At 46.8% G+C, this 72,089-nt stretch overlaps 4 gene segments (V, D, J or C); all 4 read right to left on the bottom strand.

The window, feature by feature from the left end:
* Positions 1 to 6,352: 6,352 nt before the first annotated feature.
* On the bottom strand, positions 6,353 to 7,188 carry LOC102942881. The segment is given in 2 exon segments: positions 6,353 to 6,807; positions 6,891 to 7,188. Coding segments are annotated over 2 exon segments (501 nt in total).
* A 9,145-nt stretch (positions 7,189 to 16,333) lies between these two features.
* On the bottom strand, positions 16,334 to 17,553 carry LOC102943322. The segment is given in 2 exon segments: positions 16,334 to 17,316; positions 17,442 to 17,553. Coding segments are annotated over 2 exon segments (480 nt in total).
* A 4,591-nt stretch (positions 17,554 to 22,144) lies between these two features.
* Positions 22,145 to 22,820, bottom strand: LOC119567262. The segment is given in 2 exon segments: positions 22,145 to 22,503; positions 22,610 to 22,820. Coding segments are annotated over 2 exon segments (450 nt in total).
* Positions 22,821 to 34,309: 11,489 nt separating this feature from the next.
* Positions 34,310 to 71,151, bottom strand: LOC119565615. The segment is given in 4 exon segments: positions 34,310 to 34,514; positions 35,576 to 35,992; positions 55,610 to 55,734; positions 70,957 to 71,151. Coding segments are annotated over 3 exon segments (480 nt in total).
* Positions 71,152 to 72,089: the final 938 nt, after the last annotated feature.

The raw sequence follows: 72,089 nt of genomic DNA, 5'->3' as shown, positions 1-72,089 counted from the left end.
GCAAGGTTCTGAGTGCCCTTAACTCCCCCTTACTTCAATGAGGGCTGAGGGCATACAGCACATTATAGGATTGAGCCCTAGATGCTTAACTGCTAGGGAATCTCTTACCCTCATGTTCAGGATTCAGTCTATCATCTGATTTGGTGTCTGGGAAGAATGCCCCATCTGCAGGGGATATCAGCATGAATAAAGGGGTGTCTGTGAAGCCGGTGAATGTATCACAGGGAATAATCCTGCAGTGGCTGGAAAGGGGTTGGATGTCAGATGAGGCCTCAGACATTTCTTTCATCACGAATAGCTACGATGAAACATGACACAGATATTCCCCCTTCAAGGAAAGAATCATAGAATATTAGTGTTGGAAGAGACCTCAGGAGGTCATCTAGTCCAATCCCTGCTCAAAGCAGGACCAACACCAGTGTGGCCTCATCAGTGCCGAATAGAGGGGAATAATCACTTCCCTCAATCTGCTGGCAGTGCTCCTACTAATACAGCCCAATATGCCGTTGGCCTTCTTGGCAACAAGGGCACATTGCTGACTCATAACCAGCTTCTCGTCCACTGTAATCCCCAGGTCCTTTTCTGCAGAACTGCTGCTAAGCCAATCGGTCCCCAGCCTGTAGCGGTGCATGGGATTCTTCCTTCCTAAGTGCAGGACTCTGCATTTGTCCTTGTTGAACCTCATCAGATTCTTTTGGCCCAATCCTCCAATTTGCCTAGGTCACTCTGGACCCTATCCCTATCCTCCAGCTTATCTACCTCTCCCCCCAACTTAGTGTCTCCCAAACAGGAGACTGAACTGGATCCAGCTGCCTGGCCTCAGACCCCCTGTAGCCCCTCCTCATTCTTTTGTTTCTTTCCTGGGCCAGCAGGTCACCTGGTCTAATTTTCCTCTATTGGCTAAACTAATGGCACTAGGAAGAGTGTCAGCCATTCTCTGTCCCAGGCAGCCAGTCAGCAGTCATACCTGCCCCCTATGGGTCGCTGCAATGATCACACACTCTCATCCCACCGCCTAAATATTTGAGTAACAGACTTGAATCAGAGAAGACATTAAGAATATCCCCACTTCGTCACATCAGCCAAGTGCTGATCCTGAATGGAATCTTACAAACTGGTGTTTTCTGTTCCTTCGGGAACAATGGGTCTGGTAGTTGTGGGAGGAGCCCATAAGAGGGGCTGGATATCACCGAGGAACACTTCAAAGGAACTCAGGAACTGTGGTGCATCTGTTATTAATCTGCAAGGTGAAGACAGGGCTGGCACTCAGGAGTGCTTGAGTGGCTGACAGGGTGGTGGTATTGGGGAACTAACAACCAGTTAAGCACAAGCAAGACTCCCTCACAAGATGGCTCACAGTCTTGGGTACTCTGAGAACCGTCACACGGAGCTTCCCTGATTCCAGTGGGATGAGGAGTTGAGAGTCTTCCAATATTCCTGTGATGTTACAAGTGTTACAGATGAAGAAACAGAGGCACAGAGATGCCTTAAATGTCAAGTCAGTGGCTGAACAGGGAGAAGGACCTACAAATTCCTGGCTCTTGGCCTCACTCTTCAAAACTAAAGCATCACAGTCTAAAACCAGATTTCTTTAGCAGAGCTGTTTCACCACCAACATAGACTATACCTACTCTATGAACTAGGGCTGTGATTCCCCTATGTGTGCACACATACTCGCCCTAGCTTTCATCAAACTAGCATGAGTTTCACATACTCGCCCTAGCTTTCATCAGACTAGCATGAGTTTAAACAGCAGTGTAGCAGTAGCATGGGCTAGTACTAGGCACTAAAGAACTGTTCCTTTGCTGCCACTACCCATGCTACCACGTCCACTCTGGTATGTATACTTGTGCCAGCTTGCTGAGAATGTATGTGCTGTGACTTTCATTGACTTGTACCATTCTGGCAATTATGTGTGCATGGGTGGATTCCACTGGCCTCTACTGGACAGACTATTTCACATCTGTCACCTTTTGTAGTTCACTTAATTTTCCTCTATTGGCTAAACTAATGGCATTAGGAAGAGTCTTGGGTTTTTGGAAGACAGTTGCATTTTCCATTTGTCCTGCCTTAAATCTGCATTTGACTGATAGGAACGGCATGACTGCAACAGTGACATCTCGACTACTAGTTAAGTGAACACGGGGTGGCTATATGTTATGAAGTCTTACAGGAAAATAACCCGTACTCAAAGGAGCTGCTCTGCCTTTGATTCTTTCTGTCCCATCAGCACTTTGCTGGAGTGTCTATGCATAATCCTATTGCACAAAAAGTGAATACCATTCTGGGATATATTGGCAGGAGTGTTGTAATTAAGACAGGAGAAGTAAATCTTCCAGTCTAGTCACCACCGATAAGGCCTCAACTAGAGAGTACTGTGTCCAGCTCTGGGCCCCGCACTTCAGAATAGAAGTGGACAAACAGGAGAGTCCAGAGGAGAGCAACACAAATGATTAATTTCAGAGTAGCAGCCATGTTAGTCTGTATTCGCAAAAAGAAAAGGAGTACTTGTGGCACCTTAGAGACTAACCAATTTATTTGAGCATAAGCTTTCGTGCGCTACAGCTCACTTCATCGGATGCATAAAGTGGAAAGTACAGTGACGAGATTTTATATATACACACAGACCATGAAAAAAACTTACATAGTGAGGAGAGTGATCACTTAAGATTAGCTATTACCAGCAGGAGAGTGGGGTGGGGGGAGAGAAAACCTTTTGAAGTGATAATCAAGGTGGGCCATTTCCAGCACATTTCCAGGAGTTAACAAGAACGTCTGAGGAACGGGGGGGCGGGGGGAAGAAGGAATAAACAAGGGGAAATAGTTTCACTTAAAATAATGCTCAACCACTCCCAGTCTCTATTCAAGCCTAAGTTAGTTGTATCCAATTTGCAAATTAATTCCAATTAAGCAGTCTCTCGTAGGAGTCTGTTTTCGAAGTTTTTTTGTTGAAGGATCGTCACTTTGAGGTCAGAAATCGAGTGACCAGAGAGACTGAAGTGTTCTCCGACTGGTTTATGAATGTTATAATTCTTGACATCTGATTTGTGTCCATTTATTCTTTTACGTAGAGACTGTCCAGTTTGCCCAATGTACATGGCAGAGAGGCATCGCCGGCACATGATGGCATATATCACATTGGTAGATGTGCAGGTGAACGAGCCTCTGATAGTGTGGCCGATGTGATTAGGCCCTATGATGGTGTCCCCTGAATAGATATGTGGGCACAGTTGGCAACGGACTTCGTTGCAAGGATAGGTTCCTGGGTTACTGGTTCTTTTGTGTGGTGTGTGGTTGCTGGTGAGTATTTGCTTCAGGTTGGGGGACTGTCTGTAGGCAAGGACTGGCCTGTCTCCCAAGATTTGTGAGAGTGATGGGTCGTCCTTCAGGATAGGTTGTAGATCTTTGATAATGCGTTGGAGAGGTTTTAGTTGGGGGCTGAAGGTGACGGCTAGTGGCGTTCTGTTATTTTCTTTGTTGGGCCTGTCCTGTAGTAGGTGACTTTTGGGTACTCTTCTGGCTCTGTCATTCTGTTTCTTCACTTCAGCAGGTGGGTATTGTAGTTGTAAGAATGTTTGATAAAGATCTTGTAGGTGTTTGTCTCTATCTGAGGTGTTGGAGCAAATGCAGTTGTATCGTAGAGCTAGGCTGTAGACAATGGATCGTGTGGTGTGGTCTGGGTGAAAGCTGGGGGCATGTAGGTAGGAATAGCGGTCAGTAGGTTTCCGGTATAGGGTGGTGTTTATGTGACCATCGCTTATTAGCACTGTAGTGTCCAGGAAGAGGATCTCTTGTGTGGACTGGTCCAGGCTGAGGTTGATGGTGGGATGGAAATTGTTGAAATCATGGTGGAATTCCTCAAGGGCTTCTTTTCCATGGGTCCAGATGATGAAGATGTCATCATATAGCACAAGTAGAGTAGGGGCATTAGGGGACGAGAGCTGAGGAAGCGTTGTTCTAAGTCAGCTATAAAAATATTGGCATACTGTGGGGCCATGGGGGTACCCATAGCAGTGCCGCTGATCTGAAGGTATACATTGTCCCCAAATGTGAAATAGTTATGGGTAAGGACAAAGTCACAAAGTTCAGCCACCAGGTTTGCCGTGACATTTTCAGGGGTAGTGTTCCTGATGGCTTGTAGTCCATCTTTGTGTGGAATGTTGGTGTAGAGGGCTTCTACATCCATAGTGGCCAGGATGCTGTTTCCAGGAAGATCACCGATGGATTGTAGTTTCCTCAGGAAGTCAGTGGTGTCTCGAAGATAGCTGGGAGTGCTGGTAGCGTAGGGCCTGAGGAGGGAGTCTACATAGCCAGACAATCCTACTGTCAGGTTGCCAATGCCTGAGATGATGGGGCGCCCAGGATTTCCAGGTTATGGATCTTGGGTAGCAGATAGAATGCCCCAGGTCGGGGTTCCAGGAGTGTGTCTGTGCGGATTTGTTCTTGTGCTTTTTCAGGGAGTTTCTTGAGCAAATGCTGTAGTTTCTTTTGGTAACTCTCAGTGGGATCAGAGGGTAATGGCTTGTAGAAAGTGGTGTTGGAGAGCTGCCAAGCAGCCTCTTGTTCATATTCCGACCTATTCATGATGACAACAGAACCTCCTTTGTCAGCCTTTTTGATTATGATGTCAGAGTTTTTTCTGAGGCTGTGGATGGCATTGTGTTCTGCACGGCTGAGGTTATGGGGCAAGTGATGCTGCTTTTCCACAATTTCAACAAAGCCCGTTGCCAACTGTGCCCACATATCTATTCAGGGGACACCATCATAGGGCCTAATCACATCGGCCACACTATCAGAGGCTCGTTCACCTGCACGTCTACCAAAGTGATATATGCCATCATGTGCTGGTGATGCCCCTCTGCCATGGACATTGGGCAAACTGGACAGTCTCTACGTAAAAGAATAAATGGACACAAATCAGATGTCAAGAATTATAATGTTCATAAACCGGTCAGAGAACACTTCAATCTCTCTTACAATGTAAGTTTTTTTCATGGTCTGTGTGTATATATAAAATCTCGTCACTGTACTTTCCACTTTATGCATCCGATGAAGTGAGCTGTAGCTCACGAAAGCTTATGCTCAAATAAATTGGTTAGTCTCTAAGGTGCCACAAGTCCTCCTTTTCTTTTTACAAATGATTAAAAGTCTAGAAAACATTACCTATGAGAAAAGATTGAAAAAAAAATGCGTGTATTTAGTCTGGAGGTGAGAAGACTATGGGGGAACATGATAACAGTCTTCAAGTATGCAAAAGGTTGTTATAAAGTGGAGGGTGATCAATTGTTCTCCTTAACAGCTGAATACAGGACAAGAAGTAATTGGAACGAGGGAGAGTTAGATCAGACATTAAGAAAAACTTCCTAACTGTAAGGGCAGTTAAAAATAGGAACAAATTAGCCAGGCAAGTTGTGTAATCTCTCTCAGTGGAGGCTTTTAAGAAAAGGTTAGCCAAACACCTGTCAGGGATGGTCTAGAACAGTGCTTCTCAAGCTATCTGATGTTGGGGACCGGCAATTTTTTTTTCCAGTGTGCGCGCAGACCGGCAGCCGATGGCTCGCGGACTGGCACCGGTCCTCAGACCACCACTTTGAGTAGCGCTGGTCTAGAATTTCAGCATTTCTCAAATGCAGCCACTAGGGTTTTTTTCTGTGGCCATGGCAGCCTCCTGGGCAGAGCTGGGGGAGGAGGCAAAGCAGCAGCCCTTCCCTGCAGTGCCGTGGGACTCCAGGGGCAGGCTTCAGCCCCCTCTTCAGCCATGGGGCTCCAGGGGCAGGTTTAACTCACTTCCCCCACTTAATCACTGTTTATAAACAAAATTCAGACTCCATGGCAGCATGTCTCCTGTCTCCTCTGCAGAACTCCTTACATTGCACACTCAGGTTCCCTGCCTGAGGCTTGCAGTTTGGGGGAACGGGGCAATGCCTTCCCATGCCCCCCACTCTACCTATGGTGAGGGGGGTCCCAGTGAGCAATAGGGGGCCCAGGGGAATCTGTGTGGGGCCCGGGGGAGGCAGTGAGGGCCAGAGGTGATGGGTGGGGGTCATGGGAGGCAGAGGGGGCCAGAGGCATCAAAATAAAACTATACATTATTTTTATTATTGAGTCTGCAAAAAAACCTACATAAATAAATTACGATGATTTGGACATGTATATGTGAATATTTATTTGTTTTTCTAAAGCTAATTACATATTTTAGGAACATTTGTCAGAGGGGCCAATAACAAGAGTTGGTGGCCTCACCCAGAAGCCACCAAAAATGTTGTTGTGAGAACCCCTGGCCTAGATAAATCTTAGTCCTGCCTCCATGCAGGGAACTGAACTAGATGACCTAGCAAGGTCCCTCCCAGTCCTATAGAGCCATGATTTCTATGCGTAATGAGCTGTTTCTTTCTGTATGATAGTAGCCTGATCTCTCTCTTATGTGGAGATGGGAGGAGCTGCTCTCTCTGAGGGAGTGTTGGGGGAAGGAGGGAGGTTTCTGTAGAGGGAGGAAGTGACTCTGAAGCACTGTGTCTAAACTGCTGGCACAGAAATACACAGCTGAGTGCTCAATCTTCACAGAGGAGATGTTCAAGTCAAAGATTTCAATCTGTGGCCGGGAGGCTGTGAATCCATCTTTAATATCACCTTTCTCCTTGTTCTCTGCAGCAACTGAGTAATAGATCAGCTGCAGCCCCTTCCCCTGCTGCTGCTGATACCAGTACATAGAGTTATGATCATCAGTTTGTCTGCATGTCAGCTGGGCAGTCTGTCCTTTCTTCAGTACTAGGCTTGGTGTCTGGGTGATTTTAGCATCCGTGTGTCCTGTGAGACAAAACACAAGAAACAAATGAGCTGTATTCTGCTAACATTAGAATGAGGATTTCATTGCTTCATCAAGGACTTACTTAAGAAGCACAGGGCTGCCATGCAGCTGAGTAACCACATCCCCATCTCTGGGGTGGAGATCAGTGAGCATTTCCCCAGCAGAGGGTTTTATACAGCTCTGCTCTGTAGAACTTCTTCTGCACCGATAGGTCACACAACACAAAGTGGTCACGCATTTCAGACCCAGTGTAGGCCGAGCTTATTGCACACACAACATTTTATTTGGGGATATAGATAAAAAACGATAAAGTACACTCTGTTGAATATCACTTTAATGTAATTTTTTACCATGACTAAATCTGCCCACCTTTAATAAAGTGAGATAATGAGCTTCTGTTCCAAATGCAGTATTTTCTTTATTTATTAACACAATCCCTACTTTTTTTGCTCGGGGGAGGGGAAAGCTAAAGCCACCCCAAGGCTCCAGCTGTGTAAGCCTGTGACACAGAGGCTCCTTGGCAAAGGATTCCCTTTCTTTGCAAATAACTCTCACATCAGACCTGACAAATTCACTATACCTAACATGTGTCTTGCAATATATGTATACCCTTACAGAGCCACATGTAAGGTATCTACAGTCATTGTGAGATGTATATATGGGTAATATTTAAGGAATAATGTAATTCTATTGAAAGTAGGCTTTATGGACCTGCAGTAGAAGCTAGTCACAAGAGGATAGGTATCTTGGTGATGGCCTGTCTGGTGATAACTCCAGCCTGGGTGAATGGACCATCACTGAGACATCTGCCAATGAGGTAATGCAATGCTCAATTGTCTAGCCTTGCTCCACCCCAGGACTGTCAATGGAAACCACCAGAGACAACTGCAACTGACCAAAACCACTTGGAAGTAAAAAAGAAACATTACAACATACAGGGGATTGCCCTGTCAATCAGTCCAGACAGAAGACTGTTCTGGTATAATACAAAGTTGGGAGAAGCACTCTGGATCCTTTCACTGAGGAGACATCTTGAGGAGTGCGAATTTTTTCATGAAAAAGTGGATCCTGGTTCCTGTGAAACCAGCCAGGTTGGCAACAGACTGAACTTTGGGGGAAATCTACTTTATTAGATGGGAAAGGTAACCATTAATAAGTGAAAACAATGAGGAGTCCTTGTGGCACCTTAAAGACTAATAAATTTATTTGGGCATAAGCTTTTGTGGGCTAAAACCCACTTCATCAGATGCATAGAGTGGAACATACAGTAGGGAGGTATAAATACACAGCATATGAAAAGATGGGCGTTGCCTTACCAAGTGGGGGGGGTCAGTGCTAACGAGCCAATTCAATTAAGGTGGAAGTGGCCTATTCTCAACAGTTGACAAGAAGGGGTGGAAATCACTTTTGTAGTGCTAATGAGGCCAATGTAAACAAGGTGGCCCACTTCCAACAGTTGACAAGAAAGTGTGAGTACCAGCAGGGGGAAATTAGTTTTTGTAGTGACCCATCCACTCCCAGTCTTTATTTAGGCCTAATTTGATGGTGTCCAGTTTGCAAATTAAGTATAGGCCCAGGTTCACATTTTATTATTTGTTTTATATTGTAACCATTTTGCCCACTCTCTCTTGTTTCTAGTTGAATCAATACTCTTTCTTAGATCTTTTGGTTTCTTAAAAGTGCTGTGTGGTGTACAGGAGCAGTGGCTTAAGGTAAAACTAATAAACTGGAGTACACTGCTCCTTTGGGGGCAGAGAAGATCAGATTTCTATGAGTAGCCAGTGTCGAGGACTGGGTATCACAGGGGAATGCTTCAAAGGGACTCAGGGACTGGGGTGCACCTGTTGTTAACTTTCAAGGTGAAGACAGGACTGATATGGCTCAGAAGAGAGTGGTTGAAAGGCTGGTGGTGTTAGGGAGCTGACGGCCAGCTAGGCACAGGAAACAGTCCCACACGCTGGAGGCAGAGTGGTAACAAGGTGACTTACAATCCTGGGTACCCCAAGAACCATCATAATGCCTGTGACATTCCAGGGACTCTTTGCATCGATCCATTCCACCCCACCCCCAACCTCCCTCCCATCCCTCTCTATTTCAGGGTCTCCTTGAAACTCCCTCCAGTCTCCCCCATGCCAAGGGCTCTGTGTGCCACCCATTCTCCCTCCTCCAGTACCAGGGTCATCTATTCTCCCCCATGGAAGGGACTCTGTCTGTTTCCCCATCCCCATATATCAGTGCCCAACAATTTCCCTCTGCCAGCTGTTCTGTGTGCCCCATTCCACCTCCACCCTGTTCCCACCTTCACCCCGCTGCCTGGGGCTCTGTGTGCCTCCTGTCCCTCATTTCAGGGTCCCCCTCTATGTGTACCCCCATTTCCACTTCCTCCCCATTTTCCAATGGCAGGAGCTCTGTGTGCACCCAATTCCTATTTTCCCCATAACTTCTACTCCCCTCGATGCCAGAAGCTCTGTGTCCCCCATTCCCTCCTTCCTCCCCTTGCCAGGGGCTCTCTGTCTCCCATGTTGGGGACTCTTTGTGCTCCCCTTCCCTCATATCAAATTCTTCCAGTGTCCCCTATATCTGAGATTATGTGTGTCCTGCATTCCCCTCATGGCAGAAACTTTTTCTGTGCCCCCATTCCCCTCTTTCCACTATCTTTCTCATTCTCCCTTCCCCCTGTACCAGGGTCCACCAATCTCCTCCCCATGTGCCTCATTCTCCCTCCCCCTGTTTCCACCTTTCCCCCACACCAGGTATTCTGTGTGGTCCTCCTACCCCATTCCAGAGTCACCCATTCCCTTTCCTATCCCAGGGACCCCATGTGCATCTTACCCCCCATTTCCCTCTATTCCCAACTGCTATACAGGGGTTCTGTGTGCCACCCCATTCACAGTTCGACCCATTCCACAGTACCTCATAGTGCATCCTCATGGCATGGACTCTGTGCGCCCTGCATTCCCTCCTCCCCCTATAGCAGGATCCCCATTCTTCCCCCAAAGGCAGGAGCTTTGTGATAACCCTCATTTCCCCCTTTCCCCTTGCTAATGGCTCTGTGTGCCCCTCTGCCCAGCACCAGGGGTTCTGTGTACCCAATCCCTCCCTCTCCCATGTTAGGGTTCCCTTTTCTCCCCCCCTCATACCAGGGGCTATGTACATATCTATGCCTATACACTCTTCCCACCCCCACCCCCGATTATTCTTCTTTCTGTCTCTGTGATAGGTCATTCAGGGTATCAACATATTGAACTCTGCTGGGAGGAGGAGATGGAGTATTGTTATGCTGGAAGTGGCTGCCATGAACCAGTTGTTTCATCTATAGACAATTTCAGAGGTGCTAGAGACCATGGGTGTTAAAGAACTGACCACAGATTCATGTGTCCCACATTTTCCTCCTTGAGGTTTTCAAATTTTCACCAAAATCAAAAGCGTCCTGGCCACTGATGACTAGAGCATTCTCTGAGATTTTGGAATCGATGCGATGTAGCATTCAAAAGTTATCGCATTAAAGACACACAAATGAAGAAATCCCATTGACTAGAGTTAAGGCCTTTGTAAACCCAGATAATAATTTACCTTGTCTCACTATTATAGGTATTCAGAAAACCAACATTTTTCCTGAAAAAAATTAAAACAAAAACACTTTGTTCAAATTTTTTCTGTCAAAAAAAATTCTGTTTGCCTACTGAAAGTTTTGAACTGACTCAAGATGAAACGTGGGAAGGGGGGAGTTTCCAAAAAATCGTTGACAGAAAATGACAATTTTCATTTAGTTTTGACTTAAAATGTCATTTCATTTCAGGTTTTTTAGTTTGAAAAAATTAAGAAACATTTTAAGTCAAAACAAAATAAAAATTCTTGTTTCAAATTGATGTTTTGACATAAAATGCTATTTCCTTTACCCACAAAGATAGTGCAATGGTATGTTAAGTGAAATTTTAGATTTGACATTTCCTGTGGGCAAATTGGAAGTTTTCATTGGAATTGACATGTTCCCATAAAAAATACTTGTTTTGACTAAAACATATTTTGGGTGGGAAAATTTGGCTTATGAAAAATGTTACCCCATTCTAGTCACTATTGACTCCTACAGCGCCAGAGGTGCCCTCTAGAGGAGTCTAGGTTCATTCCACGGGGCCATGGAGAGAGCTGATCTGCAGCCCCCAAAATCAAGTACTTGCAATGGGCTTCTGTGGCACAGTTACAGTAAGTATGAGGCAGTGTGGACTAGTGGATAGAGCACTGGACAGATGACTCAGCAGATCTGGCTTCTATTCTTGGACCTAACCTGTGACTTTGGGCAAGTCCCTTCACCTGCCTCTGCCCCAGTTTCCCCATCTGTAAAATAGGGATAATGACACTGATCTCCTTTGTAAAGCACTCCAAGATCTACCAATGAAAGGGTTAGATCAGAGCTAAATATTATTAACAAAATCTTAATGTCATGGCTGTATGGGTAAACACAGCAGCCATTCTGCCTTTAGCATCAGCTCACAGTGTCCTCAGCTCAGATGCTGTTTGCTCTTTCACAACCCTCTGAACAGATCACAAAATAAAGGAAACTGAGAGCTTATCATCCCCTCCCAGGGGCAGCACATGGATCTCTGTGTGGGACACCCCTGCAACATTAGCACAGAGTCCCCACCAAAGGCAGAAGAGAGCTGAACTTGATTCCAAGGCAGAACACCTCTAACAAGCCCTTTCCCCTACAACTGTCCTGCAGTGCCACTGCTATGTATAAACCCATATCTTAGTGTGGAGACAAAATTCTACAATCTTCTAGCCCATATGTAAGTGCACTATCCACTAACCTGTGATGACACTTTGAAATCTATTGGAAATGCAGACTGAGATGGGCTGAAGGTTTCCTACTGCCAAAACGCAGAGAAAGCCAGTCTGCTCTGCTGAGACTCTCTTTCCATTTTAAAAGGGTATGGATGGATTTTACATTGATGCTTATAGGCCATACTTCCCACAATCTTCAATATGAGAAACTCCATTGACAGTGAGCAAACAGTGGTTGAGGGCAAATGGGCTGAAGAGATTTGTAGCCCTGTTTTTAGGAGGTCACCCGAAAACACTTGGTTGAAACTGCTGGATCAGAAACTCACAAGCAAGTCCTCTGTCTCCACAGGAGAGATAGTCAAGCTGTGACTCCCCTCCATAATGTCACCATTTTTGAGGCTATCTGGACAGTCTCAGGAGCTCTCAGGACAGAGAGACCAATGAGCTATTCTTCCTTCTCAGCAGGTAAAGCAGCTGTCACCATGGGTATGGTCACCAGGGTTGTTATGAGAGCTACTGCTGAGTTGGCTTTACAAACTGCACTAAGAAATGCCATTCATGACATCCAGCACCCAAGTAGGACAGAGTCATTATAGGCCTCAAGCCAATTTAGGAATTTATCATCCAGAGATGTATGTGATACACACACATGGAGTATATCAATGGGTTTGTGATCCAATCCCAGTCAACATCCCTAGATAATCTGCACCATAGGATCATCTTTTTAGACCCTGCCCCCATCCCACTGAGAGTACATCTCTCAAGCCAGGTGTCAATGCTTGTGAGTCTGCACCGGTGATGTGTCTCAGTTCTGCCATCTGAAACATGAAGGCAATAATCCTTCCCTACCTCCCAGACTGGTGTTGTGGGGCTATTTTCATTAATGTCTGCAACATACTCCAAGATTCTCAGATGGAAGGCTTTGTGAAAGTGTCATTTTTACGTGACAACAGGCTAAATTCATGACAGGTGAGCACGTCCCAGTTCGAAGGATTCTTCCACCCCAGTCCCCTTTCCCACTGTGCACCTGTCCAGTGCTAACAGAGGCAAGTACCTTGTTGCCTGCACTGGCAGCCAGCCTCCTGTTACTGGTGCTGCAGGACGCAGGGAAGGGGAGGTTTTTGTAAAGAAAATTGTTGAGTGAACACCTGTGTCTGAACTGCTGGAGCAGAAATACACAGCTGCAGCCAGGAGGCTGTGATTCTCTCTCTAGTGTCACCGCTCTGCACATCTTTTATATCAAGCGAGTAAAAGAGCAGCTCCAGTCCCTCCTCCGGAACCAGTTGGTACCAGAGCATCCGAGTGTGATTGTAAGTTAGTTTGCATTTCAGGTGGGCTGGGTGCCCCTTCTCTAGGACCAGACTCTGGTTTTCGTTGATCTGAGCATCCTGCAGAGGAAAGAGACAACACACACGAGGAAGAGACTATAAAACAAATGGCTCAGAGGGAAACATTTGTAGCCACGTTCCGCAAACACCTGGATGGAGATTTCATGCCTCAGCCAATGACGTATTTGCTCCTAAGAGGCACATAGCCAGCACCAGACTATCCCCATCCCCATCTCTGTCTAACTGAGCAGGGGAGTTTCCCTGAGCACAATTTTATACAGCTGCCCTGTAGGCCTGGTTCTGCCCTCAGGAGCAAGAGATGGGTCTCTTAGTTGTATTATTACTGGTCAATTATGTTATCATTTTTTTCTGCAGCCACAGACCTGGATTGCTCCAGGCTCATTGCACAGGGACTTGATGAGGGGATCTGGGGTCTTGACTGGGAGCTGGACTGTTGGGACTGGGATGGGTGTGTGGGGTATCATTACAGTGAGGAATTTCTGAGTGCAGGGACTACAAAGGCCAACACAACAGCTGTTCTACCTTCAGCAGTAGCTCACGTGAAGCCTTGGATTCTACGGATTTGTGCACTTTCACATGAATACCTTTTTAGATCCAGACTGGTCTGAGGTTACCAGAGCCTATGTGGCTACTAACTTATGCATATAACCCCATCTTTACAGTTCCCTCATCCTCTTGGCATGTTTGCCTTTACTGACCTTCAGCATGCTGTCAAAATCCTAGACTGTGACATCCCAGGGCTGGGACCCTCTTTATATTACTTGTTTATGCAGTGCCTCATGCAATGAGGCCCTGTTCCCTGACTCAGGCCCTTAGGCACTTCCGCAATGGACACAATATGAACAAGTTCGGTATCACATCTCCTGTCAGGGACAGCCCCCCTCGCTGAATGTTGTTCCCTGACTCCACTGCTCCCCTGCAGCCTGAGCACCGAGTACTCAGCAGAGACAGGCAGAAGGAGCCTTGCTTTGGTGCCTCTTACTCACCATGGCACTGCTAACAATGCAGCGTCCCCTCTCCCTAGGGCTGCCCTGCACTGCTATCAGTAGGGTGAGCGCAGGCTGGGGTGGGGATTTGACTCAGGAGGCTGGGGTGTGGGAGGGGGTGAGGACTCCGGCTGAGGGTGTGAGTTCTGGGTGGGGGCCAGAAATGAGGGGTTATGGGTGCAGGAGGGGGCTCCAGGCTGAGGTAGGGGGTTGGGGTGCAGGGGGTGGGGGTGGGGGTGAGTACTGTGGCTAGGGGTGCAGAGTCTTGGGTGGAGCTGGGGGTGAGGGGTTTGGAGTTTAGGAGGGTGCTCCAGGCTGGGACCAACGGATTCCAAAGGCAGGAAGGGGATCAGGGCTGGGGCAGGAGGTTGGGGCACAGGAGGGTGTCAGGGGTGCAGGCTCTGGGCGGTGCTTACCTCAAGCAGCTCCCGGAAGCAGCAGCATGTCCCCCATCCGGCTCCTACACAGAGCTGCGGCCAGGAGACTCTGCACGCTGCCCCGTCTGCAGGCGCCGCCCCTGCAGCTCCCATTGGCTGTGTGGTTCCTGGGCAATGGGAGCTGTGGGGGCGGCACTTGGGGCAGGGGCAGTGTGTGGAGCTCCCTATCTGCCCCTACTAGTACGAGCCAGAAACGCGACGTGCCAGCTGCTTTCTGGGAGCCACACGGCATGGCACCACCAATCAGAAGTCAACGCCATGGTCAGCGATGCTGAACGGGGCCACCACGATCCCTTTTGACGAGGTGTTCTGGTTGAAAACCGGACACCTGGTCACCCTATGCAGCACTGGTCAGTGGGACCAGGCATCTCCTGTGTATAAGCTCCACTTCTATTGCCACAGGGAGAAGTGCCATAGAGAATAGAAATGGATTTTTACATAGGAATTCACCAGCTGCTGCAAATTTACACATACACACGCTCCAGAGGAAAGAGGTGACTGTAATGCTGCAAGATAAATGCTCTTCTAAGGCATTTGGATTGAATCCAGGCTGGTAACTCCCTTTGGAGCCTCTGGTGGTTTGATGTCAAGCAACATTTCACATTAACGTGGCACAGTTTTATAGGCAGGCTTCTGTATGGTTGTTTGCGGGGTACTGCTCTCCCTTCCTGGATTGATTATGACAAATGAGTCATTTGCATGTGAGTGAGTTTCCACCACTAACTTTATAACTAGAACTGCTGCTTAATACAATGAGGAAAAAACCTGATTTTTGGGAAGACTTGATTTCCAGTGTCCACACATATGTGTGTGGTTAGCTGAGGACCAGGGGGGTCAGTAATAATAACTGGGGACTGGTAGGCCTACTCCTCTTGCGAGTCTATACTCTGGGAAAGTAAAAACAAGTTTATAAAGTATCACTATAACCTGTAACAATGAATGTTGATAGAAAAGGTGCAAAAGGGAGACACAGAGACTAAATCAGTCCAAAGAAAACGACTACTGACATAACTCAGGAGAATGTGTTCAAATCACGTCATTCAAACAAAAGAAATATGGGACTAGAAATCAATAAACCAAAGTTATTGTGCTGAAAATTAGGCCGAAATAGTGAACAAAATAATGAGAGGATGGGCTGTTCTGCCTATCCTTCCCTTTGGGGGTTTTTGAAATAAAACAAATTGTGGGAGGAAAATAGAGAACAGCTGACTGACTGAAGGATTGAAGAAAAGGAAGGAGCGAGCTTCACCATCATAGCTACTACTCTCACTGTCTTTTGAGATCCCAGGATTCACCATAACACCGTAGGGCCTTTGTCATCGTGATCTGGAGAAATGTCCTGACCAGACTTCTGGGACAAGGAGAGGGACCAGATAACACTGCCACTTCCAGTCACTCTGGCTAAACCCCAAACACTTCCCGGAATGTGAGACTTTATCATCCTCCCTCCGCGCTTAATGCTTTCTTTTCCTTCTTCACCTTATTTCTTTTCTTTCATATCCTTCTCTTTTTGCCTTCTAATTATTAAAAGTCTGCAACATGGCTGTAAGCTTGTGTCCAGAAAGGCAGCTAAAACAATGCCATAACAACCCAACATTGGTACAAGTTTGTCAGGTCTGGAGATGGCTGATGAGACAGTGGGATGTGCCTGTGTTTCTCCAGCAGCAAGGTTTCAAGTTGGAGTCAACACCAAAATTAGAAGCTGCATTTTATATCTTTGCTGTCCCCTCTTTTGTGTGTTTGTCATGTTTTGTCTTCTAACAGAATTCGACTTTAACAACAGCTCCAGCCCAACTCAACTAACTTCTTCTCTTTTCTCCAAAATTGGATGGGGCAGAGATGGGCGTTGTTTTTAAAAAGACTCTCAACTGAAGGAAAAGGAAACAAGTGATGTCATTAAAATGAAAGTCTTAGTTAATACTTTACATTTCAAATGCTTTAACTGTTTTTCCTTCTTTTTCTGTATCTTTAATAAAAGGTTAACGAGAATTTTTAATGGTGTGTTTGCCATGGTGCTAAGCAGGCTAAAGTCTCTGTATACCAAACACTAGGCCTTGTTTAACACATGTTTTATGATGGACAGTGACAGGATCATGTTAACACTTTTAATTCTTTGGGCCCATATATTTCATCAAAAGTAATGCAACAGGCTGTATGTTTCTAGACACATGGGAAAGGATCATGGTGGTTTAAGCCCAGAGGCGTCTGTCAGGATACATGAGATGTATTCCTTCTTCTGTCTCTGCCACTGACTTCTTTTTTGTCCTTAGGAAAGTCACATAAACCTTGCTGTGCCTCTGTTTCCCCATCTGTAAAGTGGGGATATGAATCCTTCCTCATGACACAGGATGGTGTTGTGGAGCTATAGTCCATTATGTCTGAAAAGTGTTTTGAGACCCTCAGATATTGGGTACTCTATAAGGGCCAAAGGTTATTATTCTTACACCAGCTGTGTTCATGGCAGGGGTGTATATTCTGTGTATCCCAGGTGGCTCCCCACACTGAAAGGTATTACTCTATTCTCCATTCTGCTCTCTCCCTCTGGCCCCTCTGCAGCACTCACAGAGAATGTACCTTGTTGCTGTCCCTGTGGTGAGGCTGCAGAGTGACAAGGAACAGGCGAGGTTTTTGTAGAGGGAGGAGGTGACTCTGAAGTGCTGTGTCTGAGCTGCTGGCGCAGAAATACACAGCCGAGTCCTCTGGCTGCACAGACGAGATGTTCAAGCGAAAGAGATCATCCTGCGGCTGGTCAGCCTGGAAGTGACTAGAACTTGTGCCTTTCTCTCTTTCTTTTTTATAGTAGAAGTTAAAGAGCAGCTGCAGTCCCTGCCCTGGATCCTGCCGGTACCAGAACATGCTGTCATGCCCATATTTTTGCTGACATTTGAGATAGGCAGTCTGTCCTCTCTCCAGCACCAGACTCGGTGTTTGGGTTATTTTAGCATCAGTTTGGCCTGTGGGGGAAAGAGACAAAACACACAGGACAGACAGAATGAAACAATCAGCTCAGAGGGAAATGTGTAGAGTAGAATCCTGCAAATGCTAGGACAGGGATTTCTTTTCCCAGCCAATGACTTACTTGCTCCCAAGAGATACACTGCTGCACACCAGACTATGCACATCCCCATCTCTGTCTCACAGAGCAGGGGGCAGTCCCCCAGCATGGGGTTTTACATAGATTTGGTTGCTTCCTGGTACTAGAGAGCAGGATCTGACTGTGTTTCCCCACAGACACAGGGGGCCCCTTCTGTGGAGGCCTGGTTATTTCTTGCCTTGACCCTGGGAAAAGTGTGTGGTACTGGGAATTGTATCTTTAAGTGGGCTAGCATCTGAGGCAGGCAGTCTGGTGGAGGGGCGCTGCAGAAGCTCATACTCTGTTATGCAGAGGTAGTTGAGGAGCTATATCATTGAATAAAGAGCTTTTATCTGAAGTACTTCAGGCCCAGAGTGATCACTGAACACCACACGGTGTCAGGAGCAAACAGAAATTAAAGAAGTAACTTGAGAGGAAGAACAGAGCAACTAAAAACTCCACGAGAGGTGGAACACTCTGGAAATATGGAGGACACAGCATGTGATTGCAACTGGAGCTGACATACATGAGCTACATTTAATTTTGCTAGCTTGGGTACTGGAAGAGCGAAGTTGCAGCAGAACAAGCTTCAGCCCAGGCTGGCCCTGAGAGTAATTACCCAGGGTTCTGGGTGGGTTTGTCCAGTCTATACTTAAGTTTTCACTGTTGTGGCTTCACTGCTCCTGCACTCAAGCTAGTGAAATTAAAGCTAGGTCTGGTAGGTTTACTTGAGCTGTAATCACATTCAGTGACTACAGTCTAGAGATACCCAGACAAAGAGAGAGAGAGACCCACACAGAAAACTGGATCTTTTTCTTACTAGAAAAGGGATGGTTTTGGCACAATTGCATTTTGTAGAAACATTTAAACATTTTGTTTTCATTCCAGTGAAGAACAAAAACAAATTTTGAAAGCTCAAAAGTTATGGCAGAACAGATTTGTTCTGCAGTAGCCAGTTCTATTCCTGCCACAGCAGTTCTTTGATTTCCTAGGGTAGAGGAGGAGCACCACCTAGTGGCTGGCGAGGAATTTTTACATGGAGACATTGCCTTTCAAACAGTCACTCTTGCTAGTTGTGGCCCAGTCTAGGGCCCTTTAGCATCTACACATGTTTTCTGACCAATTACATTTTAAAAAATAATAGTATCCAAACCTTTCTGATCCTGCTTCCTGCCTTTCCTTGTTGGGATTTTCCGTGATGTCAGTTCAACTGTGACCAAATTTGTATAAGACCCTGAAATCAGCATGTCAGCAAACAGCCAGGGGGACAGAACCAAACTACAATGACCTGGAGACACCATAGCAGAGGGATCTGCAGGCAATGGGAGAAGACACAGTCCCAGTAGATATAAAGTCACAACACTGGTAAAAAATGGAGGGATGTAACCAGGAGCCTCCCCATCACATTAAGCAAGGTCACTTTACTCTTGTCTTCTTTGTCCTAATTATTGTATTGTGATAGCTGCCACTGATAAGGAGTGAGATGAGGCAGTTGGGAGTGGAGGTGTCCATGTGATGGATGTGGTCTATGTACAGAATAGTAATAGGCTGAGTATGGCAGACATAGAGCCTATTCCCCAGGGCTCTGTTCAGTCTAGTTTTAAATTACTCAAAAAGTGGAGATTCCTGCTTCTGCTGTATGGAGCAGTAGATGATATTGTTATAAAATATTTACCTTGGTATCTTGCCTGTAATTTCCTAGTTTCACCACATCAGTTATGCCCCCTCAGCTCACCCCACTCCTCCCTTTGTCAGAATCACTTCTCTCATTCCTTGATTTCAAAGGAATCTACTGTGGCAATTCTCTTGCCAAGAGATTCTCTGCTGAAAGGTTCGGTGGAGTGTATGTGTTTTTCACTGACCAGTCAGGACATGGCATTTCCTGTGATCTTATCCACAACACTGACACCCCAAAGCTGTGTTCCTACTGACCTTTGTGATCTCCTCTATTCACATGCAGCTGCTCAACTGTGCTGGAAGGGGTGGGTGGACAAGCCTGTGTGCATGGGGAAGAGGGGGAGTTTTGTCCAGGTGGTGCAAACACTTAGCCCTGTGTCAACTCCAAGCACAGTAATACACCCCTGTGTCATTTGCATAGAGGCCATCAATGTTCAGGAGGAATTCTTCATCCTTGGGTCTGCTTGCTTTGAAGTGACATGGACCGTTAATTTCTCCTTACTGAGAAGGCAAGCATGTGGATCTGTCCACTAGGAAGCTGCCTATACCAGCAGAAGTTGGGGTCAGCTGACCCTTCCAAAGAACATTCTAGGGAAGCCTGACTGCCCAGCTGTTTCACCACTGACTGCAGACTCTGGACAATGGTTGCAGAGCAATCAGCTAAAAACCTACAGGAAAACCAGGAACTATTAGCAGAATGAAATAGAACCCCCCCTTGCAACTGAGATTAATGCAATGGTAGGAAATTAAGTGAAGAAGAGAGGATGAATTAATTATTGGTGAATAATTCTTCATGATTGATGATTAATCATTATGTATTTTTTTCCTAAGGGACAGTATACACACAAATTTACACCAAAATAACTAAATAACTTGTAAATAACAACTTGCATTATTTCAGTGCAAGTCTGTGTGCAAACACTTATTGGGAATAAAAGTGTTCTATGGATTTAGCTTAAAGTGATAAAAACACAGTGTCATGGTTTTACAATGAATAGCCAGTTTAGAATTTCCCTTTCCTATAAAGTTAAAAAGAATACAAATTGTTTAAATGCTTTGTGGGATCGGGGACACAATTTTTAGCACCTTGCAGGACTGAGCCTGGGGTAAATTTCTCAGTAACTCTTCTGTCTTTGTGAACCCTGTGTGAAAGCAAGGTGAGATCTTATATACATATTTATTTTATTAGCATATTATAGCTTCTAAAGTTTGTAAAGCATTTTGAGATATACAGTATTCTAGAAATGTATGTATTATAATACTGATATATGAATTACATAATCATAGATGATAATTATATTGTAATTAATAAAATAAAACAAATTTGTACACTACACATATTTAACGTAATCTACTCTAATATAATGTTCATATAAACAAATATTGCTAGCTAGCTAGATTTTTCAAGGGCACTTCTGAAAATCTACCCCAGAATGTGAACACCCTCCCCGCACCCGCACCCCCTTAATGCAAGTGGCTGTGTAACTGCCATTTCCCCTTTCACTGCATCCACAGCCATCTCCTACACTGACATGTGACACCTGCTGCGCATTTCTAAGGGAGCAGGGGCATGAAGTGACTCAGGTCACAGACACACACAGTGACTGATTGGCGATACCAGCAGAATCACCGCCACCAGGATATAATTTAAAAAATGGACCTTGTTCAGCAGTATCGCAGGGTATAAACAGTCATGTTCTCACTCTTAGGCAAGGTTCTGAATACCCTTAACTCCCCCCTAACTTCAGTGAGAAGTTACAGAATTGAGCCTAGATGCTTAACTGCTAGGGAATCCCTCACCCGCATGTGCACGATTCAACTGATCATCTGATTTGGTGTCTGGGAAGAACTCCCCAACCCCAGGGGCATATCAAGATGAATAAGGGTGTGCCTCTCGAGCTGTGAGCAAGAAACCTCCATTAGGATCAGATGGGTACATTATACACCGTCACCTGCCATATCCTCAGACTATTGGCATGAGGGAATATTCTTGAACTTTGGACATTCTCATCTCTGATGTTTCTAAACATTTGATTTCTTTTGAGGTGTGTCATTATCTCATGACACTCACACACATTTTCTTTTATACCTGTACAGTTTTAATATAATATAGCACAGCAGGAGAAGGGAATAAGTGCTCCATGGGGAGGCCAGAATCCCGTAAGCAGTTGCTAGATTTGGTCAAAAGACTCATATTCTCTTACTGAGATAACATGAGTGATTTTATATCAGCCCATTTGGAGACAGCTCCACTGCCTGCAATGAAAAACTGCTCCAGTGCATGGAAAGCATACACTGCCAACAAGAGATTCAAACAGACGGGATAAATTCAGCCATAACATGAGCTGGCATAGACCTTTAAAAGGACATGCAACTGTTTAAACCTTGGCAAAAACTGGTTTTCATTACTTTAGCTCATTTGTCAATTTCCAGCACATCCTACATCTAATAGCTGGTACCAGTACAAAAAGGGGTAGTTCTGCTGGGAAGGGCAGGAGCCTGGGAGTCAGGACTCCAGTTTTCATCCCCTAGCTCTGTCAGCAAATCATTGCATGACCTGGGGCAGTTTAACCCATTTCATATGCTCGCTCTCTGTCTCTCTGAGGTTTCTTTCATGATTCCCTAATATCAAGCTGAAATCTCCTCTCGACTCCATCTCTGGTCAAAAGGTCGTAGAACCAGAGCCAACTGAGCAAAGGGGACCTTTTCGTCTGGAGAAATGGGAAATGTTCCCTGAAGGCGAGGTGTGTGTTAGACAGGCAGTAGTCCCCCCGGAGGGAGAAAATAATGTCCATTTATACCTAGGCTGGTGAATACATCACAGGGAATAATCCTGCCGTGGCTGGAAAGGGCTTGGATCCGATGTGGCCTCAGACATGTCTTCCATCGCTAATAGCTGTGAGGAAACATGACACAGACGCTCCGCGTCAAGGAACGAAGGGAGAAGCTGGGGCTGTGACGCACAGTGTCTGTGGGAGGGGGCAGGGCCGGGGCCTGAGCTAGTGGGTGAAACCTGATCTCAGCTCAGCTGCTCACAGCGGCGGGGGGAGGGGGAGTTTTTGTCCAGGGGCTGCACCCGCTCGGCTCAGTGTGCGGCTCCAGGCGCAGTAATACAGCCCCGTGTCGTTGGGGAAGAAGCCGTCTGTGCTCAGCGTGAAGTTCTGCTCGGTCGGTCGGGCAGCCTGCAAGTGTCTCTCCGAACTGTCGTCAATCAAATCCTTGCCTCTGGAGAGAAAGAGCATGTGCAGGGCTCCACCCTGGGGAGGCTGCCGGTACCAGTACATCCAGGGGGTTGAACTGGATCCCTGCAGGTAGCAGTGCAGCAGGACAGAGGAGCCGGGGCGCAGAGCAAGGAATCGGGGGGTCTGGTGGAGAGTCTGAGATTGCCCGTCTGTGAATGAGACACAGAGATGAACGGAGAAAGAAAGAGGAAATGAGTCCGAAAGAAAGAAGGCAGGTAAATGGCAATGAGAAATATCGCTCAGTTCTCCCCTTACAGTGCGGGAGGGTCAGGAGGGTGAGAAGCAGCCACAGACGCTCCGGCATCTTGCTGCCCTGCAAACTCACAGATCGCAGAGCCGGACCCATCGTCTCTCTAAGGCCGCGTACGCTGCTCTTCAGACATTTGACACCAATATTCAAATTCTCCTTTCACATGTTCCCTCTCTCCCCCTCTTGACCCACAGTTTGTGACGCTCTTTTCCTGGCCCTTTATATACCTTACTCTCTCCTTCTCTTTGACACTCCCCTCTGTTCCACTTTCTCTTTCCAGTCTCCTCTCTCTGTCTCTCCTCTTCCCTCCCTCGAACTGCTCAAGCACAAATCATTTTATTTCTGTGCCTCTGTCACTGCTCTTGTCACCCAGACCTTCCTACCCAAACCTTGCCCACCAATGGGCCCTGCCAATCCCTCCAGGTTTGGTCAGGTTATAGAATTTCACCATCCAGCTAACAGAGCATCCTGCCCACCTCCCTTGTTCCTGGACCTTTCCTTCTAAAGCTGTTTGAAATTATCCTTCCCTCTCACACACACACACACGACAGAATGGGAAAATGCTGCTGCCCTCTTCCCCTCTGGCTAATCCAAGGCACTCTCAGCTCCAGTAATATTCCCCAATAACTCCTCTTAGGGGCAACACATTGCAAGAGAGGGATATCCTGGAGAGCACACCAAAAGTAGTGACAAGCACCTTTACCACTGTGTCAGCCCAGCCACCAGCAACCAATGCCAGCATAGGGGCCACTATTTAAGTGAGGGAAGATTGGAGTGGAAAGGCAGAAGGTGGGTGTCTGGTTGCCATGGGAGGGCAGGTAGATGGGCCCCTATGTTAGGGAGGGATCAAAATGTGGGATAATAAGGAAGGGAAGGGGGATGTCTGGCTTGACCAATGTTTGTAGCACGGCTTCCTGGCCTATGACCCAGCAAATCCAGCCCTCATATCATTGCATTACTGAATACTACTTAGCAATTAAACGTTAAGTAATTAAAGCCTGCCCCTACTCCAACTGATGCTAATGGCAGAGTGTGTATGACTCCACCAGGCTCAGGAGTTGCAAGTCTCCCAACAACCCTTTGAAGTAACAGGTGATTTACATGTGAAGATGATGAGGCACAGAGATGCCTTTAAATGTCTAGTCAGTGACTGAACTGGGAGATGAACTTAGAAGTTCCTGACTTCTGGCCTCACTCTTCAAAACAAAAGCACCCCAGTCTGAAACCAGGTTCCTTTAGCAGATCTGTTGCATCAGCACCTCCAACAGAGAGATGAGCGGTGAATGGAGTGAGGGTGACACACACTGGCAGCACAGTGGAAATGTAGCCTCTGAATCCTAGAGCTGTGGTTCTAACATTGAAGTGAATGGGACTGTGCCTTGGGCCACGGGGATCTGTGCTAGCTTATTACATAGTTGTGGGTCATTCATATGTTTTCTGTACATGTTTTATATACTTGGCATGGATAGAAAAATATTTTGTTTATTGTGGAAATTAAAAGCAAAAGAGAATATTTTAAATGTTACAATATTTCTTTGTATAACCAGTCTATTTCTGTGTCAGTTTATACAGTCTATATGGATGAAGATAAAAGGGGAAATAAACAGAGGTAGTGTCATGGTAAGGGTCTACTTCAGGTCACCAAATCAAAAAGAGGAGCCGGATGAGGCATTTTTAGAATAAATAGTAGAAGAATCCAAAGCACAGAATAAATGAGGGACTTTAACTACCCAGATATCTGCTGGAAAATAACACAGCAGCACACAAACTGTCAAACAAATTCTTGGAATGTGTAGGGGACAACTTTTTGTTTCAGGAAGTGTAGGAAGCACCTAAGAAGGCAGCTATTTTTGGTTTGACTCTAACTAATAGGGAGAAACTGGTTGAGAATCTGAAGGTGGAAGGCAACTTGGGTGCAAGTGATTGTGAAATGATAGAGTTCATGATTCTGAGGAAAGGAAGGAGTGAGAGCAGTAGACTAAAAACAATGAACTTCAACAAAGAAGACTTCAACAAACTCAGGGGACTGATAAGTTTGGTTCCATGGGAAGGAAATCTTAGGGAAACAGGAATTCAGGAAAGCTGGCAGTTTCTAAACCTGACTATACCACACAGTTTTGTCAACAAAAGCCAGTGGGGAACGGGGAGCTGAGAGGGCAGGCAGCCCCTGTGGGGCAGCAGGGCTCCCATCAGGGAGCTGCCAGCAAAGCTGAGAGACCCGGCTCTCAGCTCCCCACACTACCCTTCTTAGGTCGGTGGAAGCGCTCCTGGTGAGGACATGCGCTACCGACTCAAGGAGGGTAGTAGGTATGGACATCAGCCATTGCAGTAATTAATGCAATGGTTTAAGTCAACCTAACATAGGTTGGCTTATCTTTGTAGTTGTGGCAAATTGCCAGCACAATTATGATGGGTCCCACACTTCCTCTTCTTGTGTGTGTGTGGGGGGGGGGTTCAGGGTGCAGTTTCATGCCCCTGAACTAGGGTATCTACTGTCCCACTAGTAACCCAGAGAAGGGTAGTGAAGAGGGAGGGACCTAGGCCCACACTCTACTCCAGGTCCCAGCCCAGGGGCCCTAGGGATAGTGGCAAACCACTTGAACTAGTGCTTCTTTCCCCTGGGCTACTTCCCTCTCCTGCTCTTCAGCTTGTGGAGCTTCCTGCCCTCTCTCTGCACAAGCCAGGTGTCTCTTTACCTAGGGTCTTGGTCTTCTAGCCAGCCACAGAACTCCTCCAAACTGCTGTCTGCTCCAACACCAAACCACTCTGCTCCAACTCCTTCCCCTGGCTGATTGAAGCAGGCGGGTTTTATCAGGTGACTGGCTTCAGGTGCTCTAATTGGCTTCAGGTGCTTTTAATTAATCTATAGCAACCTTTCTTCCCTCTATAAGGAATAAGGCTTCTCCTCATCCTGGGGCTTACATATCCCTCCTAGATCACTCTCCTGCTGCCTTCTGGCCATGCTGTATCACATAGTGTAGACATAGTCTAAAAGAAAAGATATTAAAGGAACAATAGCAAAATATCCCAATGCGGAGAAAAGATAGGAAAAATAGTAAGAGACCATTATGGCTGTATCAGGAGCTCTTTAAGGACTTGAAAATCAAAATGAAATCCTACAAAAAGTGGAAACAAAGAGAAATTGCTACTAATGAGTTTAAAAGCATTATAAAAGCACAAATATGTAGGAAAAAGTTTGAATGACTAAATGTCCTAGAACTTTAAAACTTTAAAACAACATAAAAAGTAATAAGAAGAGGTGGGTGAGGTAACATCTTTTATTGGACCAACTTCTATTGGTCCAATAAAAGCTTTTAAGCCTACATAGAGCTCTTCTTCAGGTCTGGGAAACGTACTTAGAGTGGAGTGTCACAGCTAAATACAAGGTGGATCCATGGGTCCTAAACATGCCTATCACAATACGTTGTGTACCTCATCCAGTGCACTAAATGCCCCAATAACAACTATGTGGATTAGACCAGATGATCACTATGCTCTCAAATGACCTCACACTGGAAAATGATAAAAGACAAAAACACCCTGTCGTGTGGGTGAACATTTTTCACAAAGCGATCACTCCATATCTGACCTACCAGTCCTCATCCTCAAAGGAAACCTGCACAACACTTTCAAAAGATGAGCCTGGGAGCTTAAATTCATAACTTTGCTAGACACTAAAAATCACGGACTGAACAGAGACACTGGATTTATGGCTTATTACAACAATCTGTGACCTACTAACAAACCCCTCTCAGCTGTCTTACTCCCCCCCACCCTTTCATTCCTGTGGATGAGGGATGTTAACAGGTCACTTCTCTGTGAATGATCCCTTGAAATATGTGTTAACTACTTATGCTGAACAATCTGTTCCACCTATTTAACTGTCATACTCTGAAGGTATGTCTACGCTGCAAAGTTGTCGACAAAACTTTTGTCTTTCACGGGTATTTTAAGAAGCCCCCCCATGAAAGACAAAAGTTTTGCCGAGAGAGGTGGCAGTGTGAACGCAGCTTTGTCGGCAGGAGTGCTCTCCTGCCGACAAAGCTAACGCCACTCATGGGGATGGAAGTATTTTGTCAGCAAAAGGGCAGACAGAGAGCGTTTATACACGCCGACTTTTAGCGACAAGGCTGTGTTGACACAGCCTTGCCGCTAAAAGCTGTGTGGTGCAGATAAGCCCGCTGAAAAGAAGAGCTCTGTGGACCTCAAAAGTTTGTCTCTCTCACCAACTGAAGTTGGTCCAATAAAAGATATTACCTCACCCACCTTGTCTCTCTAATACCTTGGGACTGACACAGCTACAACAACATTGCACATAACAACAGTATGTTAAGGAATTTTGAGATGAGATAGATGTATTCAAGTTGGCAGTGTCTGTTGAAATTCACTATACAATACCTAAGGAACTAGCCAAAGCAATATCTGAATAATAATAATGTTGAAGAACTCACAGAGGACAGTGAGGTCCCAGAGGACTGGAGATGAGTAAACACAGCACCTGTCTTGTAAAAGGGGAAGAAGGAGGACCCAGGGAAATATAGACTGGTGACCGTAACATCCATATTTGGAAAGATACTGCAAGAAATTATTAAACAATCATTTTGTTTAAACCTGGGGGATTATAAGATGATAAGAAATAGCAACCATGAATTTGTCAAGAACAAATCATGCAAACCAATCTAATTTCCTTCTTTGACCTGGTAATTGGCCTTCTCAATGGGGAGGAGCAGTAAATACAATATATCTGGACTTAAGTAAAGTTTTTGACACAGTCCCATGTTACATTTTTATAACTAAACTAGGGAAATATGGCCTAGGTGAAATTACTATAAGGCAAGAGAGCACGGGAGGAAACACAAGGAGGAGGGTGCAACAGGGAAGGCCTCATGATTCATACTGAGAAAGTAGGGCAATCAGCTAGTTATCTTAGGTGCCTGTACATGAACGCAAGAAGTTTGGGATACAAGCTGAAGGAATTGGAAGTCCTGGCACAGTCAAGGAACTATGATGTGATTGGAATAACAGAGACTTGTTGGTGTAACTCACATGACTGGAGCACTGTCATGGATGGGTATAAACTGTTCAGGAAGGACATGTGGGGGAGAAAAGGTGGAGGAGTTGCACTGTATGTAAGAGAGCAGTAGGATTGCTCAGAGCTCCAGTATGAAACAGGAGAGAAGCCTGTTGAGAGTCTTTGGGTTAAGTTTACAGGAGAGAGTAACAAGGGTGATGTCATGGTGGGCGTCTGCTATAGACCACCAGACCGGGAGGATTGAGGTAGACGAGGCTTTCTTCGGACAACTAAGAGAAGTTTCCAGATCAGAGGCCCTGGTTCTCATGGGGGACTTCAATCACCCTGACATCTGCTGGGAGAGCAATACAACAATGCACAGACAATCAGGGAAGTTTTTGGAGATCGCTGGGGACAACTTCCTGGTGCAAGTACTGGAGGAACCAACTGGGGGCCGTGCTCTTCTTGACCGGCTGCTCACAAACAGGGAAGAACTGGTAGGGAAAGTAGAACTGGCAACCTGGGCAGCAGTGACCATGAGATGGTCAAGTTCAGGATCCTGACAAAAGGAACAAAGGAGAGCAGCAGAATACTGATCCTGGACTTCAGAAAAGCAGGCTTTGACTTCCTCAGGGAACTGATGGGCAGAATCCCCTGGGACGCTAATATGAGGAGGAAAGGAGTTCAGGAGAGCTGGCTGTATTTTAAAGAAGCCTTATTGAGGGCACAGGAACAAACCATCCCAAAGTGCAGAAAGAATAGCAAATATGGCAGGTGACCAGCTTGGCTTAACAGAGAAATCTTTGGTGAGCTTAAACACAAAAAGGAAGCTTACAAGAAGTGGAAACTTGGACAGGTGACTAGGGAGGAGTATAAAAATATTGCTTGAGCATGCAGGGGTGTAATCAGGAAGGCCAAAGCACAACTAGAGTTGCAGCTAGCAAGGGATGTGAAGGGTAACAAAAATGGTTTCTACAGGTATGTTAGCAACAAGAAGAAGGTCAGGGAAAGTGTGGGACCCTTACTGAATGGGGGAGGCAACCTAGTGAGAGATGATGTGGAAAAAGCTGAAGTACTCAATGTTTTTTTTTGCCTCAGTCTTCACAGACAAGGTCAGCTCCCAGACTGCTGCCCTGGGCAGCACAGTATGGAGAGGAGGTGACTAGCCCTCAATGGTGAAAGAACAGGTTAAGCACTACTTAGAAAAGCTGGATATGCACAAGTATATGGAGCCAGATGCAATGCATCCGAGGGTGCTGAGGGAGTTGGCTGATGTGATTGCAGAGCCATTGCCAATACGGTGGTGACTGGGGGAGATCCCAGACGACTGGAAAAAAGCGAATATAGTGCCCATCTTTAAAAAAAAGGAAGAAGGAGGATCCGGGGAACTACAGAGCGGTCAGCCTCACCTCAGTCCCTGGAAAAATCATGGAGCAGGTCCTCAAGGAATCCATTTTGAAGCACTTGGAGGAGAGGAAGGTGATCGGGAACAGTCAACATGGATTCACCAAGGGCAAGTCATGCCTGACCAACCTGATTGCCTTCTATGATGAGATAACTGGCTCTGTGGATATGGGAAAAGTGGTGGATGTGATATACCTTGACTTTAGCAATGCTTTTGATACAGTCTTCCACAGTATTCTTGCCAGCAAGTTAAAGAAGTATGGATTGGATGAATGGACTATAAGGTGGATAGAAAGCTGGCTAGATCGTTGGGCTCAAAGGGTAGTGCTCAAAGGCTCAATGTCTAGTTGTCAGTGCCCCAGGGGTCAGTCCTGGGGCCCGTTTTGTTCAATATCTTCATTAATGATCTGGAGGATGGGATGGATTACACCCTCAGCAAGTTCACAGATGACACTAAGCCGAGGGGAGAGGTAGATATGCTGGAGGGCAGGGATAGGGTCCAGAGTGACCTAGACAAATTGGAGGATTGGGCTAAAAGAAATCTGATGAGGTTCAACAAGGACAAGTGCAGAGTCCTTCACTTAGGACAGAAGAATCCTATGCACTGCTACAGGTTGGGTACCAACTGGCTAAGCAGCAGTTCTGCAGAAAAGGACCTGGGGATTACAGTGGACGAGAAGCTGGATATGAGTCAGCAGTGTGCCCTTGTTACCAAGAAGGTTAACGGCATATTGGGCTGCATTAGTAGGAGCGTTGCCAGCAGATCGAGGGGAGTGATTATTGCCCTCTATTTGGCACTGGTGAGGCCACATCTGGAGTACTGAGTCCAGTTTTGGGCCCCCCGCTACAGAAAGGTTGTGGACAAATTGGAGAGAGTCCAGTGGAGGGCAACGAAAATGATCAGGGGGCTGGGGCACATGACTTACGAGGAGAAGCTGAGGGAACTGGGCTTGTTTAGTCTGCAGAAGAGAAGAGTGAGCGGGGATTTGATATCAGCCTTCAACTACCTGAAGGGGGGTTCCAGAAAGGATGAAGCTCGGCTGTTCTCAGTGGTGGTAGATGACAGAACAAGGAACAATGGTCTCAAGTTGCAGTGTGGGAGGTTTAGGTTGGATATAAGGAAAAACTATTTCACTAGGAGGATGGTGAAGCACTGGAATGGGTTACCTAGGGAGGTGGTGGAATCTCCCTCCTTAGAGGTTTTTAAGGCCCAGTTTGACAAAGCCCTGGCTGGGATGATTTAGTTGGGGTTTGTCTTGATTTGTGCAGGAGGTTGTGCTAGATAACTTCCTGAGGTCTCTTCCAACCCTAATTTTCTATGATTCTATGATTCTAAGTTATTGAAAGACCATCTCAAAGAGTAGTTATCAATGATTCGGTGTCAAACTGGGAGGACATATGAACTGGGGTCCTGCAGGATCTGTCTTGGGTCCTGTACTATTCAGTATAATGACTTTCTTGGTAGACTGGTGAGTATGCTTATAATATTTGTGTATGATACCAAGCTGGTAAATGTTGCAAGCATTTTGGAGGACTGAATTAGAATTCAGAATGATCTCGATAAATTGGAGAAATCAGTAAGATAAAATTTAATAAAGACAAGTGAAAAATACTGAACTTCAGAAGGAAAAATCAAATGCACAACTTCAAAATGAGAAATAACTAACTAGGCAGCAGTTCTGCAGAAAAGTATCTGAGGGTTATAGTTGATCACGAATTGAATATGAATCAACAGTCTGATGCTGAAACGAAAAAGGTGTTACCTGTCAGCTCTGTGTTCTTGGGGAACCAGGGTGCAGTATCCAGCCTGTCTGACTCACAAAGGACATGCCCCCCTCCCCGTCCCCAGCCCCCTCGCCCGCCAGCCTCTGCTTGAACCAAAACTGATCAGAAGAAAGATTTGCAAAAAGCAATGAAAAGGCAGTGGGAGACCCCTCCAGACAAGAGTGTGAGGATTAAGGCAACTCCCCTAGCCTCATTTGCATCGAAGATGGGACAGGGAGGCATCTCTATTAGCATACAGAATGGAGAACAGAGATTCCAAGGCAAGAACTGGACCAGAAAAGCACGGAAGCACTTCATGATGGGGGATCTCTGCTCCAGATGTTAATGAATCCATGGCTGCACACACCCAGCTCAGTAGTTATCAGATGAATTCTAGTAATAAATCCTTTATTGGTATCCAAAATACTGAAGCTGCCTAACTGCATTGTGTGCTCCCTCGAAGGAACACTGCCCATAGCCAGGAATGATCAGTTCCTATTGTCTAGCCTGAACAAAACAACTTTGGTATTCTCCCTTGAGCCATCAATTTACCCATGAGATGGTCGAGTTCAGGATCCTGACACAGGGAAGAAAGGAGAGCAGCAGAATATGGACCCTGGACTTCAGAAAAGCAGACTTGACTCCCTCAGGGAACTGATAGGCAGGATCCCCTTGGAGAATAACATGAGGGGGAAAGGAGTCAAGGAGAGCTGGCTGTATTTTAAAGAATCCTTATTGAGGTTACAGGGACAAACCATCCCGATGTGTAGAAAGAATAGTAAACTTTCTTTCAGTTACAGGGACTACAAAGGTAAACACAACAACCATTCTAACTTCAGCAGTAGCTCACATGAAGCCTTGGATGCTGCAGGTTTATTTACTTCCACCTGGACACTCTCCCACATACAGCAAGGTCTGTAGCCACCTGAGCCTATGTGGCTACTAACTTATGCAAATAACCCCGTCTTTACTGTTCCCTCGAACTCTTGGTACGTTTGTCTTTATTGACCTTCAGCATGCTATCAAAATCATAGACTGTGACCTCCATGGGGCTGGGACCCTCTTTGTGTTACTTGTTTATGCAGTGCCTAGTGCAATTGGGCCCTGCTCCCTGACTAGGTCCCTTAGGCACTGCCGCAATGGATACAATATAGACAAGCTCGGTATCACATCTCCTGTCAGGGACAGCCGCCCTCGCTGAATGTTGCCCCCTGTCTCCACTGCTTCCCTGCAGCCCTAGCCCCGAGTACTCAGCAGAAGCAAGCAGAAGGGGCCTTGCTTTAGTCCCCCTTACACAGTATGGCACTGCTAACAAAGCAGCGTTCCCTCTCCCCAGGGCTGCCCTGTACTGCTAGCAGTAGGTGTGAGCCCAGGCTGGGGTGGGGATTTGACACACCCCTATAAACTGCACTGACCCTTCCCCACTCGCAATCTCTCAGGCGCTCAGACTTAGTGGAGCACTCATGGGGTGATGGTTACAATTTCTGCCTCTCAGATGAGGCCCTGGCACTGCTGCCCAGTGGAGTTACAGCCCAGCTCCTGTAGTGGTGATCTCCACTGGTGCAAAGTGGGTGTAAAATGCTCCCATTCTGATTTTGGTACTGGTTTGTATTTATTCTGAATGGTATAAATCACTATACAAGGTGCAGCACTGGTCAGTGGGACCAGGCATGTCCTGTGTAAAAGCTCCGCTTCTGTTGCCACAGGGAGAAGTGCCATAGAGAATAGAAATGGATTTTTACATAGGAATTCACCAACCTCTGCAAGATTTCCACGCACACACACACGCTCAAGAGGAAAGAGGTGACTGTAATGCTGCCAGATAAATGCTCTTCTGCAGAATATGGATTGAATCCAGGCTAGTAACTCCCTTTGGAGTCCCTAGTGGTTTGATGTCAAGCAACATTTCACGTTAACATGGTGCAGTTTTATGGGCAGGCAGACGTATGTATGTCGGGGAGGAGGACACTACTCTCCCTTAATGGGTCGGTGATGACAAACGAGTCATTTATTGGTGAGTTTTCACCACTACCCAATTAGGTAGAGCTGCTGCTTCACATAATGAGAATGAAAACTCTGTTTTGGGAAGGTTGTGAGTTCCAGTGTCCACTCATATGTGTGCGGTGAGCTGAGAACCATGGGGCCAGTATGTTTCTAGACACATGGGAAAGGAGCAAGGTTGTTTCAACACAGAACTGGATGTTGGGATACCTGGGGTTCATTCTTTCCTCTGCCAATGACTTCTTTTTTACCTTGGCAAAGTCACTTAACTGCTCTTTGCCTTGGATTCCCCATGTTTAAAATGGACAAGATACCTTCTTTGCATCACAGGACATCTTCATGTAGTTATGCTGAGTGATGTCTGCAAAGCACTTTGAGACCCTCAGGTATTAGGTGCTCCAAAAGGGCAAAATAGAGTTATTCTCACACAACAGCTTACATGCATGGCAGGTATGTATCCTAGATCAGTGGTTTGCAAACTTGTTTTCTTGCAACCCAGTTGAAGAAAATTGTTGACGCTCATGACTCAACGGAGCTGGGGATCAGGGGTTTGGGGTGTGGGAGGGGCTCAGAGCTGGGGCAGAGGGCTGGGGTGCAGGGGTGAGGGCTGTGGGGTGGGGCTGGGAATGAGGGGTTCAAGGTGTTGGAGGGGCTCAGGGCTGGGACAGGGCGTTGGGGTGCAGGAGGGGGTAAGGGCTCTGGGCTGGGGGTGCAGGCTCTGGGGTGGGGCTGGGGATGAGGGGTTTGGGGTGCAGGAAGGGGCTTCGGGTTGTGGGGGGACTCAGGGTTGGGGCAGGGGAGTGGGGTGCAGGTTTACTTTGGGCATCTCCCAGTCAGTGGCACAGTGGGGGTGCTAAGGCAGGCTTCCTGCCTGTCCTGGCACCGTGGACAGTGCCGAGCACCAGAAGAGGCCAGCAGCTGGTCCTGCTCCTAGGCAGAGGCGCGCAAGCGGCTCCGTGCAGCTCTTGACTGCAGGCACCGCCCCGCCTACTCCCATTGGCTGGGAACCAGCCAATGAGAGTACAGAGCCAGTGCTCGAGGCGGGGACAGTGCGTGGAGCCCCCTGGCCCCCTGCCTAGGAGCCAGACCTGCTGCTGGCCACTTCCAGGGCACAGCCGGTGTCAGAACAGGTAGGGACTAGCCTGCCTTCGCTGGGAAGCACCGCTGACGGGTCTTTTAACAGCCCGGTCGGCGGTGCTGACCAGAGCCGCCATGACCCAGTGCCTTCCATTCCACGACCCAGTACTGGATCACGACCTGCAGTTTGAAAACCACTGTCCTAGGTGGCTCTCCCCTATGTTACTCTCTTCCCCGTTCTCCTCTCTCCCTCTGGCTTCTCTCCAGCACTCATGGAGAATGTGCCTTGTCACTGTCCATGTGGTGGCAGCCAGCCTGCCACTTTCTATGCCAGGGCTGCAGAGAGACAAGGAATAGAAGAGGGTTTTTTTGTAGAGTGAAGAGATGACTTTGAAGCACTGCTGCTGCTGAAGAAATACACAGCCGAGTGCTCTGGCTCCACAGACGAGATGTTCGATCGAAAGAGACCATCCTGTGGCTAGTTGGCCTCAAGCAACTCACAATTTTGCCTTTTTCTCTTTCTCCTTATAGCTGAAGAGCAACTGACACAGATCCTGCCGGTACCAGAACATGCTGTCGTGCTCATAGGTTTGCTGACATTTCAGATAGGCAATCTGTCCTCTCTCCAGGGGTTATTTTAGCATCTGTTTCTCCTGTAGAAGGAAAAAAACAAAACACACAAGACAGACATAATAAAACAGTCATGTCCAAGGGAAACATTTAGAGCCAAATCCTGCAAATGGTAGGATGGGGATTCCACTTCCCAGATATAAACTTACTTGCTCCCAAGAGATACATGGCTAGACACCAGCCTATGCACACCCCTATCTCTGTCTCACTGAGCAGGGGGCAGTCCCCCAGCATGGGATTTTACGTAGCTCTAGTCCACAGCTCTGCTTCCTTCCTAGCACTGGTGAGCAGGGCCTGTTTGTGTTTCCCAAAGACGTAGGGGGCACCCTCTGGGGAGGGGTCATCGTAACCTATATACTCCTGGCTAGGTGTTGAAGAGTCCCAGACTTCTTAGTGGCTGATGTGTACAGACTCCTGGCTGCCTTTCCCCTTTGGTAATCCTGGTGGTTATATCTCCAGCAACATTTTATTTTAAGATGCAGCACTTCTTATGGACTGGTGTGGAGGGCAGGGCAGAGAGGGGATGAGAGGGAAACTGCTGGCCCCATTGGTTGGATGGAATATAACAGACCAGTCATTTACATGTGAGTGAGATTCCACTACCATCTGAATAAATAGAGCTGCTGCTTAACATAATGGGGAAGAAATCTGTGTGTTGGGAAGCTTGTGAGATCCTGTGTCCACTCATATGTGTGCGGTGAGCTCAGAACCATAGGGGCCTGCATGTTTCTTGACACATGAAAAAGGATCCTGGTGGTTAAAGCAGAGGACCGGATATGACAATACATAGTATTTATTCCACTACCATTGAGTTCCTTTTTTGCACGTGAGAACATCACTTAACTTCTCCTTGCCTCAGTTTCCCCCTCTGAAAAGTGCAGACAAGAATCTTTTCCTGCCTTACAGGACAGTGTTGTGGAGCTATATTCAGTAATGTCTGTAAAGCGCTTTGAGACCCTCACGTATTAGGGGCTCTGCAAAGGCAAAATATTGTTATTCTCACACAACTGCCTATGCACATGGCAGGTGTGTAACCTAGCTGGCTCCCCCTTCCCTCTCCCCGAGACTTCCCTCCAGCACCCACAGAGAATTAGCCCTGTTGCTTCCATGTGGTGACAGCCAGCCTGCTGCTTCCTGTGCTGGGGCTGCAGAGAGACAAGGAACAGGTGAGGTTTTTGTAGAGGGAGAAGGGGACTCTGAAGCACTGTGTCTAAACTGCTGGCGCAGAAATACACAGCTGAGTCCTCTGGCTGCACAGACGAGATGTTCAAGCGAAAGAGATTATTCTGCGGCTGGTAGGCCTGGAAGCGATCAGTAATCTTTCCTTTTTCGTTTTGTTCTTTGTTGTAGAAATTAATGAGGAACTGCATTCCCTGACCTGGATCCTGTCGGTACCAGAACATATTGTTGTGACCATAGGTTTGTTCACATCTGAGATATGCAGTTTGTCCTCTCTCCAGCACCAGACTTGGTGTTTGCGTTATTTTAGCATCTCCTTGGCCTGTGGGGTAAAGAGAAAAGACAGACACAAAAACAATCAGCTCACGGGGAATCACTGAGAGACAAATTCTGCAAATACTATGACATGGATTTCAATGTCTTACATGCTCCCAAGAGACACATGGCTAAACCCCAGACTATGCACACCCCCATCTGCGTCTCACTGATCAAGGGGGCAGTCCCTCAGCATGGGGTTTTAGTAGCTCTGGTCCCTTCCCAGCACTGGTGGGCGGGCTATGGGCCATGTTTGGGGGAGGGGAGAGGACATGCTCTGGGGAGGGCTGTGACCCTGGCTAGGTGTTCAAGATTCCTAACTGGGGAAGTTGGGCAGGGCAGCAGGTTAATCTCCTCTAATCTCTCAGGGACAGAGAATCTAATTTACACCTGAAGAGTCCATCTGAGGCTATGTCTATACTACCGCGGTAAGTCGACCTATGCTACACAACTCCAGCTATGTTATTCACGTAGCTGGAGTCGACGTACCCTAGGTCGAGTTATCGCATTGCTTACACCGCGGGGGGTCGACAGGACAAAATCTCCTGTCGACTTATCTTACTCTTCTCCTTGGGGGTAGAGTACAGGGGTCGACTGAAGAGCGATCTGCAGTCGATTTGGCGGGACTTTACTAGACCTGCTAAATTGATAGCCGGTAGATCGATCTCATAGTGTCGATCCTGGCTGTAGCGTAGACCTGCCCTGAGACAGGGTGAAAGCAAATTCAATTAATCATCTCCTCCAAAGGGCTGGGGCCCCCACTGCTTGTGCAGCACCCTGTATTGTCTTGCTCAGGACACCCAGAACTGTAAGACACCATCACCCCTCTTCCCCTGCTTCACCCACAAACTCTTCAAGACTCTGCCAATCCAAACCTTACTTTGCAGGTAACACTCAGCAAACCCGAGTTCCTGAGTTCCCCCCGAGATGTCTCCCAGCTGTATTCAGTCCCTCTCACTAGACACTCACAGAAATTATTGAGTTTGCTGCCTCCAAAGAGACTCTGCATACACTAGGTTGCCAACTTTCTGACCGCAGAAAACTGAAGACCTTTGCCCCGCCCTCTGCCCCGAGCACTCCCTCCATCCCCCCTCCCTCTGTCACTCGTTCTCCCCTCCCCTCACTCACTTGGTCATTTTCACTGGGCTGGGGCAAGGGGTTTGTGTGTGGGGAGGAATGAGGGCTCTGGTTGGGAGTGTGGGCTCCTGGCTGGGGTCAGGGATGAGGGGTTTGGGGTGCAAGAGGGGGCTCTGGACTTGTGGGTAGGACCAAGGGTTTCGGAGTGTGAGAGGGGGCTCTGGGCTGAGGCAGGGGGTTGGGGTGTGGGAGGGTGCTCAGAGCTGGGGCCAAGGGGTTTGGAGTGAGGGGAGGGGATGCGTGGTGCAGGCTCTGTGAGGGAGTTTGGGTGTGGGAGGGGGCTCAGGGCTGGGGCAGGGGGTTGGGGTGTGGGAGGGGATGCAGGGGGTGGGCTCTGGGACGGAGTTTGAGTGTGGGAGGGGGCTCAGGGCTGGGACAGGAGGGTTGGGGAGGAGGCGCTTACCTCAGGTGGCTCCCAGAATCAGCCAGCATGTCCCTCTGGCTCCTAGGCACAGGGGCAGCCAGGGGTCTTTGTGCGCTGCCCTCATCCACAGGCGCTGCCCCTGCAGCTCCCATTGGCCATAGTTCCCGGCCAATGGGAGCTGCAGAGCCAGCGCTTGGGGCAGTGCCTGTGCTGCAGGCAGGGGCAGTGCAGAGAGCCCCCCTGGCCGCCCTTGCACCTAGGAGCTGGAGAGATATGTCAGCCGCTTCCAGGAGCCATGCGCAGCTGGCCACTGCAGCCAACCGGACTTTTAATGGCCCGGTTAGCCATGCTGACCGGAGCTGCCAGGGTCCTTTTTCAATCGGGCGTTCCGGTCAAGAATCGGATGCCTGGCAAGTCAACCCTAAAGCCTGCTAGGTTAGCTGTAGACTCACCCTTCACTTTAATACACAGCACTGAGATGGTTTTGTAATAAGAGTAAATGTATTAAGCAAGAACAGAGGTTTAAGGGATTACAAGCAAGAGAAAAAGAGACAGGGATGGATACAAACAAAACAAAATAAAACCCGCTTTCTAGTGACTAAAACTTAATCTTACCAAGTTACAATCTTTATCTAAGCAGTTTCCTTATTCACATCAAGTTACCAGCATCCCGAACCCTACAGACTAGGGGATCCAACTTTTATGGTCTCAAAGGGTGCTGTACCCTATCCTCAGTGATGGATGCCAAAATGGAGCTTTGCTTCTGCTTATATTTCCCCAAACTCATTGTTTTGATCCCTTACCTGTCACCTTTGAAATCCATATTATGACAACAGTGTGTTGGGGTAAAGAGTGTGTCAGGCCTGATGTGAGTTAAAGTATGGGGGACCCTCTGCCTGTTGGCAGTGAGTGGCTTCCCAGGGTCATACCTCCCCTCTTACAATGCTGCAGGAGGGTCAGCCATGGTAAACCATAGGCAGCAAACCAAAACCTTCTTTCCTGTCTGGGAGAAAACCTGTTTCCCCTTTTGTTTCATCAAAGACTTTAAAGCATAATATCAGTGAGTAGCCATAATTCCTCATACAGTGTTAATGCATACATTTCACAAGGATATTATTTACCAATGTGTAGCCAGACTTCATAGAATACTTTACTCAATACACTTTAATAGTACAAAAATATCACACACAATCAGTTGATTCAGTTGCTTATTCTTTGTGGTTCAGACTCCTTTTCTGCCCCAGCATGTCTCTACACCAGTGGTTCTCAAACTTTTTTTTTCACAGACCACTTGAAAATTGCTGAGTGTCTCGGCGGACCACTTAATGATCTTTCCAAATGTTGTTTGTGCCATTAGCTAACCATTGTAAAGTGCTTTCTCTGGCCTCCACAGCCCTGCACGTCCCAAATTCCCCCCACCCCCTCTTCTCACCCCATTGCCACCTCCCACCTACCCCCTATTCCCCTCAAGGCCACCACCTCACCTTACATGTGCTTCTTCTCCAGGGTCCAGGCACCTAGTTAGTGGAGCCATGCCTGTATGGCTCCACTAATTAGCTGGGTGGCCCTTCATATTCTTGTGTGCAGCTGCCCAGGCACACACCTTAGAGGGAACTATCCACTGTGGTGGAAAATTAACCAGGCATTGTGTTTGGATCAGAACAAGCCTGAGGCTCCTTTATTGATTACAAGCGCAGGGGGGTAACAGCTCGAAGTAGCTGCCCCCCAATGCAAAGCACACACAGCCTTTTAAAGCTTAAAACCATAGACAAATTACACATACTTCAGTATTAATTACCTTATTTGGAATACATTGCAAAATTAACACTGGTCAAAAGCAAAAACAAGCGTCTCCCCCACTCGGCCCCTCTTGTTAGTCACTGTCTGTTCTTTTGCGGTCAGCGACCTTTCTAACACAACTGTTGCGGCTAACAGCTTTTCCTGTTATTGACAGGTGTGTTCTTTTGCAGTTAACGATCTTTCCTAATTTCTAGCTGCTATGGTTACATTTCTTAAGCTGTGCTGTTGTAACTGCCCCACAATGGAATTTTGCTCGCCCTCTTCTGCTCCATATACACAGATAGCTTGACCAAAGTTTTAGGCCTATAAGTTTAGGCCTACTAGATTTTTCCTCCGCGTTCCCCCCTTTGGTGCCTTTTTTTGGCACCACTAATTGGGCCTAAACTTCTGTAGCCATGAGCCTGTTAATTTCCTCCTTTTCATTCTCCTGTTCTTCTGCCCAAACTGTGTCATACATCTCATTTACAATCGTTAGTGCCACCTGCTTTCTTGAATCGAGGTTGGCAGGTCTAGGGCTGGATAGGCAATGATAAATACATCTATTACAGCAACAATAACATAATCCTATGCTAAACAGCAGTAAAAGCAACAACATTCCCATGGTGATAATATGATGTGGTTGGGATTGTTGTATAGCTTTAGTCACAAAACACAATATATCAGTCTAGGTACACAAAGTAGACATTCTACAGGCAGTATAAAAGGCATTCTTTTCGGCTTGATATACATTTTGGAGCATATAAATTTGTTCCTGTAATTCAGAAATTTTCTGAACCTCTGGTAGGCTTGAAAGCAAATTTTGGAATCGGTCAGGTACTAAAGTAGTCCAGTTAAAGGGTATTTGGAACCTAAGGGCTAATTGTAGATTTTTATCCGCAGGCCAATAAATGATATGATTGCCTGAGGCTGTGGTGAGATTAAAATGTACATCGTTCAAGGTATTGGTCTCAACATGCACACAACTATTATTAGCCTGGAAAAGTAGATGTCCTGTCAGGGTAGTCCCGTGTCCCATACCCTCCCAACAAATGTTGTCATGGACAGTGACAACCTCTCCTGGTTTTAGTTTACGTACACTCTGAAGATGAGGGGGTTCCAACGGCCAGAGTGTCCATTAGCTTCCAATCCCTACCCAAATGTTGGGCGTTACTCCAGGAGCACTGACTACAAATCGATTGGGCATACCAGGTAGTTTAAGTTCCCAAATATCTCAGTGAATTATCCAATCCCACATGCATCCTCCCCACAGACCTGGCAGGATTCGGTAGGTGGGAGTCCATACCCCTCCGACCAGCCTATATGCTTGGAAGGAGCACTATGAACGTCTACATTTCCACTCAGAAAATTTCCAAGTATGTCTCCACAGCCACAGATTAGATGGAATTCCTGAGGTATCTGTAAGGGCAGTAGGCCACGCCTGATGTTCAAGATCCCTCTGAATGGCCCTGAGCTGGTCATTCAGAAAATCCTGAACCTCTGAACAAGCCTGATCCCACTGCAATGCCTTTCCAGTGTTGGTGATACCCAGTACCATCTCTGTTAACAGCTTTTGGGACATTGAACTAAGGGCGGAGATAACAGATAATTCACCAACACCAGCCTGAACCTGGGCTAGTTGTGCTCCAGTAATAAGGCCTGTGGCTTTTCCCAACTGACCCAATTTTTCCTCATGTTGCTGGCCTTTATGGATATTCCAGACTGCTGCTATGCTATTTGCACCATCCCATAGGTGTCCAGGCAAATCCCTTTTCTTTCTAGCGGAAACCCAGACCCTTTGCTGTGCTAGCCTGATGGCAGCTCCTTTTGAACAATTAGGATATATAGAGGTAATCTGAAACCTAGATAAGGGTAGTGTAAATTTTACAGTCCCTAGTGTAGCATTAATTACAGTCCATCGAAACTCCAACCCATCTTTCTTTGATGAAGTATTGTACCAGATTTGATGGCTGAACACCCTTATATATTTTTGAGAGGCCTCAACATCAATAGCATAGGACGGGGTGTACTGCAATATGGTACAGTTTAAATTATTAGTTATTGGGACATTTTCAGTACAGGTAATTTTTTCAGCAGCAGAACAAACTTTTTGGGTATTTGTTTGATTATTTATCAGTTGGGTGACCAAATAACGATAAGGGCCCTTTTTGCTTATCATGCTACAAACTCTGGGAATGGCCATCATATCTGTCCCTCTATGGGCCCCACCAATTTCAATTTCTGACTTTTGGGGCTCAGATGCAGTGATATCATATATTTCTATTTCCACCAACCCATCTGTTCTCCACTCAATCATTCACTCATATGAACTGTCCTGAACCTTAAAGAATAATTTCTCCAAGCAAAATTTCCATAAATCACTTAAATGTGAAGGTCTTGGACATTGGGTTTCATTTGAATATACCGTTTCGTCTATATTTGGGTAGGTTGTGGGGGTGGTGGTGAGGTTAATGGAGGAAGGGATGTTGGGGGTGATGGTTGTGGTAGCAAGGCGTTTCTGATATTCATTGTCTGGAAGCCAATTAGGGAGAGCAGAACATCCCCAGGGTACTTGCCCAATAGTGCATTGTGCAGCCCCCGGGAGAAACCCTAAATACCAAGTAACACCACAGTCCCAAGCAAAGAGTCCACAACTTCCTCCTTGCCAGTGTACAACACTCCATCTCTTCCACCAGGGCCAGTTCTCTTTTGTGGTCAGAAATTCTTGTACCTTGGCTCCAGCAAAGCGGTTGTTCCTTTTTCTTTCTTGGAACATCCCTGGTTTAGCATCGTACAAGGGAGAAGTTATTGGCTCTGCATCCAGTTCTTCAAAGGGGTCTTTCATTAGCGAAGTGCTAGTGGCTTTGTGCATTCAAAAGAACATAACAGTATCATGAAAATTCAACAATAGTAGCAAGAACATAGTTACGCATACGAACCAAACAGAAGGCATCAGCCATTTTTGCATCATGGCTGATTCCTTTATTCTGACCGCGGGGTCGGTCATGGCAGTCAGGTGCCAGTGGGCACTAGGCTCTCCACTGGACTTCTAAAGGCTTTATTCTGGCGTTTGATCTCCAGAATCCTCTTTACCAGCAGGCCTGAAGCCTTAGCTGGCTATAAAGGCGAATCACTGGAGGTATCACTTTCTCTTCCTGAGGTTGTACTGAGGTTCCCTTTTGGGGGCTGAAGCAAGGTTGCCGTCACAACCACTCTGGTTGTTTTCGGGAACTGGATCTGGGGGCTGAAAATCCTCAGCGTCTGGGTCCAAGGGTGGCGTTATTTTTCTTGCAGTGGGAGGCGTGGATCCAGCTGACAAACCCCTTGCACTTGATTGCTGTATGGGTGGTCAGTAGGGTATGGTACCCTTCCAGTGAGGTTCTAAAGAAGTCTTTCTTTGATATACTTTAATATAAACCCAGTCTCCAGGCTGAAGGGGGTGGCACGGTGTGTCAGCTGGTTCCACCAGGGCACTTTGGACCTGTGAGTGGATAGACCTAACACAGTGAATTAGCGTCTGACAGTATGTCATAACAGTATCATCGTTTAGTTGCAGGTCCAGTTGGCAAGGGAGTGGGGGAGGGGATGCTGGCATACGCATGGGTCTGGCCACAAGGATTTCATATGGGGATAGGCCATGTTTGCGTGTAGGTGATGCCCTACCCCTTGCTCTCATATACATGAGAGCAAGGGGTAGGGCATCAGGCCATTTAAGGCTGGTTTCAGCACAGATCTTAGAGATTTTGTTCTTTCATTCCCCATTTTTGTGCTCAACCGCCCCCTCACTCTGCGGGTGATGAGCACAATGCAAGTGTTGGGTGATGGTAAGAGCCTTGCAAATCTGTTGCATGATTTGGCCTGTAAAATGGGTACCTCGGTCACTGTTAATAGAAAGAGGTAGACCAAACCAAGGAATAAAATCCCTTAACAATTTTTTTGCTACAGTGAGGGAATCGGCCTTGGCACAAGGGTAGGCCTCTATCCAACCAGAATACATACAGACACAAACAAGAACATATTCATAAGAACAACATTTTGGCATAATGATAAAATCAATTTCGATATTTACAAAAGGTCCCCATGGAGTGGGGTGCGCAGCGGGGTTTTGTCTGAACTGGTCTGCCACTATTGTGGGCTCAGCAGGTCGGACAAGAATTGCAGTACTGCTGTGCCATAATGGAGAAATTTGGGGCATACCAATGATGCAGTACTGAAGCAATCATCCCCCCTTTGCTCACATGCGCCAATCCATGGGATGCACGAGCGAGATAGGGGAGCACAGCCTTGGGCGCCACCAAGCGGCCATCTGGGGAGAGCCACAAGGCATCCGGATGCAAAGTACATCCATCCCGCCTCCATCTGTCCTTCTCTGGTTCTGGGGACGAATCTTGCATAAGAGCTAAATCGTGGAGAGAGGCAGGCATGGAGGGGAACTGTGAACTGAAGAAAATAAAATCAAATGGACCCGGAAAGGACCGTCTGTCTGGCAGTAGCATCTGCCAGTGCATTTCCTCTGGTAACATCATCATAAGGTTTCTGGTGAGCAGTACATTTTACAATGGCAATGGCAGAAGGGAGTTGAAGGGCAGAGAGAAGAGCATCAACAGAGGGCCCATTACTAATCTTTGCCGCCCTGGTCCCGAAGTGAGAAATCCTCAGTGTTTCCGTAGTTGCCCATAATCATGAACCACCCCAAAGGCATATCGAGAGTCTGTGTAGATGGTAACAGACTTGGCCTTGGCTAAAGTACAAGCACGGGTAAGGGCAACAAGTTCTGTGACTTGGGCTGAGTGTGCTCCCAGAAGGGAGTGGGTTCTCCTTCAGCTGCCGTGGGAAGTAGGGAAGCGGGGTTAAGGACAGGACAGTGAGCAAGAGTTACATTTGAAGCATTTAAAAGCAGCATTCATATTTAGTTAGTCTGGAGTTAGAGAGATGCTGGGTTTTGCTTTTTAGAAGCACAGTGGTCACAGCATGCGGGATGGCAACACATAGGCAGGAACCCAAGATGAGAGTAGCAGAAGCCTCCACAAGGGAAGCAGCTGCAGCTACCGCCCGAAGACAAGGAGGGAGTCCAGCTGCTACAGGGTCCAAAAGTGAGCTATAATATGCTACGGGGCATCATTTGTCACCATGAGTTTGAGTAAGGACCCCCAAGGCTATTCCCTCCTTCTCATGGCAGTAGGGGGTGAAGGGATTCTGATAGTCAGGTAAGCCCAAGGCAGGGGACCTGGTAGGAGCTTCCTTAATCTTAGTAAATGCTTCCTCGGCTTTTGGGGTCCATGGAAGGGGTTCAGGGACCTTGTCAAGGGTTAATTCCTGCAGGGGCCTAATAATAGCTGTATACCCAAGGATCCACTGTCAGCAATACCCGGCCATACCTAGGAAACTGCGCATTTGTTTCTTAGTGGTTGGTTTAGGGACCTGGAGGATGGCTTGTATTTGCGCAGAGGACAAGCATCTCTCTCCAGCTGAAATATCATGTCCCAAATAGTGGACTTTGGGCAGACAGAGCTGCAGTTTAGACTTGGAGGCTTTATGAACCTTCTCGGCTAGAGCTTGCAATAGCGTAAGGGAATCAGTTTTAGAGGCCTCTAAAGATGGCGATGCCAATAGCAGGTCATCTACGTACTGGACTAGAGTGGAACCCATTTTGAATTCAATATCATCCAGATCCCTTTTGACGATCTGTGAGAACAAGGTGGGCGATTCGGTGTAACCCTGGGGTAACCTGGTCCAAGTGTATTGACACCCTTGGTAGGTAAAAGCAAACAGATATTGACTATCTCTGTGGACAGGGATAGAGAAGAAAGCCGAGCAGAGGTCAACAACCATGAAATAAATGGCAGAGGGAGAGATATAGGAGAGAATAATAGCAGGGTTTGGGACAACTGGGTAGGTAGGGAGAACAGCAGCATTGACAGCACGGAGATCCTGGACAAAGCACCAAGTCTGCTTGCCAGGTTTCCTTACAGGTAAAATGGGGGTGTTACATTTACTGACTGTATTTTGAACAGATCGGGCAGTCTTGATGCACCCTACCTGGTTGGCATGCTCGGGACAAACAGGGAGGAACCTTGGCCAGCAATTCCTGTTGCAACAAGGAAGGACTGGGGTCGGTCTCCTCCTCTGGAGTGCCCGGTTGCAGGACTGCCAGGACCTCATTTTGGCTGGGATCGGGGACATCCAAATACACACCGTCTGGGGTGCAATAAATTGTACAATATAATTTGCACAGCAAGTCTCTTCCCAAAAGGTTAACAGGTGAGTAGGGGCTGAGGAGGAAAGCATGGTGCTCAGACAGAGGACCGATAGAGACAGTCAGAGGTGAGGAGACGGGATGGGGAATAGGAGTGTTGCTCACTCCTACTGTATTCATTATTTCTGAGGTTACTGGAAGGGAAGGGAAGTCGCCCGTGCGGAGGGTGGACCGCAAGGCACTGGTATCTAGCAGGCAAGAGGTAGGGGTGCCATTAATTATGCAGTTTACATATGGTCCCGTCTGGTTTAAAGGGACAAGCGGAGCAATGATGCCACCCACCTCCTGGCTATCCTAACAGCTTTGAGGGCACAAGGGAACAGGGAAAGAATATTGCGGTGCAAGGGCAGGGTCGATTGACCGGTCGGGGCGATTGGGACAATTGTTTTTCCAATGGCCCGCTTGTCCACAATTGAAACAGGTGTTATTATTTTTCCCCTGGATAGGGAGACGGTAGGGATCTCTGTTGTGTCTTTCTCCTCTTCCCCTTAATGGGTGGTTGCATGTCCGGTTTCTGTATATTCTGGATCTGGAGGGTCATTAATTTAGTTTCGATGTCATCCTTTTTCTTTTCTGACAGTAGTAATGCTGGGCGACTGCCAGAATTTTGTCTGGGTTTTTTCCTTCCCAATCCATGGTACCAATTTTTAAATGGTCCCCTAATCGTGGATTGAGTCCTTGGACAAAGGAGGCCACTATGGCTTGTTTAGCATCTTGCTCTGCATTATCTATGCCAGAATATCTTTCGAAAACCTGCTTAAGGCGCTGCATATAATCAGCAGGGTTTTCGCCTTTATTTTATCTACAAGCACTAATTTTTTGGGCAGATTTTAAGAACTGCAACCAGCAGGTTGTTCCTGTCTGTATTTAAGTCCCTATTATGGCCTTGGTCATCATTGGGCTACTGGGCCTCTTGTAGGAGGCGATTTAATGTTTCCCTGGGCAGGACTCCTCTCATGAGTTGATTTAAATCTGCCCAGTTAGGGTTGTAACAGCTTATGACTGTTCTTAATTCTTCTTGAAATTTGACGGGGTCTTCCCTTATTTTAGGAAATTTTTCAGTCAAATTATACAAATCCATGGGAGACCAAGGGGCATGTACAGTCACCAGGGTCGCCTGACCTGAAGCATCAACACCTGGGCCTGGAAGTTGGCACAAGGAGAATGCTGTTTCATGATGGGAAGAAAGGAGCTGAGGGCTGGACATAAGGGGCCCCTGGGGTCGTAACTTTTATTGCCTAGTATTCTTTGCTGGTGGTCCAGGTGAATTTTCCGGCAGTCCATCTAATCGGTCACATAGGTATCGGACCGAGTCTGCTAGGGTAGTGATTGATCTTCTTGTGGGAACCGAGGGCGACACAGGGGAAGGGGGTGAAGTAGATACTGACATTCTTTGACCATGGGACGGTGTTCCAAGAAGGAGGAGTGCTAGGCAGAGACGGGCTCCACCTAACGAAGAGAGGGAAGAGCATCTTCGCAAGCAGGCTGGCTAACCTAGTGAGGAGGGCTTTAAACTAGGTTCACCGGGGGAAGGAGACCAAAGCTCTGAGGTAAGTGGGGAAGTGGGATACCAGGAGGAAGCACGAGCAGGAGCGTGTGTGAGGGGAGGGCTCCTGCTTCATACTAAGAAAGCAGGACAAACAGCAAGTTATCTCAAGTGCCTATACACAAACGCAAGAAGCCTGGGAAACAAGCAGGGAGAACTGGAAGTCCTGGCACAGTCAAGGAATTATGATGTGATTGGAATAACAGAGACTTGGTGGGATAATTCACATGACTGGAGTACTGCCATGGATGGATATAAACTGTTCAGGAAGGACAGGCAGGGCAGAAAAGGTGGGGGAGTTGCATTGTATGTAAGAGAGCAGTATGACTGCTGAGAGCTCCGGTATGAAACTGCAGAAAAACCTGAGTCTCTGGATTAAGTTTAGAAGTGTGAGCAACAAGGGTTATGTCGTGGTGGGAGTCTACTATAGACCACCGCACTAGGGGGATGAGGTGGACGAGGCTTTCTTCCAGCAACTAACAGAAGTTACTAGATCGCAGGCCCTGGTTCTCATGGGAGACTTCAATCACCCTGATATCTGCTGGGAGAGCAATACAGCAGTGCACAGACAATCCAGGAAGTTTTTGGAAAGTGTAGGGGACAATTTCCTGGTGCAAGTGCTGGAGGAACCAACTAGGGGCAGAGCTCTTCTTGACCTGCTGCTCACAAACCGGGAAGAATTAGTCGGGGAAGCAAAAGTGGATGGGAACCTGGGAGGCAGTGACCATGAGATGGTAGAGTCCAGGATACTGACACAGGGAAGAAAGAAGAGCAGCAGAATACGGACCCTGGACTTCAGAAAAGCAGACTTTGACTCCCTCAGGGAACTGATGGGCAGGATCCCCTGGGAGAATACATGAGGGGGAAAGGAGTCCAGGACAGCTGGCTGTATTTTAAAGAATCCTTACTGTGGTTACAGGGACAAACCATCCTGATGTGTTGAAAGAATAGTAAATATGGCAGGCGACCAGCTTGGCTTAACAGTGAAATCCTTGCTGATCTTAAACACAAAAAAGCAGCTTACAAGAAGTGGAAGATTGGACAAATGACCAGGGAAGAGTATAAAAATATTGCTTGGGCATGCAGGAGTGAAATCAGGAAGGCCAAATCACACCTGGAGTTGCAGCTAGCAAGAGATGTTAAGAGTAAAAAGAAGGGTTTCTTCAGATATGTTAGCAAAAAGAAGAAAGTCAAGGAAAGTGTGGGCCCCTTATTGAATGAGGGAGGCAACCTAGTGACAGAGGATGTGGAAAAAGCTAATATACTCAATGTTTTTTTTGCCTCTGTCTTCACGAACAAGGTCAGCTCCCAGACTACTGCACTGGGCAGCACAGTATGGGGAGGAGGTGACCAGCCCTCTGTGGAGAAAGAAGTGGTTTGGGACTATTTAGAAAAGCTGGACGAGCACAAGTCCATGGGGCCGGATGCACTGCATCCAAGAGTGCTAAAGGAGTTGGCAGATGTGATTGCAGAGCCATTGGCCATTATCTCTGAAAATTCATAGTGATCGGGGAGGTCCCGGACAACTGGAAAAAGGCTAATGTAGTACCCATGTTTAAAAAAGGGAAGAAGGAGGATCCTAGGAACTACAGGCCAGTCAGCCTCACCTCAGTCCCTGGAAAAATCATGGAGCAGGTCCTCAAGGAATCAGTTCTGAAGCACTTAGAGGAGAGGAAAGTGATCAGGAACAGTCAGCATGGATTCACCAAGGGCAAGTCATGTCCGACTAATCTAATTGCCTTCTATGACGAGATAACTGGCTCTGTGGATGAGGGGAAAGCAGTGGACGTGTTGTTCCTTGACTTTAGCAAAGCTTTTGATATGGTCTCCCACAGTATTCTTGCCAGCAAGTTAAAGAAGTATGGGCTGGATGAATGGACTATAAGGTGGATAGAAAGCTGGCTAGATTGTCGGGCTCAATGGGTAGCGATCAATGGCTCCATGTCTAGTTGGCAGCCGGTATCAAGTGGAGTGCCCCAAGGGTCATTCCTCGGGCTGGTTTTGTTCAATATCTTCATTAATGATCTGGAGGATGGGGTGAATTGCACTCTAAGCAAGTTTGCAGATGACACTCAACTGGGAGGAGAGGTAGATATGTTGGAGGGCAGGGATAGGATACAGAGGGCTCTAGACAAATTAGAGGACCGGGGCAAAAGAAATCTGATGAAGTTCGACAAGGACAAGTGCTGAGTCCTGCACTTAGGACTGACGAATCCTATGCACCGCTACAGACTAGGGACCGAATGGCTAGGCAGCAGTTCTGCAGAAAAGGACCTAGGGGTTACAGTGGACGAGAAGCTGGATATGAGTCAACAGTGTGTCCTTGTTGCCAAGAAGGCCAATGGCATTTTGGGATGTATAAGTAGGGGCATTGCCAGAGGATGGAGGGAGGTGATCGTTCCCCTCTATTCGACATTGGTGAGGCCTCATCTGGAGTACTGTGTCCAGTTTTGGGCCCCACACTACAAGAAGGATGTGGAAAAATTGGAAAACATCCAGAGGAGGGCAACAAAAATGATTAGGGGACTGGAACACATGACTTATAAGGAGAGGCTGAGGGAACTGGGCTTGTTTAGTCTGCGGAAGAGAAGAATGAGTGGGGATTGGATAGCTGCTTTCAACTACCTGAAAGGGGGTTCCAAAGACGATGGATCTAGACTGTTCTCAGTGGCAGCAGATGACAGAACGAGGAGTAATGGTCTCAAGTTGCAGTGGGGGAGGTTTAGGTTGGATATTAGGAAAAACTTTTTCTCTAGGAGGGTGGTAAAACACTGGAATGGGTTACCTAGGGAGATGGTGGAATCTCCTTCCTTAGAAGTTTTTAAGGTCAGGCTTGACAAAGCCCTGGCTGGGATGATTTAGTTGGGGATTGGTCCTGCGTTGAGCAGGAGGTTGGACTAGATGATCTCCTGAGGTCCCTTCCAACCCTGATATTCTATGATTCTATGATTGGTGTTACTGGTTGGGGCAGGGGTCCCTGGCTAGTGGAGTCAACCTCCAGATCGTAGTGTGGTGGAGGTGTGTGGGGTCTACTGCCCTTTCCATTTGTTCCGCCCGGAGTAGACGGACCTGCACTCGATTGTCTAGGTGATGTAGGGGCAGCCGGCTGTCTACATATAAGATCTGCGGATGGGGCCGAGGGTTTTTCTGTTATTGACAGGTTTGTTCTTTTGCGGTTAACGGTCTTTCCTAATTGCTAGCTGCTATGGTTACATTTCTTAAGCTGTGCTGTTGTAACTGCCCCACAGTGGAATTTTCCTCACTCTCTTCTTCTGCTTTATATACACAGTTAACTTGACCAAAGTTTTAGGCCTACTAGATTTTTCCTCCACACTGCGGACCACCTGAATGGAGCTCGCGGACTACTGGTGGTCAACGGACCACAGTTTGAGAACCTCTGCTCTAACCTGATTGTCACACACACCCTGGTTATCTGCCCAAATCTTGGTGTGGGGACTTGAACTCAGGAGTTTCTGGCAAGGATGCTAACCACTAAGCAACATGTCCCTGAGGGGCTGAAGCATTGGAGAAACAACTGGTTTTTGTGCCCTCTTCACTGGAGCTGGTTGGAACAGTACCAACACAACATTTTTTCATCAAAATATGCTGTTTTTTCAAAGCCAAAACATTGCAGAAACATATTGATTTCAACAATGTTTTGATGGGAAGGTTTCTGAAGTCTAGGATGGCCTGTCCGGTCACTCCCCAAGAGAGACAGAGGGTATGTCTAGACTGCAATCACAGAGTATGATTGCAGTTCATGTAGACATAGACAAGCTAGCTTTAATCTTCCTAGATCAAGTACTGAACCGTGAAGCCTCAGTAGCAAAAAACTTCAGCACAGGCTACCCCTGTTATTACCCAGGGTTCCAGGCAGACCTGGGCTCAGTTGCGTGCTACCATGGCTTCACTGTTCAGGAACCAGAGTTAACTAGATTAAAGCTAGCTCAAGTATGTCAACTCGAGCTGCAATCACACCCCATGACTACAGTCTAGACATACAGAGAGAGAGAGAGAGAGAGACCCACATCAAAAACTGCACCTTTTCAACCTGAAAATGGGCACTTTCAAACAATTCCATTTTGCAGAAACATTTGATCATTTTGTTTTCATTCCAATGCAAAATGAAAATAAATTTTGAAAGCTCAAAGGTTATCCTAAAAGAGAATTGTCGTTCTCCAGCTAGTTCTACTCCTGACACAACAGCTCTGATTCCCTCAGGTAGAGGAGGAGCACCACCTAGTGGCTGGGAAGGAATTTTTACAGGAACATTCCTTTCAAGCTGTGACTTTTGGTAGCTGTGGCCCAGTCTAGGGCCATTTAGCACCTACAAATGCTTTTCTGACCAATTACATTTTAAAAAGTAATAGCATCCAACCCCTGTGCTGCTGTTTCTTGCTTTCCCTTGTTGCGATTTTATTTTATGCCAACTCAGCTGGGATCAAATGTGTGTAAGACACTAAAATCAACATGTCAGCCTCCCTAAGCTTACTAGCCGGCCCAATTTCGGGTAACAATCACTACCCATTGAGCCCGACAATCTAGCCAGCTTTCTATCCACCTTATAGTCCATTCATCCAATCCATATTTGTTTAACTTGCTGGAAAGAATACTGTGGGAGACAGTATCAAAAGCTTTACTAAAGTCAAGATATATCATGTCCACTGCTTTCCCCATATCCACAGACCCAGTTATCTCATCATAGAAGGCAATCAGGTTTGTCAGGCATGACTTGCCCTTGGTGAATCCATGTTGACTGTTCCTGATCACCTTCCTCTAGCTCCTTTTTCAATATCCAGCACATCCATCAGAGATATTATCCATATGTCTAATAAATCACACCAATAGGAAAAGTAGTGGTTCTGGTGGGAAAGGCAGGGGACTGGGAGTAAGGACTCCTGGGTTCTGTCCTCTAATTTTGTCACCAACTCACTGCATGACCTTGGGCAGTTTAACCTATCTTCATATGCTCTTTTCCTGTCTCTTGGGCATTGTGAGGTTTCTTTCATGATTCCCTAATATCAAGCTGAAATCTTCTCTCGATTGCATCTCTGGTCAAAAGGTCATAGAATCTGTGATAAATGAAGGGGCGGGGGAGCTCCCTTTTATGTACACCCAGCCAGCCAGTAGCTATAAAATCCCTCTTAGTAGCTGTTCTCTAATTGCTCTACCTGTAAAGGATTAAAAAGTCTCACTGCTATCCATAGGTAAAAGGAAGCGAGTGGGCACCTGGCCAAAAGAAGTGGGAAACATTCCCTGACAGTGAGATGTGTGTTAGACAGACAATAGTCCCCACAGGGGGAGCAAAGTAACAGAAGGTTACTTACCGTAACTGGAGGTTCTTTGAGATGTATGGTCCCTATCTGGATTCCAAACCTGGGTACACATGTGTGCCATGCACCGGAGCTGGAACTGTTCACACTAGCGTCCATTGACCCGCAAGTGCATTGTGCATTGACTGTGTGGCACGCCTGAGGCTTTAAGAGGTGGTGTGGGTTGATGCCACTCGAGTTCCTCTTACCAGGCAACAGAGGAGCGCGGAGCAGAGGGGATGGAGCGTGGAATTGGAATCCAGATAGGAACCACACATCTCAAAGAACCTCCAGTTACGGTAGGTAACCTTTTATTCTTCTTTGAGTGATGGTCCCTATGTGGATTCCAAACACGGGAGAGTAGCGAGCAATGGTCATCATGGAGGTGGGCATGAGGTCTCACCAGAAGCCACTGTCCAAAGGGCAGCCTGACTGACAGCAGCATCTGACACCGAGGCAGGGGCGATGAGGTAATGGGTGGAAAAGGTGTGAACAGAGGTCCAAGCGGCTGCCTTACGAATGTCATTCCAGGGACCACCAATGTTGCAGCATATGCCTGGGTAGAGTAGGTCATGACTCCAGGAGGGGGGGGACATGGCAGTCCACAATGCAACGGGAGATCCACTTGAAGAGTCACTTTGAAGAGAGGGCATGACCCCAGCAGCACTCCACCATGGCAATGAAGAGAGGAGGAGACACTCGGAAGGTGCAGGTGTGTTGGAGATAAAAGGCCAACACCTGGCGAACCCTGAGAGTGTGGAACGCAAGCTCACAGGGGGAGGTGTGCAGTTTAGGATAAAAGATCAGGTGGTGCACATACTGGCTGAGGTGAAACGGGGCGGCCACCTTGTAGAGGAACTTGGAGGCACAAGAAGACCTTGTCTTTGTGGAAGATGGTGAATGGGGGGAGGGGTTTCACCATCACGGCCACCAGTTCACTAACTTGCTGTGCAGAGGTGATGGCCACCAAGAAGATCACTTTAATGGAGAGGTGGGCAAGGGAGCAGGTTGCCAGAGGTTCAGACTGGCTGAGTGAGAGTGGAGAGGACAAGGTGGAGGTCCCAGGAAGGGGTAGGTTTACGCGCAGTGGGAAAAGCATTCAGAAGGCGATGAAGGAAGCAGGAGGTGGTTGAGTGTGTGAAGACAGAGAACCCATCCACTGGGGGGAAGAAAGGCACTAAGAGCTGCCAGGTGCACTCAGATGGAGGTGTGGGCCCGACAGGAGGAGGTGAAGGAATAATCTAGGAGAATAGGAATAGAGGCGGAGTCGATGGAGTGATGGTGACAGCATGCCCACAAAATCAAATGATGCCACTTGGCCTGGTAACAGGCCCGAGTGGATGAGCGTCGGCTATGTGTAACGATGTTGCAGACGTGGGCAGAGCAGGAGTCATCTACAAGCAAGCTCCATCCAAATACCAGGCTGTGAGATGGAGAGAGCCCAGGATGGGGTGACGCAGGCAGCTGTGCACTTGCATGAGGAGATCCTGGAGGACCAGAAGATGGACCGTGGGGTGAGTGGAGAGGTGAAGTAGATCTGCGTACCAATTCTGGTGAGGCCAGGAAGTGGCTGTGACATTCTGTACCTTGGGGGAGTGCCCTGTGTTAGAGGGCTTATTCCTTCACCCGCTTACTTCCCTGGTCCTTCTCGCATGAACAGAGAGCAACAATACCCGAAGTCCAAAGGTGCAAACAATTCGATGTTTATTGGGGTGAACTTCCCGCAAGCATGATTCCAGTTTCCTTCTTCAGTGTCCCCCTTCCCAGCTCTGACACCACAGAACTTTACCTGTGTCCCTGTTCCCCTTCCTCCCCTTAGCAAAACACGATTCCAATTTCCCTACCCCCATTCCCTGTTCCCATTCCCCCCCCCCGCATTACTTCCTGATTGACTGTAGACTATATAGTAAAACTTGAGTTCTGCTTAGCTATACCTTAACCAATCATTTTACTGAAATTTAACTAACCAATCCTAACATATTGTAACATGATTATTTAACCAATTATATCCCACCACCTTAATTAGTTTACACCCAGCAAAATTAATTATACAGCAGAGATCTGTGTTGTGACTCTGAAAAGCCAAGGGTTCCAGTCCTGCTAAAAAATCCATGTGGAAAAAATACTGTGTGATCATTTTATGAAAGACTGTCTCATAACACATAATGCAGCCAAGGGCTAGGTTCCATAACTAGCATTATTTCCAGCATCTCCTACTGTTTAACATTAAAACCTCCATGTTCTTGTATGTAATATTTACCTTCCTATGGGACCCCCTCTAAGCTAGCATTAATTGAGAGATGGATGCCTCAGGGCATTGCCAATGGGTTACAGAGATGGTCACCAGTCTGACTCCAGCACAGCTCAGCTGAGACTGAAGGTTGTTTCCATCTAATGGATCTTCAGTGGTGAATTAAGACTTCACTGCAGAGTTAACCCAGGCTCTCACCCAGGTGCTGCCTCTGACCCCCCTCCTGTCCACTCACAAAACCCTCTGACCTGAGTTTAGTGGTGCTTTCACCATGGGCTAATTGGCCTGGCTAGGGGTACTGGCTAGTGCCCAAGTAAGCCACCCACTTTGCAGGGAGGACACAGGCTAAATCACTCAAGTATTTATAGTCCTCCAGTGCCTTTCCACAATCCTCCCGCACCCCCCACCCCCCACCCCATGTCCTCCCACAATTCACTGGGAAAGAATTATGAAACAGCTCAGCTTACTGCAGCATAAAGAACCCCGGGATGTGCCCCCAGGAGTCCTAGAGACACCCACGGGTGAATGCAGTGGCAGTGAGGTTACAGTCATACAGGTTATGGTTTTTTAGTATGGCTGCTCACACCCAGGCTACGCTAACCAAGGTGCTCAGACATGGGTGCTGTGCAGGGAAGACACACCCTAAGAGGGGCCATCTTCCCTGGTGTGGTGATCAAGCCAGTGTGTTCTCCCTGGAGTTTGATTTTGAATTCAGTGTATTTTATGCTGTCCCTAGATTTCCAGTTCTCCTGGGGCTGCAGTTTTTTGTATTATCACATGTAGTTGCATAGTGGTCACCTCACTTTTACCGAATAAGGCCATTTTAGGCTTGTGGATTCAATCCCGTTGTCAGGAATCGGAGATGGCAGCTGTTTAAAAAATGGGCAAAACTTGTTTAGTTTGAAGCAGGAAGTCAGGAGATCGTAAAAAGCCTAAAAATACCCAAGCTGCTGCACCATGCCCTACCCAGCCAGGGACTCACCGAGCTGCAACACAGAGAAGACAGCAAGGATGCTGTTTGCCATGACGCTGGATGGGTCCATCCTCTTGGATTGTTCCTTCCCTCCGTGAACTGTGAGCTGGAAATATCGTCCAGGTAAAGGGATCCTAATGCAGAAAAACCCAAACGAACTATTAATAGTGGTTTATTTTCCAAGTCTTATGGCTCCGTGGCTGGGCCTATGTACTTGGTCAATGCCCCTGGTGTCTGCTGTGCTCCAGCACAGCTAGGTGGAAATTCTATCACTGAGTCAGGTGAATTCAGTATGACAGCTGCAGCGGCACAGGAGCCAGCAAACAGAGCTGTAAACAGGGGAGTTTGCAAGGGGAGTTTGGGGGGAAGACCAGGAGAGCCAGGCAGAGGAACAGACAGGGTAGTGAAGGGAGTGTGTGGTGGTCTGGCAGTGTTTTGGTGCTTGTTGGGGTTTGTTTTGCTGTGAGTGGTGGTGTTTTGGTGGAGTTTGTGTTTACCAGACGAGCAGGATTTAGGTGAGAAGGAGATGACAGACACAGAGGCAGCAGTGGGAGTGACCCAAGCAGTGGAGGACACAATGAAGATGACTGGATGTGGAAGCTGTGGTATATACATGATCCTGGAGGGGCTACCTGAAAAGAGTCTCGTCTGCATGAAGTGCCGCCTGATAGAGCTGTTGGAAGAAAAGATCCGAGGATTGGAGATGCAGGTGGAAACTCTGGTTGGGTTTAGAAGGGGGTTGGAGCAGATGATGGAGCAAAGACATGAGGAGGCTGAAGGGAAAAGCTTAGACTTGCAGATGGAAGCAGGACCGAAGAACTCTGAGGGGAGACTGCTGGGTGACAAAAATGGACAGTGGAAGCATGTGACTAAGAGAACCAGGCAGAGGAAAAGACGGGCTAGTGAAGGAGAAATAGAGCTCAGGAACAGGTTTGCAGAGTTGGAAAATGAAGAAGGGGCACAGCAGGTGGTCAGTGAAGGTGGGAGGGCAAGAAAGAAGAGAAGAGCAGTTAGTCCTATAGGAAAAGGGGAAGAGTCAATGGAGATAACACCAAATATGAGCCCCAGGAGGATACAGGATGGGTTGCAGAAGATTGCAAGGGAGAATAGGAATCAAGAGGACTTGCAGCCAGAGGGAACAGGGGGTAGACTGGAGAATCGCACCATCATCAGGAAAAGGCAGGTCTATGTGATTGGGGACTCCTTACTGAGAAGAATAGATGGGCCTGTAACCAGAGCTGATCCAGAGAACAGAAGGATGTGCTGTCTGCCAGGTGCTAAGATACGGGATGTGGACTTGAGGCTGAAGAGGATCCTAATGGGAGCGGGAAAGAATCCACTGATTGTCCTTCATGTGGGAACAAATGATACGGCTAGATTCTCACTGGAACATATCAAGGGAGACTATGCCAGGCTGGGGAAGACACTTAAGGAAATCGAGGCTCAGGTGATCTTCAGTGGGATTCTGCCTGTTCCTAGAGAAGGGCAACAAAGGTGTGACAAGATTATGATGATCAGTAGATGGCTCAGGCAGTGGTGCTATAAGGAGGGCTTTGGGATGTATGGCCACTGGGAAGCATTCATGGACAGAGGACTGTTCTCTTGGGATGGACTTCACCTGAGTAGGGAGGGAAATAGACTTCTAGGATGGAGGCTGGCACAACTGATTAAGAGAGCTTTAAACTAGGAATTTGCTGGAGATGGTTGGGAGATGTCCAGGTAATTTCCATGCCGGACCTACCCTGCGTGTAAGAGCTAGAAAAATATGTAGGGTCCTATTCTCCCCCATGCTTGAATGTAGTGCAGAGAAGTGGCCACTGGAACTGGTTGTGGCTCCCTGATCCTTGGCTGCCTTGCAGCAGTTACTCTAACTTCTACTGCTGGCTCTACCATTTCCTCTCCCACTCTCAACATGCATCAGTCTGTCACCAAAATGGCCCCTCCCCCATCTTCACTGCCTCCATCAGCTTTCCATTGGTAGAGATTCTCTGGGTGTAGGGAAAATTGCCCTGTGGGACTCTGTGGCCTGTTTAAGTTCAGCATACACTGCTTTACACAGTGCAAAATGAACTTTGTGGGCCAGAGAATCTGGCCCTTATTTATATAAATGACCGTTCAAGTTCTGGAGCAAGGGGTGGACTCTATGTAAGGCACACTCCATGGCTGCAGAATCACAAAATACAGAAAGGGCCACAGGTGATATAGATGGATCCCGAGAAAGAGGAGGAATGGTACAGGGGAAGCAGAGCTAGGAAGAGGGACAGGTTCAGTTATACACTGCAGGGGGGCTCCCCTCTTCCTGGCCCTGCTTCCTCTGCTACCATCCTTCCTCATTCTCTGGATCTATCTTTCTCACCTGCAGCTCTTGTGTTTTGTGATTCTGCAGCCATGGAATGTGGGGGTTGCAAGTTACGGGAGAAAGGAGGGACAGACATGGCGAGGAGAGCCAAGTCCCTCTTGGGTATTCCTGGGATGGTGCAGGTTTGCAGGAAACAGGAGGGATGGGGCTGGAGAACAAAGTCACCCATGTAACCACAGGACAGTGGGGGGAAGCAGGACTTGGGAAGAACAGACGGGGCCAGAGAGCAAAGCCCCCTGTGTTTCCCTAACACAAACCCCATACCTCAGGTGGCTTCAGAGATGGTGTTGGGGCCACCATGATCTGGTATCAGACCTCTCCCTACCCTCTCTCTGGCTCCTTTCATGCCCCCTCACCATCTCCTTCTCTTCTAGCTTCCTCAGTTCCACGAAGCAGGATATCTGTAACCCCTTTACCGCACTGCAGTGGTCGTGGTTAGGGCCGGATACAGAGCAGGAAGAGGAGCTCTGGGGACAGAATGTAAGGGGGTGGCAGGTAATTTGAGTTGTTCCTGTTTCTAAATTTAAGCTCTGCTGAATTTCCTTCTCAGGGCAGGAAGCTTGGCTGCCTGGGGTTGGGGTGGGGAAGGGGCATTACAGTCCCACTATTGCCAATCCCAAGCATTGCAAAAATCATGAGATTGGATTAAAGATAATGAGATTTTAAAAAATACTAAATGTTGGTTTCTTTTTATTTGTTTTCTGGTTTGTGGGCCTTTATGGCTCCCATTGTCAAGCATTTCTCTCCAGCCATGAGGGCTAGAAACTTACTCCAGGAGCTGGAGCTTTAAGACAAACACCTACTATCATGAGACTCATGATAAAGTCATGAAAATTGGTGACACTGTTAAGTCCCAGGAGCTCTCCTGTCTCGGATAGAGATCAGGCCTCCTTATGCAGCTAGTATGTTTTCTGCTTCTTTATATCTGTAGCAGGAGGGGTGGGGAAGATTCTAGGCAGAAGCCCTGCAGTCAGGGCCGTCCCTAGCTATTCTGGGGCCCTACGCAGCCCCGCTGGGGGGGGGGGGGGGCAGGCTTCACGCCTCCGCGGGCGGGAGAGCAGGGGTCTGGCCCCAGGCCTCCGAGGGGGGCGGGGTTGGCTTGCAGGGCAGGGGGGAACCACCCACCAGCACTCACCAGCGGTGCAGCTGAAGCTGGGTCACTGCACTTCCCGCAGCCGGTGAGTGCAGGCCCAGCCCTGCTGCAGAGCTCAGGGGAGTTGGGGCAAAGCAGGGGCAGGGGCCCTGAGGAAAAGCCCAAGCAGGGGCTGGAGCAGCAATGGTGACTGTCAGAGAGCATTTTCTAGAATTTATTGACATTGATGATACTACAGGAGCTGGTATGACAAATGTGATTCTTAAAAAGCTGGAAGATACAGGAATTACAATAGCTGACATGAGAGGTCAGGCCTACGATAATGGTACGAACATGAGAGGAAAGAACAGAGGAGTGCAGACATGGATCTGAGAGTTAAACCCTGGAGCTTTTTTTGGCCAATGCAGTTCTCATTCATTGAACTTGGTGGTCAGTGATGCAGCATCAGCTTCTAGTGAGGCTGCTGAATTTTTTAATGTAATTCAAAGCATCTATGTATTTTTCTCTGCATCAACTCATCGATGGCAAATTTTGAAGCAACATCTGGGAACATCCTCTCTGACACTGAAACCACTGAGTGCCACACGATGGAAAAGTCTAGTGGAGGCGATAAAGCCTATCAAACACTGAACTGGGAAGATAGATGATGCCGTAGTTGCCATTATGGATGATAATGCTATGACCAGGAACTGTTTCTGGGAGAACAGTGGCAGAGGGAAATGGAATCACCAGAAACATACATAACTTCACATTTCTGTGTGGCTTAGTGTTGTGGCATGACATACCGTTTGAAATAAATGTTGTAAGCAAGAGACTCCAAGGTGTTGACCTTGATCTATCTGGAGCAATGGAACAACTGTTCAAAGCAAAGTCATACCTACAGTCTTACCGGTCAGATGAGGGATTTCAATATGTTCTGAAGAGTGCACAGAAGTTGACAGAAGAACTTCACACTGAAGCTATTTTCCCAACCATTCAAGAATACAAGAGTCACCGAAGCAGAAGACATTGTGATTACGAATAATCACGCAGGATAATCCCATAAGAGACCCCAAACAACAATTCAAAGTTGAATTCTTTAACCAGGTGCTAGATTGTGCAATACAGTCAGTTGAAGAACGTTTCATGCACCTCAAGGAACACTGCAGTATATTTGGGATGTTGTATGATATTCCAAAACGCCTCACTATACCTGAAGAAGACCTACACCAGCAATGCAGGGCACTAGAGACAGTGTTGACACCTGATGACATGCGCAATATTGATGCGAGTGATTTAGATGATGAACTTGAAAGCCCTTTCAAGATACATTTCAGCAGGATCAACTCCAAAGGCTGTTCTGGAATATATGTGCATAAATAAGATGACCACCCTCTTTCCAAATGCTTTTGTTGCTCTGCGCATACTTCTAACACTTCCCGTAACAGTTGCCAGTGGAGAATGCAGCTTCTCCAAGCTGAAGTTAATAAAAACACATCTATGCTCCACAATGACACAGGAGAGGCTGGTCGGCCTTGCAATCATCTCAATAGAGCATGAGCTGGCCCAGACTGTGGACCTTCAGGAAGCAGTTCAAATCTTTACAACCAAGGCATGGAAAGCACCACTTTGATTATTCAAACAGATACACATGCCAGTGTTTGCTATGCAGACAAGAAAAGTTACATTTGCTGTTCAGGCATTTGAAAGTTAAGTGTTAATTAAAATTTTTGAACAAGGCATTTTAAGTTGTTAGTTCTCCTTTATTGGGGTAGGTAGCAGAGCAGTACCATGAGAGGAGTAGAACAGGAATAAGGCAGAATTAAGACCGTTCAAAGTTTTGGCCCAAGCGAGGGGGCATGGGGGCATCATTTGAGCTGCCCGCCTCAGCTGCCAAAATGTTGTGGGCCGGCCCTGCCTGCTTGGAGCAATGCTGAGCTACTGGAGCTGATCAGTGTTTGGGCAGCGGAGGCTGTACAGGGACCCAGGATGCCCCGCAATCACACACACACCCTTTCCCACAAGACCCATCGTCAAAATGGAGAGAGCTGCACTGTGGGCTAGCTGCCCTCAGTGCGCTGCTCTCATCTACGATGGAAGTGCTGCAAATATAAACACGCTCTGATGCCTGTGGAAGTACGTGAGTACACAAACCAGCGCTTTTCTTTCAATGGTTCACTGTAACGTTGAAACTGACAGCACAAAAACTCTGCAACTACAGACATAGCCTAAATCTCTGTGTAGACAGCACTAGGTTGACAGAAGAATTCTTCCATCAATCCAAGTATTGCCTCTTGGGGAGGTGGATTTACTGCAGTGACTGGAGAACTCCTCCCATCGCTGCAGTGTCTACACTAAGCACTACAGCAGCACATCTGCAGCTACGCCACAGTAGTGTAGACACCTACTACAGCGACAAAAGGAGGTTTTCTGTCACTGTAGTACATCCACCTCTCCAAGAGGCGGTAGCTAGGTTGACAGAATACCTGTGTCGTCCTACCTGTGTTGGAGGTTTGGGCAACCTAACTACACTGTACAGGGTGTAAAACTTTTCACAGCCCTGATCAATGTAGCTAGATCAACCTAAGTTTTAGGTGTAGACTAGGCCTGAGACAGGCCTTTTTGCCCCTAATCTGTTACTGAGGAGGCCCAAGGCTGCATCTGGAGTAAATAACCCTCAGTGAGGAGTGTGACACTGTATGGAATATGTGGGATACTTTATGATATTGTTGACACCAATATAATAAAATTGCAAGGAACCTGACCAGATATGCCTGGTGAGATATCTGCAAAAATGTTACAATTTGCCAAATACGATAATTTTGTTTATATGTTTGTATCACCTTTGTAACATGAGCTATAGATATGTATGGTATATATGTATTTCCAAACCTGTGCTGTGTTTCTGGGTGACACCCCCTCAGACAGATTGGCATCAGCACGGCCTAGCCTGTTTGTTGGCCCATCAAGGGCCATCGACTGTACAATGAATCCATTGAAAGGAGCCAAGGAAGACACCTTGTGAGTCATCAAGGCATGTGGTATGCTTGTGGACAGAGAACTCTAAGGCTTCCATGCCATGTGCTGTGAAGCTTGTGTTTGGGACACGGGAAGTACAAGCCACATGGCAAAAGACTATAAAAGGCAGCTACATCATCTCCATTTTCTCTTCATTCCTGCTTCTTACCTCTGGAGTGACTTTTCTACAAACTGAAGCTCTGAACAAAGGACTGAATGACCTATCCAAGCTGTGGATGTGTTCCAGAAGATCTTTTAAGCCAGCAAACTCACCAATATTGCTAAGATCCTGATATATGGACTTTGATAGTCTCTGTATGTATTTGATTGCTTTACCATTTAAAAACTCTCTTCTTGTTCTTTTTTCTTTATAATAAACCTTTAGTTTTAGATGCTAAAGGATTGGCTGGCAGTGTGGTATTTTGTGTAAGATCCAACCTAATATTGACCTGGCAATGTGTCTGGCTGGCCCTTTGGGGTTCAGATGAACATTTTGTATAGTGAGCCGAGTTTTTTAAATAACTCCTCACCTTACTGGACATAGGTGCTGACCGGGAGCCAGAGAAATGGAATGCAATAAAGGGGTCTGTGTGATTTCTTTTTTTTTGCTTCTTGATAATCAGTGTGGGGTATTAGAAATACAGTTTGTGACTGGTTGGGGAGTTTAACTTCAGTGTTACCCACCAGTCTTGGGAATATTTGCTCTTCCTTTTGCAGCCTGCTTTGACCTTGGTATTTCCAGTGAGGGCTGCCACAGGCGCACCGAGTCACAAGGAGCTGGCAGTCTCTGTCCATTCATACATAATCTTTTTCATAGATTCACAGATTTCAAGGCCAGAAAGGACACTGTGATCATCTAGACTGATCTCTTGTAGAATATAGGCCATAAACCTTCTCCAGAAGAATTCCTAGGGCATAGCTTTTAGCAAAACACCCAATCTTAATTTAAAATGGTCAGTGATGGAGAATTCACCTTGGTAAACTGTTTCAATAGTTAGTAGCCCTCACTGATACAATTTATGCCTTATTTCCAGTCTGAATTTGTCTAGCTTCAACTTCCAACCCCTGAATCATGTTATATTTTTGTCTGCTAGACTGAAAAGCCCATTATTAAATATTTTCCTATACACATACTTATAGACTGATATCAGATCACCCCTTAACATTCTCTTTGTTAAATTAAACAGATTGAGCTCTTTGAATCTATCACTACAAGGCATGATTTCTAATCCATAAATCATTCTCATGCCTCTTCTCTGAACCTTCTCCAGTTTATCAACATCCTTTTTGAATTGTAGGCACCAGAACTGGACAAAATATTCCAGCAGTGGTCCCATAAGTGCCAAATGTAGAGATAAAATTACCTCTCTGCTCAAACTCGAGAGTCCCCTGTTTACGCATCCCAGGATGGCTTAGTTCTTTTGGTCACAGAGTCACACTGAGAGCTCATGTTCACCTGATTATCCACCAAATCTTTTTCAGAGACACTGATTCCCAGGATAGGGTAAGTGAGGCCTATATTCTTTGTTCCAAGATGTATACATTTACATTTACCATAGTAAAATGCCTAGTGTTAGTTTGCACCCAGTTTAGCACTATGAATCAGTGACCTGTCCTCTTCATTATTTACCATTCCCCCCATTTTTATGTCATCTGCAACCTTTTTCAGTGATGATTTTTTGTTTTCTTCCAGGTAATTGATAAAAATGTTAAATAGCATCCGGCGAAGAACCAATCCATGCAGAACCCCCCTGGTAAAACACTTACTCAGTGATGGTTCCCCATTTAAAATTACATTTTGAGACCTATCAGTAAGCCAGTTTTAAATCCATTTAATGCGTGCCATGTAATTTTATATCATTCTAGTTTTTTAATCAAAATGTTACATGGTACCAGTCAAACACCTTACAAAAGTCTAGGAATATTATGCTTGCACTATTATCTTTATCACCCAAACTTGTAATCTCATAAAAATATAGCAAATTAGTTTGATAGTATCTATTTTCCATAAACATATGTTGATGTGCATTAATTACATTTCCTCTTTTAATTCTTAATTATTCGAGTCCCATATTAGCCATGTCAGGCTGACAGGCCTGTTATTATCTCGGTTATCCTGTTTACCCTTTTTAAAAATTGGCACACCATTAATTTTCTTCCAGTCTTCTGGAACTTCCCCAGTGCTCCAAGATTTATGGAAAAATCTACGTTAACAGTCCAGCAAGCTCTTCACCAGCTCTTTTAAAACGTTTGGATGCAAATTATCTGGACCTGCTGAGCTAAAAATGTCTATCTTTAGTAGCTTCTATTTAACATTGTCCAGAGATACTAATGGAAAAGAAAGAGTATTATCATCACCATAGGATGAGACTATATCATCTGTTTTTCCTCAAATACAGAATAAAAATATTTATTGAACACATATGCCTTTTCTGCATAATTATTGATAATTCTACCATTTCCATCCAATAATGGACCAGTATGATTGTCACAATTCTTTTTGTCCTAATATATTTGAAAATCTCCTTCTTATTATCCTTAACTCTGCCAGCCATAGATTTTGCCTTGTGTCCCCTTGCTTCCCTTATCAATTTTTTACAATTCCTAACTGCTACTTTATATTATTTATTTGCCACTGAATGGCAGAGATGGTTCACTCTAAGGTTCACCAGGAAATAAAGTCAAAGTCTAGTTGCGGTGTATCCAGTACTGAAGAGGTGGATCAGCAGCCCCAACCCACACAATTAAGGTTGAATTTCCAGCCCCCTTCCTCTGGAATCTCCCTCTCGTGGGCAGTAGGGAGTTCAGTCTCTGTGGCCCATTCAGTCCTTTGCCTCTGTGCCAGCTGGAAACCACTCAGTGCCAATTCCTCGGATGACTTTTCAGATGACGGCACTTGTCCCACTGGGAATTAAAGAGAGAGAACCTCGCCCCCAAAACTCATTTCAAATGTGCCCATTGAAGGGGCTTAACAATCAAGGGAATAACTTTCATTCACTGTGATCCTAGGTAGGACTAGGACCAGTATTGAGAGGTATAAGGAGCCATGTACCAGGCCTGATCCTCCTGATCCGGCCAGTCACCCTCAGCTGGGGGCAGGATTGGAATGGGCGACATTTATTAAATGAATTGTGTGTAACAGGCCCATTCCTATAGGACAGATGCCCTCATCACTCTATCATGGGGGGAAGCAGTAGATGTGGTATATCTTGACTTTAGTAAAACTTTTGATATGGTCTCGCACGGCCTTCTCATAAACAAACTAGGGAAATACAACCTAGATGGAGCTACTATAAGGAGGGGGCATAACTGGTTGGAAACCATTCCCAGATGCATATCAAGTGGGGTCCTGCAAGTATTGGTCTTGGATCTGATTCTGTTCAACATCTTCATCAATGATTTAGATAATGGCAGAGAGAGTACACTTATAAAGTTTGCGGACAATACCAAGCTGGGAGGGGTTGCAAGTGCTTTGGAGGATAGGATTAAAATTCAAAATGATGTTGACAAACTGGAGAAACGGTCTGAAGTAAATAGGATGAAATTCAATAAGGACAAATGCAAAGTACTCCACTTAGGAAGGAACAATCAGTTGCACACATACAAAATGGGAAATGACTGCCTAGGAAGGAGTACTGAGGAAAGGGATCTGCGGGTTACAATGGATCACAAGCTAAATATGAGTCAACAGTGTAACACTGTTGCACAAAAAGCAAACATAATTCTGGGATGTATTAGCAGGAGTGTTGTAAGCAAGACACGAGAAGTAATTCTTCTGCTCTACTCTGCACTGATTAGGCCTCAGCTGGAGTATTATGTCCAGTTCTGGGCACCATATTTCAGGAAACATGTGAACAAACTGGAGAAAGTCCAAAGAAGAGCAACAAAAATGATTAAAGGTCTAGAAAACATGACCTATGAGGGAAGATTGAAAAAACTGGGTTTGTTTAGTCTGGAGAAGAGAAGACTGGGGGGGACATGATAAGAGTTTTCAAGTACATAAAATGTTGTTACAAGGAGGGGGAATAAAATTGTTCTGAGGATAGGACAAGAAGCAATGGGCTTAAATTGCAGCAAGAGTGGTTAAGCGCTGGAATAAATTTCCTAGGGAGGTTGTGGAAGCTCCATCATTGGGGATTTTTAAGAGCAGGTTAGATAAACACCTGTCAGGGATGGTCTAGATAATACTGAGTCCTGCCATGAGTTCAGGGGACTGGAGTAGATGACCTCTCAAGACCCCTTCCAATCCTATGATTCTATGAGCACTGTTGGCTCTATCTGGCCACTTGATGGCAGCCTGAGCAGAGAAACCATGGATTGAATGGGCCAGGAGACTGGAATCCCCTCAGGCGCTCATCAGGGCAGGGTGAAACACAGTAGGTAGGTGCTGTGTTGTGCCAGAGGGAGTTTGCTCTGCTCCTGCCTGGGCTATACACCCTCTGGAGATACAGGAGTTAGTCTCTAGGGGCTGCCAAGCTGCTTCCTCCCCTAGCACTGAGTTCCCTTTTCCTCCCCTCCCCCAGAATATCTGGCTGTGTTAGTCTCCATAGCTCACAAAGCAGGTCAAATGCTGCCGAGAAACAATCAGTGGAGAAAAGAAGCGATGGGAAGTGGCAACAGATACCAAACCATGTCTGCCACCAGCTCTGGTCTGGGAGCTTTTCTCACTCTCTCCAGCGTTGGCTGGGGTAGTAACCTTAGGTGCCCCGGTGTAGACAGCTCTCTGCTCCAGCAGCTGTTGATTAAATCAGCACCATGTCCCTTGAGCACCATGCTCAAATAAATTGGTTAGTCTCTAAGGTGCCACAAGTACTCCTTTTCTTTTTGCAAATACAGACTAACATGGCTGCTACTCTGAAACATGTCCCTTAAACTGGTTCTCAGGGAGATTTGAGGACATGGCACGGCAAATGGTAATGGCAGATGGTGGCCCATCATTCTAGGGTTCCCAGCACAGCTAGCACTGGAGTTCGTAACAGTGGGAAATCATTACAAAAGGTCCCTAGTGCAAACAAGACACCTGTATGTGTGTGTGTGCGCGCACGTGCACGCATGTGTGGGTGTGTGTGTGTGTGTTCCTCTTTCTCTCTTTCAGGCTGTGCAGTTTCCTTGTTTTGTTCTTGCTCTTGCTTGTGGCTGTGTTTTTGATCTGGAGGCAGCTTGCTTCTTAAGAGATGGCGCAGGCCACCAGTCCTCTGCAGAAAGATTTCCACCCCCCAGCCCCTCCCCAAGCACTGGGTTTCCCCCACGCCTGGCTATTTTGTCCCAGGACAGGATCTGAAGCATCCTACAACTTCTCATTTCTAAACTTCACTTCAGTTTGATTTGAATTTGGGGCTCAGAATGTTTAGCTCCTTCATCAGACTAATCTCTTGTTATCTCTCTCAAATGATCTAGAAAGCTAACGTAAGGGCTTGTCTACACTTAAAACATTGCAGCAGCACAGCTGCAGCTGCACCACAGTAGTGCTACAGTGAAAACATGACCCATGCCATAGGAGAGCTTCTCTTACCTGCGTAGAAAATCCACCTTCCTGAGAGGTGGTAGCTAGGTCAACAGGAGAATTCTCCCATCGACCTAGCGCTGTCTACACTGGGGGTTAGGTCAGATTAACTGCGTTATTCAGGGGTGTGGATTTTGCTGATACTGACCTAATTTCCTCATGTAGACCAGGCCTTAAGCTGAGCTGGCCAGGAAGAAGCTGTTTTATTAATGATAATTGCTTTGAAACTGTCTTTCCATCATAAAAGCAACAAATGTGTACAAATGTAACAATGGGTAAGGGCAGTGTAAGAGGAAGAGACCGAGCAAGACAAAGGAGTCTGACAGAGCCAGAGAGCAAAGAGAGACAGGATTCAGGCACATTCAGCATGCCCCCATTATCTGTGGGCCTCAGAGGGCCCAGTTTTTACACAGACACAAGCTACAGGCGCTGACCCTGCTTTGATCTCCCACCACGATGCCTCTGATTGCCACTCCACCACTGAGATGAGTTGTTACCCCACAGAGCTGCTCTGACTTGAACGTCCTCATGGCCAGGATTGAGTGGGCCACGGAGACTGAAGCTCCCACTCAGCCAGAGATGGGATCCCACAGGAGAGGGTCAGGTATACTGCTGAGGGGTGCTATGCATTATGTGTGGCAGGCTGGGGTGACATAGAAGGGATGCCAAATAAGTCCCTCAGGTCAGTGCTGAATTCCCTCCAAACAATTTAAAAATATACATCAAATTGCAGCGATAAAAAGTTCATGAAATCTGAGCTGTAGAAGCCCCTCCAGATCCCATCTCTTTACCCGACTTGGGGCAGGAGCCTGTCCCACCTCTGCTCCCCCTGTCAGTTCTCTAGGGCTTCTAAGCCCCAGTGTCCTGAGTGTTGGAGTCTTGGCCCTTCCCTTGGGGACATGGCTCCCCAGGTTCACAGACACTTCAGCCTGAGGACGGCTCCTGTGTGACTTTCTCTTGGCTCAGACTCAGTCCTTTCTCCTGAATTTTATCCCTCCTTGGCTCCCTAAACAATTGCCCTTCCCCCCCCAGTTTACATTCCTGCCCACTTGCAAACTATGAATACTGAGCTGAAAATATTTGAAGCCAGAGGAAGTAATCGGATATTGCCCTTGTGAAGTACCCTCCAACAACAGACCCGGCCATCCATTCCCATAGTGATGAGTGAATGGTATAGAGAGATGGATTATTAGACAGACAGCTATGATACCTACAGTAATAAAGAGACTGATGTTCACAAAAAGATCTAAGCTGTGGCCAGTGCACGAGGTGGTTTCCATTTGACATTTTCTGAGGTTTCAGCATTTATGAACATGAGCTCCCAGTGTGATGCTGTTGCAAAAAGGGCTAATGGGATTTTTGGATGCATAAAGAAGGGAGTAATGCGTAGAAGCAGGGAGGTGATTCTACCTCTGTGTACGGCAACGGTGAGACTGATACTGGAATACGGCATCCAGTATTCATGTCCATATTTCTAAAAGGCTGTTGAAAAATTGGAGAGGGTTCAGAGAAGGGCTACATAAAATTATTCAAGGTCTAAAAAACCTGCCTTACAGTGGCAGACATAAGGAGCTCAATCTATTTAGCTTATCAAAGAGGCAACTTGAACTCAAACTATAACTACCTTCTCTGTAGCAGACAAAGGCTTAACAAGACCCAGTGGCTGGAAGCTCAAGTGAGAAAAATTCAAACTGGACATAAAATGCAATTTTTAAACAGTGGAACAATTTATCAAAGGATATGGTAAATTTCCCGTCACTTAGGCATTTTAAATGAAGACTGGGTGTCTTTCCAAAAGACCCGTACTAGCTCAACCACAAGTTATTGGACTTGTTGTAGAATCACTGAGACCCTCTATGGCCTGTGTAATACAGGAGGTCAGACTAGATGATCACAATGGTGCCCTCTGGCCTTAAAATATATGAAACGGACACACAGCACACACACACACACGCGCGCGCGCGCATACACACACACATACATCTGGCCGGTAGCTGCCATCTCATTGTCCTGCACTTTGGTCTGATGATAAAATTCCCCTCCTTGGAGGGTGTTTGGGGACGATGACAACAGGTGGCTGGTAACAGGGAGAACCACTGCTCCCCTTCCCCCCACAACTACACACACGCTGCCCTTACTGCCCACTGCAGTATGGAAAAGAGTTCAGGTGTACATCATGAGTGAGGGGGAAGTCAATGTCAGGGTCTTGTAGAGGGCTCATCTTGGGACCTCCCAGTGTATCTGGGTTTTACTAGACATCTTGGTCAATATGGGCTGTGTGTATCTCTCCCTCCCTCTCTCACTATGTCTTCATCTTTTTGCTTTCTTTTCCCCCATGCTCCCCGGTGTCCCTAACCCTCCAACTGGCAGAAGCTGAGAGTGGACAGCATGGGATAGATCACTTGAAGATTGCCCTGTTCTGTTCATTCCCTCTGAAGCATCTGGCACGGGACACCATCAGAGACAGGATACTGGTCTAGGTGGATCATTGGTCTGACCCAATATGGCCTCTTCCTTTCTTTCTTTCTTTCTTTCTTTCTTTCTTTCTTTCTTTCTTTCTTTCTTTCTTTCTTTCTTTCTTTCTTTCTTTCTTTCTTTCTTTCTTTCTTTCTACCATTTTGCATAACCAGATCTCTCAGGCCATCTCTTAGTGACCCACAGTCCCATCCAACCTAATTCTGAATCTATGTGGACAGTGTCTGGTCAAAAGTTAGACTCAGATATTCATGCTAAATTGAGGAGAGACAGAAAAGGGAGCAGAGGAACAGCAGAAACCTCTGGAGAAGAAAGGAGTGGAAAGAGGGAGGGGTATTGTACTACTTTGGGAGCTGTCTTAGCAAAACCAGAAAAATAAAATGAACTCGATAGCTATATAAGAAGAAAGTTCTAGAAACATACATGGAGAAAAGAGAGATGGATCCAGTGAAAAAACAGGGTGAAAACCAAAGCAAAAACATGTACAAATATAGAGGGCAAAGAACAGAAAAGGAAAGAGAAAACTTCTAATGAACGAATGCCTCCATTGTCGACACTGGCTGCAGTAACACCCTGCTTTGTGCCAGCCGAGCTCTGGGGCAGCTCCTGTGCCACTACCCCAGAGCCTGAGCAGTTTTTTGGGGGAGAAAATATTTTTTGCTAAAAATAAATGTCTCACCTTTGGCGAGCAGGGCAAAGACGGGTGTCAGCAACAGTTCAGTTCTAAACGCTTTTGCCAGCTTAGAAAATAGCCCATAAGAGTGGCAAAAGCAGCACTTGTCTCTGGCCAGTACTGCATGCTCTTTGGGACAGTAGAATGTCATCAATAAAATGGGCCAAAAAATAAGAAAAGTACAAAAAATAGATGTCCTTGTTCTGGTCACATTGAAAGAAAGAATGATCAATATTTAGTAAAATATTTTCCTTACCTCTTTTTCTCTCTCTCTCTGTCTGCCTCTCTCGTGCGCTGTGTTCGTCACCAGGTGTACATGATCTAAGAGAAACAACAACTGACGCAGCAGAGAAAAATGATGATTTTCAGAAAGCTGCTCAGATGTTGGCCTTTCTGTCTTCTCCTCTCATAGAACAGTCCCAACAAGGGCTTGATGACAGTTCATGTTCTGCTCAGGGTCCATGCACCACCTTCTTATTTGACTGGTGGTTTCCCATAAGCATTTGAACACAATTCTTGGTATCGAGGGAAACGCTGACTATAGAAGAGGGTTATTTAGTACGGTGCTTGTCTTCGGGGAAGTGCCTATGCAAAGCTGCGAGGGCCTACTGGCTGTATGCGCATGTATAGGATGCCATGACTGGGCAGGGGCTTGGAAAGGTCAATGAGTGGAAACCTGCATGGTTTCAGGGTGCGTGTGCATTTATGGGGTTGTGTGGCAGCAGGCCCAGGGGATTCTCTGTGGGTTTGTATATTTGGAATATGTCAAGGTTAAGTCGGGGTTAATAATCTCAACCTCTGTTCCTGACCTCTACAAACCCTGTGTCCTCCCCCCTTCCCGCCCCAAGAGTGAGTACAGCCTGGGCAGTGGCAGGGCAAGCTTTCTGCAGCAATTCCCCCATGAACTGTCCCCTGCCAATGTGCCCCCACCCAGACACAGGAAACCCTAACGGCTGAGGACACTCCATGGCCCATTCATAAGGCTACAAGTTGGTCACAGAGGTCACAGATTCTGTGACTTACGAGGCCTCTGTGATGTCAGCTCCATGTAGCGGGGATCGAGCTGTCAGTCCCATGCGGCAGGGATTGAGCTGTCAGCCCTGGCCGGCGGGGCTCGGGCTTCAGCCCTGGGCAGTGAGGATTGGGCTTCCATGATTTATGTTTATTGCCCATGTCCAGCCCGTGACTTTTACTAAAAATACCTTTGACAAAATCTTAGCCTCCTTGGCTTCACTTGTGATGCTGCTAAAGAGGAAGCCAATTATTGCCCATTCTGCTGGCAGGCACAGTTCCTGTCCTACCAGCTAGGAACTGGGCTGAGAAACCACAAACTCATTTCACATAAGTACTGAACAGCTGTCAGATGGAAATGATTTTTGGTCACTAGGT

This window comes from Chelonia mydas, chromosome 1 (genome assembly GCF_015237465.2).
Source record: "Chelonia mydas isolate rCheMyd1 chromosome 1, rCheMyd1.pri.v2, whole genome shotgun sequence".
In the NCBI taxonomy this organism is placed as follows: domain Eukaryota; kingdom Metazoa; phylum Chordata; order Testudines; family Cheloniidae; genus Chelonia; species Chelonia mydas.
The sequence above is the reverse complement of the archived record's forward strand: the minus strand, read 5'-3'. Positions and strand labels throughout refer to the sequence as shown.